This window comes from Panthera pardus, unplaced genomic scaffold, assembly GCF_024362965.1.
Source record: "Panthera pardus isolate Hobbes unplaced genomic scaffold, ASM2436296v1 HiC_scaffold_27, whole genome shotgun sequence".
Classification (NCBI taxonomy): domain Eukaryota; kingdom Metazoa; phylum Chordata; class Mammalia; order Carnivora; family Felidae; genus Panthera; species Panthera pardus.
In genome coordinates this window covers 45112032-45184120 of record NW_026526843.1, presented here as the reverse complement: position 1 = coordinate 45184120, position 72089 = coordinate 45112032, and the positions used below count along the sequence as shown (strand labels likewise).

The 72089-nt window shown below is 38.0% G+C and overlaps 3 protein-coding genes across 3 annotated transcripts; 1 reads left to right on the top strand and 2 right to left on the bottom strand.

The window, feature by feature from the left end:
* Positions 1-16445: 16445 nt before the first annotated feature.
* On the top strand, positions 16446-17921 carry TCEAL6 (transcription elongation factor A like 6). The gene is given in 4 exon segments (XM_019438532.2): positions 16446-16483; positions 16594-16663; positions 17033-17581; positions 17583-17921. Coding segments are annotated over 4 exon segments (672 nt in total). The 5' UTR covers positions 16446-16460; the 3' UTR covers positions 17613-17921.
* Positions 17922-37049: 19128 nt separating this feature from the next.
* TCEAL2 (transcription elongation factor A like 2) lies at positions 37050-38976 on the bottom strand. Its single transcript, XM_019438530.2, has one exon. It carries the CDS (start codon positions 38974-38976, stop codon positions 38209-38211), a length of 768 nt encoding a protein of 255 aa, XP_019294075.1. The 3' UTR covers positions 37050-38208.
* Positions 38977-53670: 14694 nt separating this feature from the next.
* BEX5 (brain expressed X-linked 5) lies at positions 53671-54785 on the bottom strand. Its single transcript, XM_019438531.2, has 2 exons — positions 54541-54785; positions 53671-54259 (listed from the first exon to the last, which is right to left on the bottom strand). Exon 2 carries the CDS (start codon positions 54226-54228, stop codon positions 53887-53889), a length of 342 nt encoding a protein of 113 aa, XP_019294076.1. The 5' UTR covers positions 54229-54259; positions 54541-54785; the 3' UTR covers positions 53671-53886.
* Between the last annotated feature and the right edge of the window lie 17304 nt (positions 54786-72089).

The window sequence follows — 72089 nt, the reverse complement described above, 5'->3', positions numbered from 1 at the left end:
ATCCTTATCCTCATATACCCCTACACATAGCCATTGCAGGTCCTGTCTCCAATACACTCTGTCCGGGGCCAACCCTGTCCTCTGCACACTTCTGCAATGCTGAGACAATCTACCATCATCCCTCCCGAGGACTTCTACAAGATTCTCCTAATGGTTATTCCCACAGCCATCTTGTCCCTGTCCAGTCCATTCTCATAGTGGCCAGAGTCACCTTGTGAGCCCGTGAATCGAATCATGTCACTTCACTTTCATATTGTAACCCTCCACCCTCAGAATGACTCCAAACTTCTTACACAGCCCAAATGATGTGGCTCTTGTCTACCCTTCAACTTCATCTCTTACCATCGGTACTTGGTCAGCCAGCCTCTAGCCACTCAAGCTTGCTTTCTGCTCCTGGAACAATTGGTGTCACATACATCACAGGGACACTGACAAGAAGGCCAGACTGGGTCTGGTTTCTTCTTGTCATTAAGGACTCAGCTCAAATGTCACTTCCTGATAAAGAGTGTCACTGGCAACCCATTTATAATAATCCCTGTCTTCATCATTTTCTACCTTATTCATGTTTACTTTGTTCAAAGCACTCATTCACATATGTAATTGTGCTGCTTATTGATTTGTTTGCCTGCTTATTGCCAAAGACCCTGCCTGCCTTATTCTCTGTGCTGTGTCTCCGGTGCATGGTTCAGTGTCCCGTGTATAAATCACTGAATAAATACTATTTACATTAAGGAATTGCTACCTATTTGACAGACAAGAGCAGACACAGATATTTAAAGGTGAGTATCAGAAGCAACTGAAAAATAAGTTAGACATCAAAAGATCCAAAATTTTAAGAAGATACTGTTGCAAATCTATAGCAGTACTTTTCAAACTTGGATGAATACCATAAACATCTGAAGAAATCATTCAAAATGTAGATACCTCCCACACCACCTTCCTTGTTTTGATTCAGACAACCTAAGGTAGGCCCAGATATCTGCAATTTAATAATCACCACCTGATGATTTTGATGATGTGGTACACTTGGAAAAACCATGATCAGCTAAAGTTTGTGTAGCATTAATTGAATGCCTACCATGCAGAGCTCTATGATACCTGGGATGTCTCAGTCACTGTAATTGCTTGAAAGTACAATGGTCCTTCTCTTCCACCTATGACCACAGATTGCTTCTCCCTCCCTGCAATCACACTTAAAGCTCACAATATTCCTGGGTAGTTGGAGAATTGGGTACTGTTATCCTTTTGTATAGAAGACACTAAAGGGAAGGGTAGTGACTTACCTGAAGGGTCCCAATGATGGAATCCTGATCTCTTCACTCTTGCTCTAGGAACCTGTCTAAAAGATTCAACATCACATGTGGTTCTTCTCTACCAGCTCCTGTTTTGGAGCTCAGAGTCCACACCCTTTTCTGGTGTTCCCCTAGAAGGGAGAGTCAGGGGAACAGACAGCACATGGAATAGAAAGTGAGAGGAAGGGAGAGCACATGAAACACAGGGGAAAGGCATGAGGATATGCTTGCCTGTCCCCACTCAGGTCACTGGAAGCTGTACAGTGATGCTGTACTCTTTCCCAGTTCCATCCCACAGTCCCCTTCAGCACACAGCACTGACATTGAAGCTGTCACATCATGGAAATGTGGGCTCATCCCTGCTTGCTATTACATGTCCAGGTATTCTCTCTGGTAGTCATGCTATAATGTTAATGCCTGATACACCACACTGCCATTATAAAAGAGGTAAAGTTGGAATGGAGAAATAAAATTTGGTGAGGGCCTAATAGATGCCACACATTGTAGTTATTTTCAAAATTTCTCTTTTCAAATTCTCAAAGTGATGCTCTGAAGTGAACATCTTTATTCCATTTCTATAGATGGGGAGATAGGCTCTGAGAGCAAAGTATATGCTCAAAGAATTCTAGCAACGTGGATGGAACTGGAGAGTGTTATGTTAAGTGAAATAAGTCATACAGAGAAAGACAGATACCATATGTTTTCACTCTTATGTGGATCCTGAGAAACTTAACAGAAGTCTATGGGGGAGGGGAAGAAAAAAAAAGAGGTTAGAGAGGGAGACAGCCAAAGCATAAGAGACTCTTAAAAGCTGAAAACAAACTGAGGGTTGATGAGGGGTGGGAGGGAGGGGAGGGTGGGTGATGGGTATTGAGGAGGGCACCTTCTGGGATGAGCACTGGGTGTTGTATGGAAACCAATTTGACAATAAATTTCATATTAAAAAAAATAAATAGCCCACTGGGGAAGGCTCAAAAAGAATTCTAGGGAGTTATCAAATGGACACAGAAGCCAACTTGAATGGGTTAATATTGGCCAATTCTGGGTCAATCTAAGTAAGCATCAAAACACATAATGATAGTAACAGTTGGTACTCTATTATTATTACTCTGAGAAAAGTAAGAGTCCGTAAGTCATACTGATATAAATACACAATTAAGGAAAAGGGGAAAGCCCTACTTTATATTCAGATGCCAACTAATAAATCTGGGAGGAATAAGGGAAGTAGAAAAGCAACAGTTGACAACTACCATAGTAACAAATGACTCAGGCAAGAATCATAAATGATCAGTCTGCACCAAATCCTACAGCAGTCACTGAGCCACAGTGGTAACCAAGCTGGCCAAGGAAAGCTGAGAAAAAGAAACAACAACCCTGATTTGGTTTCTAATATGTGCTAGGAACTGGATAGGACAGACAAGTGCGCACACACACACACACACACACTCTCTCTCTCTCATCACCCAAGACCTTATCTTATCCTCCCATTCCTCTGCTTTTAGGAAGAAAGTAGCTCTAAAACACCCCTGAAACAGGACACCACACTCACTGGGCCAGGCGGGACCCCAAGGGCCCATGTCTCTGTCTCAGGACACAGCCGAGGCACCGAGTCTCAAAGCAGGAAAGAGGCGACTTGGATCTGGACCCTTTGTCTCCCCACACCCCAGGACGTTTCAGCTCCCACCGCGGGGACCCACATCCTCAGCAGAGTCCCAAACACCTGGAGGCGGGACCTGCTCTTCTGCCAGGTCTCGTCTGTCTCTATTGAAAGCGCCATATTGACGTCAGGTTTCTATGGCAACCTGGACGCGCAGGCTGGTCCTCCACACCGGAAATGCCTCTTCGCACCCCTCTACCCCCTGGCTTTTTGCTTGAAAGCAAAACATCTTCCCCCTTCAGGCTACCAATGAGAAAGCATACTAATTAGAAACACCAGATTGGGACCTGGGCAATTGGCAGAACTGTGCTGAGTTTGGTGGAACAAAGCATATCCCTGCTGTTAAGAATTTTGTTTGCTTTAAAAAGAAACAGTAAGGGGGGCTCCTGGGTAACTCAGTCCCTTGAGCATCGGACTCTTGATTTCAGCTCAGGTCATGATCCTAGGGTCGTGGTATGGAGCCCTGCTTCCTGGCTCCGTGTTGAACGTGGAGCCTGCTTGGCATTCTTTCTCACTCTCTCTGTCTTCCTCCTCTACGCTCTCTCTCTCTCTCTCTCTCTCTCTCTCAAAATAAAATAAAATAGAAAGAAACAGTAAGAGAGTATTATTAGTGCATAAAGTCTCAGGAAGGTTCCCATTCCTGGGGTCCCAGGTATCCTAGGGTTCCTGGAGATAGCTAACCCTCAGAGGATGAACATGTAAAATCACACGCCATGCTCAGCAGTTCATTATCGTGGCAGAAAAGTAAGAGACTGTCTATAATCATGTGACTGAATGATTTAGGGACACCAAATTATGGTTTGATGATATTTCCTTACCACAAATCCCTCAGAAATGTCAACCTTTAAAATAGAAATGGCCCCAAAACTTCACTCATTATGTAAATGTATATACATTCTACTTATTAATGTTACATTTCCAGGTGGTTTCTATGGCAATTATGCTGTTTGATTTAGGTCAAAGTCATTTCTTTTCTGGGAGAAGTCTAAGAAGACTAACATTTGTTGAAGTTCTACTACATGCCGTATACTGTGTACAGGATTTCTCACAACAGTACTGTGAGGAAGGAAAGGCATCGTGAAGTCCCTTTTACATATGACCAAAGGAAGGCTAACAAAGATTAAGCAAGTATTCCAGCATCACACAGGAAGTTAGGGACAAAAGAGGGGTTCCAGCTCTTGTCCTCATAATAATATACCATGCATTCTTAACAGAAGCAACATCATTTCAAAGTATCTGAAAAATGATTCTTAGGGGTATAGAGATTTTAGATGGTACTGTGGTTTTAAGCCCTAAGAAAGACCAAGGTACATAAACAGGTATACACCACATCGCTGGTATTAAACATTTCACATTCTGTATTTCACATTACAAAGCCTCCATAGAGTGAAGATAATAGTAAAAGAAGACTGAGAAACATTGCATATACCCAGTGATCTAATATGAAGACGATGGGCCACCAAAACTTATGGACTGGTCATTTTACACACCATCATGGATGTTTCTCCTCAACAACCAATCTTGGTGATGATGGTAGTGTTGAGGATGAAGGAGAAGGAGGAGTAGGAGGAGAGGTAGAAGGAGGAAGAGGATGAGAAGGAGGAGGAGGAGGAAAAGGGGAAGAGGAAGAAGAGCAAGAGGAAGAGGAAGAGGAAGAAGAAGAAGAGAGGAAGAAGAGAAGGGGGAGGGGAGAGGAGGAGGAAATTCTGTCCCTGGGGCGAAAAGACCTGAGCATAAAGACCATACAAATTGATTGATTTTTAAGATAGCGGGGGCTCAGTCAGAAGAATAGGTGTTTCCTCTGGGGAAAAAAAATGATTTGGAGAGTAGGATTAATGTTTTAAAAATGAATGTAAACAAGTAGTACTCTAAATTGTATTTCCTTTCATCTTAGCATTCATTCAAGTTGCATGCTATTAAATTTATCATTTCAGGTCAGAATACAGTAAGTTAGGAGATGTTCAGGAAAATCAGGCAAACCTCCTTGCAAATGTGTGCTTAGTAGTTAAACCTGGAATTACTCCAAAATTTTTCTCATAGTGTCCTGAAGCTACCAGGATTCTGAATGCTCTACTACCCTTAGGAAGCCGATGCTGTCTAGGATACTGCTTAAATTTTTAGAGTGAATTATATTACTTTTAAATTACAATAGTATTGTAATTAAAAACTTTGTGTCTCTGGCCAACAAACAGTGAGGTCTTGAGGCCTCCCAAGGGACAGGCATAAGCGTGAGCTTAGAAGTGGATCCTCACCCAATTGACCCTTATGATGACTGTAACTCCAGGCTATATTTTATTTGTACCCTTGTGGGAGACTTTGGGCCGGAGGCACCCAGCTAAGCCACATCCAGATTTTTGGCCCACATAAATAATGAAATAATACATGATTATTACTTTAAGCCACTTTTATTTTGGAGTATGTTGTTATGTATAAACATAACTAATACATATATAATCAGATAATTCACATAAAGAGCAATATACATGTTCAACAAACATTTTAAAATTATTTATTTAATGAAATAAATACAAATATAGTGCAAACATGGAAATATATTAGTTTGGATGAAAAAAAGCAAGTTACAGAGCAATAGGCATAATGTGATTCTAATAGTGAAAAAAAAGCTATGTGTATTTTGTGTACCTGTATCTATATGATAATAATTCACCTATAAAGAGACACATATGATAAGTATACAACAACCTATTGATGGTGAACACTTTAGGGTCAGAGAGTGAGAATCATGCAGGAGTGAGATTCAGGGTAATTTCATTTTGTAAATATATTATATATATTTACAAATATAAATATGTAAATTTATACATAATATATAAATATATACATACATTTAATATATAGAAATATAGAAATATTTACAAATATAAATATGTAAATTTATACATAATATATAAATATATACATACATTTAATATATAGAAATATAGAAATTATATATTGTTTGACATATCATAAATAGGACATTATATAAGATAAAAGTTTAAAAACAGAATTTACATTTAAAAAGATTAAGAAATAATTTACTAATAATTTTGTTTTGAAAATATATGGAAAGAACACCATTTTCTAGGAAAAAGAAACTTATTAAAATTTTTGATAATGGATCTGTACATTTGAGTGTATTTCAGTGTGTGTTTCTATTGTTGAAATTTGATACTATCTGTGTGATTCTATGTCTCAAACTCTATCACCCTAAATATTCATGTGCTCTTTAGCCATGCTGATTGGGGTCAAATCCACCATGTGTCACTTTCTAAGTGTTCAGGCTTAGGGAAAATACTTAACTTCCCTGTCTCTTATTTTCTTCATCTGTAAAATGATCCATAATCTCACAGTATGTAGTTATAAGAATTAAATGTGATTATCTGACCCAGAGCAAATGTTAGCTAATTTTAATACTTCTATTTTTCATGGGCATTAGTATTCTTGCAAACTCTGAAACCTATGATGTAAATGGCTCCTTATTGACATTGAATCATATTCAGTATATGCTAGTTGCAAATAAAGGCTGGTTTTGATATTATAGGGAGGAAAATATTTTGATTTTTAAAACAAATATCATGACTATTTGCAACAGCAAAACAACAAAAGTAGTAAATGGGTAAATATAATAGACTATTCATCTCTTCTTGTGTTCATTAAATTTTTTTATCTGTTGAAAGCAAGAAATATAACATTTTCTGATGACATTTCAGTGAAGGTAGATAAAATGCATAAGAGAACTACAATACGAAAGGGGGGAAGGTAAAGGGACCCACAGCATGGTTGGTAAGGTTGCTACATTGTAATTTGAAGTGGTAAAATACTAGTTTTAAATAGTATGTGAAAAGTCAAATAGGTAGTTTTAGGGCAACCCCTAAAAATGTTATACAAAGAAATGTAGTCAAAATTGAAATACAAAGATTGCAGTGAAGTATGAAGTAATGTTCACATAAGCCAAGAGAAATCAAGAAACAGGAAACAGAGGAGTGAAAAACAGAGGAAACAAAAGAAAACAAATAATGAAATGGTAGACTAAAATCCAAATTTTTTAACAATTACTTTAAATGTAAATGACATAAACACACCAATTAAATGAGAGATTATCTAAATGTTGTACCAACTTTAGAGAGAGAGGTTTTGAAGTTCGAAAAAATTGAAATTTTTATTTCAGTTCTATCTGAATCATGGATATATGTTTATATAGCTATAATTTGCAGTTTTGTTGTTTCATGCCTACACATTTAGGATTGCTATATCTTCTTGGTGGATTGACCCTTTTATTCTCCTCTGTGTTTGGTAATTTTCTTTGCTCTGAAGTCTATTTTATGTGATGCAAATATATCCACTCTTACTTTCTTAAAAATTTTTTTTAATGTTTTTATTTATTTTTGAAGGAGAGAGAGAGACAGAGCATGAGCGGGTAGGAGCAGAGACAGGGAGACACAGAATCCGAAGCAGGCTCCAGGCTCTGAGCTATCAGCACAGAGCCCGTCGGGGGGGGGGGGGGGGGGGGGCTGGAACTCACCATGAGATCATGACCTGAGCGGAAGTCACATGCTTAACCGACTGAGCCACCCAGGCGCCCCATCCACCCCTACTTTCTTTAGATAAAATTTGTCTGCTGTATATTTTTAAATCCTTTCACTTTATTTTTTTATTTAAAAAAATTAATGTTTATTTCTTGAGAGGGAGACAAAGTGTGAGTGGGGGAGGGGCAGAGAGAGAGGGAGACACACAATCCAAAGCAGGCTCCAGGCTGGCTCCAAGCTGTCAGCACAGAGCCCGACACAGGACTTGAACTCATGAACTGGGAGATCATGACCTGAGCTGAGGTGGGAGCTTAACCAACTGAGCCACCCAGACGCCCCTAAATCCTTTCACTTTCAAGCAACATATATTATTGCATTTGAAGTGAGTTTCTTATAGGCAGCATTGAATTGGTCAGGGTTGGGTTTTTTTTTTTGTTTTTTTTTTTGTTTTTGTAATCTACTCTGCCAATCTTTGTCTTATAATTTGTATATTTAGATGATTTATATTTACATTTAATGTAATTATCAGTATGTGATGGATTAAATGTAATTTTATATTTTTGTTTTCTGTTTGTTCCCTTACCTTTTTGTTTCTCTATTTTTCTTTCCTCTGTTTACCTATAGGTTGCTTGAACAAATTTTAAAACTCCAAACTTATTTATTTATTGTCTTTTTGAGTGTATCTCTCTGTGTAGATTTTTTGCTATAATCTATAAAAATTCTACTGTATTTTTTTTCTAACTCATTCATTTCTACTTTAACCTTTACTGATTCTTTTCCTCTGCATTCTTTTAGTTATATCATGGTTATTTACTGGGATTTTGAATTAAATATTAAATTCATTTATTTTAAATTTTACCAGTAACACATGTAACCAGGATATCCATTTTTGGGGAGGACACAATTCAACGAATGTTTTTATCTTCATTATATTCTTCCAGTAGTTTGTTCATGCAGGTATTTATATATTTATGTATGCATGCCTGTGTTTATAGATTTATGTACAAATATAAGATCACATTTTACATTTAGTTTTATAAGCTGCTTGTCTCAATAATAACATACCTCAAGTCAATGACTGTGAAGAAACATCAGTCTATACCACAGGAATAGTAGGTAAACTAATGCCTGATGAAGATATAAAAAAATAAATTAAAATGACTAGAAGATATAGAAAAATAAATTAAAATGACTAAAGCGTATTATGGGCCATGTACCTTTTATGTGTTGAGTCATTTTATACTCACAGTTCTATTATAAGGTAGATATGGTGTTAATCTGCATTTTATAATGAAAAACTGAGGGAGAGGGAGAATAAGAACTTAGCCCAAGATTGCACAGTTAGGGAGCAGTGCAGGCTGTGTTTGTATCTAGCACCTCATGCTCTGGAGAAATGTTAAAGATTTGTTGTTAGGTGACAGAATCTGTCTGCACAAACGTGCATATTTTAGGAGCTCATTGAAAGTAGCACTCTGTGTGTTAATATATTTACACAAAATTGGTGGCCCTAGTGGCAAAAAAGTGGCTTGTGACAATGGTGAGTCCACTTTCGTTACAATCATAGAGACAGAATCTATATGCAGTGGGATAATGAGTGAGTGGGAAATAAAGAATGTTAACAGATAATACAGAAAATATTTTAAGGAACTTTGAATAGAGAAATAGAGAAATACAGAGATAATGAGAGATAGACATTGAGAGAAAGAGAGAGATTCTGTGGCTGAATGGGGATGAGGGGTCCAAAGAGAGTTTAAAAATTTTTTTTCAATGTCTTTAAAGTTGAACAAGTTTAAAAGTTAATGTGAAAGAGTTCTCTATTCTCAGATTTAATCCTTGAATTTTCCCATATATTCATGTCTCTCTTACTTCCAATATAGAGTTAATGAGACACCTCTATTAGAATAGTATGGGTTTTAAACTCAATATATATTTAGTTAGTAAATAGAATGGGTACTTGTGTGTCAAAGAAATTATAGTAATTCTTAGTTTTTTGCCTCTCACGATGGCAGCAGACAGCTGGAATCCTGGTGTGACACGGCTGGATAATGCATGATCTGAGGAATCCACTGGTGACTGCAAGACGGGTCCAGTATTCTCCTATAAATATGTGAACATACTGAGCAGTTCAGAAGCAACAATTGAGTAAACACCACAACTTGCTGTCCTGGTGCCATCTCTCACTGAGCTCACCAGATGAGTCAAAGATCAGCCTGTCTTCCCAACATGGGGAACTGGATTAGGGTCTGTCTGCTCATGGCCATGGTGTTGATCAGTCTTCTGAGGTTCTGAATCACCCAAGAAAGTAGAGAATTTCTGTCCCCACAACATTTAACTCAAGACAAATCAGAGACATATTTGCTCCCTTTGTCTGGATGGTTGTCTTCTCATTACAAGAAAACAATGAGAAATGACTTTTAACTTCTGAATCTGCCACCAAGAGAAAAAGATGGTACCCAATTGTGTTTGTCAGGATAGGTTAATAACATAGCATACAATTCTAATTTTTCTTTGGATTAATGTGTTAGCAGTTTGTATTAGCATTTTATCTTCTTTCATAAAACAGTCCAACACCAGTATTACTTGTCAGGTGGTTGTCATGGATACCTTTCCTGTAAGTGGGGATATAGGGATCCAAGGCCTTCCACCTTGTGGCCCTGATATTCCCTTGAGCCTCAGAGTCCTATGATCAATTTTTCTGTTGGCAGAGAGTGATGGAATGGAGTGTTTCTTGGCAGGCTTTTACTGGTCAGGTGTAGAAGTGGCAAACATCACTTTTTTCCACATTCCATTGGATATAACACCATTACTCAGGGTTTTAGTTAGAATTCCAAAAGCAGAGAGGGAGGGGAGGGTGGGTGATGGATATTGAGGAGGGCACCTTTTGGGATGAGCACTGGGTGTTGTATGGAAACCAATTTGACCATAAATTACATATTAAAATAATAATAATAATAAAAGAAACAAACGAAAAAAAAACCAAAAGCCGAACTTAGGTGTTGATTGTTTATTTGGGAGGTAATCCTAGAAAGCAACAGTGAGGTAGGAGGCAGAATGGAGTCAAGAAAGATGTAAAGCCAATATATTGGGGCATTTTTGACATTATAGCTGAAGGTAGGTAATGGGGACTAGGGCTGGCTGGGACCTCCGAGAAGCATACAGAATGACTCCCAGAATTATCTGTCCAAAGGTTGGGAGGCTGGTAGATTTATTCATCACTCCATGTTCTGTTGGTTAAGAGTTGTTCCTGGATGCATTAATTCCCATGCAATTCAGGGACGGGTTTGTGTGGGAGTTCTGAGGACTGCTTGAAGCTAATGAGAAGAATTTGAAGCAGGAAAGTGAATGAAGGTGACCTTTTTGAGGTAGGACACTGCTTCTATCAATGCGAGCTCACAGGGAACTGTACATGACAGCTGTGGATGTGTGCCAAGAAGATGCAATAGGAGGCACCAATATTGCTTGCTACACATGGACTTCACCTAATTACAAAGGGAGGGTAAGCAATGTAGTGCAACTGTGTGCTGCAGAGGAAAAGAAAATTGGAAAAAATCTAAATATTTATAAAGTAGAATATTTAAATAAATTTAATACAATAAGATAAATACAATTTATGTAAATTATGAAGCACGCTAGCTAACGGAAAGTTCTCTAAAACACGTTTTAAAAGGAAAAGAATCAATTGCAGAGCAAGTCAAATAATGTAATCCTGGATTTCACGAGTGAGATCTGCATTTGGGGAACCATAATTGTATATATTTCATGACCTAGTTGAAATTATTTATCAAGTAATAGAAAATAGAAAAGTGATGAAGTCCAAGAATTAAATTAAACCCTGGGCCATCCAGTATTAGGAGGGCAAAGGATATATATATATATATATATATATATATATATATATATATATATATATATATATTCTCTTGATAGATGATAGATAGGAAAGACTTTTGGACTGCTTTTTTTAAAAAAAATATGAAATTTATTGTCAAATTGGTTTCCATACAAAACCCAGTGCTCATCCCAACAGGTGCCCTCCTAAATGTCCATCACTCACCTACCTTTACTTTTGTACATATGAGAAAATGTCCCTACATTACATGCTTACATATATATTCCCTGAAACTTGATTTCAGTAATTTAAACTACTTCAAAAAGTGTATGAGAATTCCCATTTCTTCACCCCACCTCTATACCTGTCATCAGAATATTTAATAAATCAGAATAGTTAATAAATTTAAATATTCCTTTCTAATTGATAAGTGTGTTTCCATGTCTGTGATTTGTATTGAAATTGAGTCTCTCCTCTTAAAAACTGAGAACAAACTGAGGGCTGATAGGGGGTGGGAAGGAGGGAGGGTGGGTGATGGGTATTGAGGAGGGCACCTGTTGGGGTGAGCACTGGGTGTTGTATGGAAACCAATTTGACAATAAATTTCAAATATTAAAAAAAAAAGAAATTGAGTCTCTCTCTTTCTCCACACATATACACAGAGCCATTTTAAGATGTTTTCTTCCACGAATTTTTTGTTCATTTTATTGAGTTCTTTCTATACTTAATTTTTGTCAGATAATAGGTAATAAAAGGTTATTTCAATACTTTTTTTACTTGAATTCCTTAAATTATTAGTGAGAACTTTTCTTGTAATTATTGACCATCCACGTTTTTTTTGTGCAGTGTTTACAAATTTTGTTTATTTTGCTATTTTTCTGTAGGGTCTCTTGAGGCACTAATACCCTTCACTCACAGACAGATTTATTATTTCAACAGATATTTATTAGGTATTTATTATTTGCCAGACACTCCAGCCAGACACCGTATCCCAGATCTTTCTTCTAAGATGTAGATGCTTATATTTACTAGAAATGTCCATTTAGAGAAATAAAGGTATTAGTACCCATCCAGACATGGATGAATTGTCAAGGGAAACATACACTGGTCAAAAAACATTTATCCCTAAGTGCTGCATGACTATAGAGTAAAAAGGATGCAATGTGTAATTTGAGGAGACCACTCGCTCAGGAAGAGTCTTTTTGTCATCTCTGTACTAATGGCAAGATTTTTAAAAAATTACATGTTTCTGAGCTTTCATTTACTCATTTCCTAATGGGAATAATTGTATCTATATTGTAAAGAGCAAAAAAGCAAATTTTTTTTTTATTTTTTTAAATATGAAATTTATTGTCTAATTGGTTTCCATACAACACCCAGTGCTCATCCCAACAGGTGCCCTCCTCAATACCCATCACCCACCCTCCCCTCCCTCCCACCCCCATCAACCCTCAGATTGTTCTCAGTTTTTAAAAGTCTCTTATGGTTTGGCTCCCTCCCTCTCTAACCTTTTTTTTTTTCTTCCCCTCCCCCATGGTCTTCTGTTGAGTTTCTCAGGATCCACATAAGAGTGAAACCATATGGTATCTGTCTTTCTCTGTATGACTTATTCCACTTAGCATAACACTCTCCAGTTCCATCCACGTTTCTACAAAAGGCCATATTTCATTCTTTCTCATTGACATGTAGTATTCCATTGTGTATATAAACCACAATTTCTTTATCCATTCATCAGTTGATGGACATTTAGGCTCTTTCCATAATTTGGCTATTGTTGAAAGTGCTGCTATACACATTGCGGTACAAGTGCCCCTATGCATCAGCACTTCTGTATCCCTTGGGTAAATTCCTAGCAGTAATATTGCTGGGTCATAGGGTAGATCTATTTTTAATTGTTTGAGGAACCTCCACACTGTTTTCCAGAGCGGCTGCACCAGTTTGCTTTCCCACCAACAGTGCAAGAGAGTTCCTATTTCTACACATCCTCTCCAGCATCTATAGTCTCCTGATTTGTTCATTTTAGCCACTCTGACTGGTGTGAGGTGCTTTCTGAGTGTGGTTTTGATTTGTATTTCCCTGATGAGGAGCGACGTTGAGCATCTTTTCATGTGCCTGTTGGCCATCTGGATGTCTTCTTTAGAGAAGTGTCTATTCATGTTTTCTGCCCATTTCTTCACTGGATTATTTGTTTTTCGGGTGTGGAGTTTGGTGAGCTCTTTATAGATTTTGGATACTAGCCTTTTGTCATTAAAGCAAAATATTTCATGGGTCATACACAGCATATGGTACATTTGGTACTTCACAGATGTTAGTTTCCCTCCTTTCTCACATCAATCTTTCCTTTAAAGGAGATCCCTTTGAGATAATCCAAATAGCATGATTATATTATATATATATATTATAATTATAATATATATATAATATGTAGATTATACATATATAATACACATATATAATATGCATATATACATATATATAATATACATATATTATACATAATATATATTATGTATATTATATGTATATATGTATGTATTATATGTATATATATATGTATTATATTATATGTATATATGTGTATATTATGTATATTATATTATGTATGGTCCCATGGAGTTTAACAATTTTCCAAAATCTTCATTTTGAAACAATGTATTATTATTACAGACATTCACATTAAAATAAGCCAGAATGGGTTTAGTAGACCATGTTTACTTGAATTAGCTTCCCAGTGCTATTGTAATAAACATAAACTTGAAGGCATAAAACAATACACATTTATTCTTTTCCAGCCATGGAAGCCCTAAGTCCAAAATCAGTTTTACCAGGCTGAAATCAAAGCTGTTGGAAGTTTCTGGAGAGGCTCACTTTTGGAGTCTCTAGGGAAGAATCCATTTTTTCTTGCCTTTTCCAGTGTGTATAATTGCATTCCTTGGATCATAGCTCCTTCCTCCATCTTCAAAGCCAACAGCTTAGCATCATACTTCAGTTGTCACATTGCCACCTTCTGTAGTAAAGGTAAAATGCAGATGAAGTTGTGTTGACTTCTTATTCTATGAACACAACTTCTAATTTAGATCAAATTATTTTTCTTCTAATGTAAAGAAATCTTGAATTCCAAGTTTTTGTGTGCATGTTTAAAAACCAGAATGATAGCTGATAATATGTTGGCTCTATTAACAAAAGCATTCAGTAAACAATTATTAATAGTTTAAAATCAGCATCATCCTGTGATTAAAACAGAAAATCAGTTAGTAACTCTAGTGATTTGATATTACTTTAATCAAATTTATGGAATAATAATAATAAAATATTTTTTGAAGTTCATATTCATGAAAGGGAAACATCCAGACTTTTTATGAATGGCAGTGTGAATTTAGTTAAAAAATTCAACATTGAGAATAAATTTTTTTGTTATATGGTGATAACATGAACACACATTTTGGTTGAGCAAAACACTGTAGAAACATCAATGTTTTACTAAATTAAGAAACATGAAGAGAAAATAATTAGAATTAGTTGTGTCACATACATAATTCATTAACTGTGTAAACAAGATGTTGTATTTTGCAAATGAAAATAGAAATGGTGGTTTCCCATATTTACAAATAAAAACACTCATGAACACATATACTCTGTGAGAGAGAGAGAGAGAGAGAGGACACAGTAGAAGCTACAACTTGGCAATTTTCTACTTCTCTGGTTGGGTAGTGGTTTCACAAATGTGAAAGACAGAAAGGGACAAACATAGGTTACTAAAAAGAGTGTTGTGAACCAAGGGTTATGATGAGTCCATGCATCTGTGGTACATTTAAAAAATGATGAATGGTCCCTTTTTTGCTTTGTAGCTGTCTGACACTCTCTCTAAATAAGAAGAGGTCAAATATTGGAGTGCAAGTTTCAAGTGTGAAGAGAAGTGAAGGGAGAAGGTGAGAAGGAAGTTGGTGAAAGCAGTTTGGGGTATACGGATTTTGAGGTTCCTCAGGGACATTCAAGCAGTGGTATCCAATAGACAGTTGGCAAAGAGGGTGTAAAGCTCAGGGGAGAGGATAGCCTGGTGCTGGAGATTTGCGAATCATCTACGCTTAGAGGGAAATGAACAGAAATAACTCAGGAAGAGAGAACGCGTGGACTGAGGAGAGAGGAGGCCCAGGAACACAGCTACTCAAGGTGGCAGCTCTACTTTCTGGCGGACACTACCACCAGAATTCTGGAGTCTGGCAGAGCCTGTCTTGAAAGCAGCCTGTGGGATTCAGTTGCTGAGTGCTCTCTGCAAAGTCAGGTACCCTCCCTGCGATCAGCTGTCACACCTGGCAATGACGTACATCTCAGAGGGATGCTGTGTGAGGACCTGAGATGCGCGCCAGGTAAAGCACCTGCGGTAAAGAAGCCTCTGGGCTGCCCTCTCGGTAACCCCCTTTTGCCACACTGCTCCCCACTGTCTGTGGCTGGCTGGTCCCTACGGGATGGGGATGAGGGGGCGGAGCGGGGTGGGGAACCGAGCTTGGGTGACGCGGCGCTCACGTGACCGGTCGGGCGCCGACGTGGGCAGCAGCCCCCGCGCCCGCCTGCTCACCCGCCCTGCGGTCCGGTGCCTGCGCTGTCCGCTCCCGTCGCCCGCGCAGAACCAGCTCCCTGAGCTGCCCGGGCGGCGGGCGAGGGGCCGGCGGGCTTCGGCGAGCCCGAGGAGGCGCAGGCCTGGCCCGGGCCCCGCAGGTCCCGCTGGTCGGTGTGAAGGTGGGTGCTGCCGGCGGCCCCGGGCAGGGGTGGAGGTGGATGGGAGTAGGATCTGGGAGCAGCGCGGGGTGGGGAGGGGTCCGGGAGGTTGGGGAGGAGGGGGACGCGGCGGGGATGTGGGCAGGTGAGGAGGGAGCATCTTGCAGCAGGCTCTGTCGCCTCCTCGACGCCCCTCCTCTGCGCTCTCCATACATTTTTGGACCTGAAATGGGAGGGGGGCGCCCCCGCAGTGCGACAGTGAAATGTAGACAGACATATTCTAGAAATAACCCCCTCTCACACTCTGCACCTAAGTGGAAATATTGACCTCCGCAAAAAGAGGGTGAGGGCGGGCGGCTTGTCTGCAGGGGAGGGGGTCACAGAGACCCAAACAGTTTGGAAAGCATCCTGGTCTGGAGCCTGAGGCCTGGAAAGTAATGGCGGCTGGGATGCGGGGGAGGTAAGTGAGGGAAATGTTGCATGAGGAGGGCCCAGATTCAGGAAAGAAACATCAATTTGCTGAGAGCAAATTGCTGAGACGCCCTGCCCCTGTCTCCTGTCTGTCTGCAGGTCTGTGTGTCTGTCCCCAGCACTCTGCAAGACTAGAAAAATAGGAAGAACCTGTTCAGAATCCCTGCGGGTGAGTGAAAGGAGGGAGGGGCACTGGACAGAAACAGTGAGGGGAGGGTGTAGAAAGCACAGCTTGGGCAGAATTTGAGAGCCCCACTGCCCATCCCCCACCACATATATTGCACACACCCCACCACGCTTTAGGATGGTAGAGAAGATGGTAGGGCCTGCCAAGGAAATGGTTGGCTCTCAAGTGTGGGATGAATTATGGGGTAGAGGGTGGGCAGAAGACACACTTGGAGGGCTGGGCCAGGTCAAAGGAACCCAGCCAAGGGGAAAGATGCCAGTACTATCAGGACCTGCATTCCACCTCCAAGCCCTCAGTCTCCCTTGTCTTCTTTATCTTCTCTTCCCCTTACCACCTCACCACACCCCCCAGTACAGGAAAAGAAGGGGAAATCTCAACATGGAAAAACTCTACAATGAAAATGAAGGAAAGCTGGAAATCGAGGGAACGCCAGAAGATGAAGTAGATACAGAAGATGAAGGAAAATCAGATGAGGAAGAAAAGCTGGAAGTGGAGGGGAAGCCAGGGCATGAGGGGAAGCTCCAGACTGAGGGACAGCCAGATGATGAGGGACAAGCAGAAGATGAGGGAAAGCAAGAAAAGCAGGGCAAGTCTGAAAATGAGGGAAAACCACACAGTGAGGGCAAGCCAGAATCCCTGGCAAAGGCTGAGAGTGAGTCGCGGGCTGCCGAAAAGCGCCCAGCTGAAGATTATGTGCCTAGGAAAGCAAAAAGAAAAACGGACAGGGGGACAGACGATTCCCCCAAGGACTATCAGGAGGACTTACAGGAAAGGCACTTGGGCAGTGAGGAGATGATGAGAGAATGTGGAGATGTGTCAAGGGCTCAGGAAGAGCTAAGGAAAAAACAGAAAATGGGTGGTTTTCATTGGATGCAAAGAGATGTACAGGATCCCTTTGCCCCAAGGGGGCAACGGGGTGTCAGGGGAATGAGGGGCGGAGGTAGGGGCCAAAGGGGCTTACATGATATCCCGTATCTTTAATGTCTTTGGCGTTCATTTCTGATTTCTCTAATGAGAATATTGCTGATCCTGCTTTCCCAAGCAGGCATTTGCCAGGCTATGTGCTTTAACCTTAGGCTGATACTTTGCTTTAGGTGTCACTCTTGGTTATCAGCAGCCTTTTGATCCAACTACAGTGTCCTCTGTCTTTTAGTAGGGGATTTTCACCCATGTGCATGGAAAAGATGTTCATGGTACATTGTAAAATAACAATAAAGATAAAACCATTTTCAGAACCATATATACAGTATCAGCCCATTTTTGTAAAAATATATTGGCATAATGCATTTGTTCACAGAGAAGACTCTGAAAGTGTGTTACACTAAAAAGTAGACAATATTTTTTCCTGTATGGTAGTCAAAATAGGACTCACCTTTACTCAAAAATGAGTTCAACCACATCATGGTTTGGTAAGGTACCTCTGTGCCATTCCCCTGTGTGCATGCCCATCCCCATGTCTTTCCCTAGTTGTAACCATGTCAGTGATCACCGCTGCTCCTCCTGAGTCCTGTACCATCCTATGGCTCCCACCATGTGTGATTCTTTTTATTTGTTCACTCATCTCTTTTTCCTAAAGGATATATGAATTATGTTTTTCATAATTAAAAAATAACTAAAACCAGAAAATAATACATGATTGAACTGTTTAATGAGTTTAAGAGGGCAGTGAAGATACTTAAAGTTCCTGTTGTTAGAACATATGATAATAGGTAAAACTCCCATTTTCTGGGACTAATAGCTAGAGGAATCCACCTGGCAGACCCATTTCTGTAAGGTTCAGTGTTGTCATTTGTGAAATGGGGATATTGCTTGCTTCATGGGCCTGCCAAGTGGATCAGATGAGGTACTGAGGATGTGAGCTGTGTTGTAACCCAGCCTCTACCACATACTTAAGGGACAAATGGCTCCCACACCATTCCCATGCAAGAACAGGTATGTGAATGGAATCAGACACTTGGAGCAGGACTGAGGGAGGCCTCACCTGTGCCCAGTAACAAGTCTAGGCAGCTAGAACATGAATGCAATTGTCTCCTGGATACTTCGATGTCCACTGAGCTCTGTGCCCTTTCTCCTGGGTTCTGTACTCATTACTGATACTGTCTAATGAGGAGGAGGCCTTAAGGTGCCAAAGCCCTATCAATTTCTCTAGAACAAATGCCCACCCACCCTTGACCCTTATAGAAGTGTGGATGGGCTTTTTCCCACTTGAATTACAGTTATTCAGTTACCTGTTAGCAGCTGAATGCTAGTGCTACTTGGGACTCTAATATCTGTTATTTTTTAGCAAAATGACCATTTTTGTGTATTTTTTAGTTTGTGTGTTTTTGCATACATGAATATCCTCGTCAAATTCAGATATTGCAAGCTAGACCAGGAAAAAAAATATATCTGTATGATAAAAGCTGTGCTATTCTTACAGGTTAATATCTGCAAACTCTTTCCTAGGTTGAATTCTCTCCCAAGAAACTTGTCAGGCCCACATGAGCAATTCAGCAGACCCTTAAACATATTTAATTTTTAGGTCCTTATTCATGAACATGTCGTGTATAGACCAGCTCCATCAGTATCACCTGAGAGTTAATTAGAAATGCAAAATATCACGGGGTGCCTGGGTGACTCAGTTAAGTGTCTGACTCTTGATTTGGGTTCAGGTCAAGGCCTCATGGTTCATGATTTCAAACCCCACATTGGGCTCCACATCAACAGTACGGAGGCTGCTTGGGATTCTCTCTCTCTCCCTCTCTTTCTGCCCTTCCCTTGATTGTGAATGTTTTTTTTTCTCTCTCTCTCAAAATAAATAAATAAGCTTAAAAAAAGAAATGCAGAATCTCAGGACCTCCCTCAGACCTACTGAGTTAGAATCTTCATTTTAGCAAGATCCCCTGGTGATTCCTTTGCACGCTGAAGTTTGAGAAACACTGGCTTAGATGGAGACTCTTTTCAGGCTCTCCACTCCCACGTTCCCATAAAATATGTGCCTGAAAAGATAAATATATGCACCATATAAGATACACATCACAGATTATTAAATAGACCTACGTTTGCCAAACTGCAGTTACCCTTCCTCCATGCATTGGTAGGTCTTGGAACTAACTCAGTGGGTCAAGACTTTGAAATTTTTAATGAAATAAGATAGAATAAAGTCAAATATAAAATATAAAATTGCATTGCAGCCATGGTGAATATTATGTAAAATTTGTGTTTCAGTATGCGTGTGTGTGTGGGGGGGTGGATGTGGGTGTAACATGAATTGTGATGAGAAAATATATTTCTTACTGTGGGCTGTGGTTGTAAAAAATTGAGATACACTGCACTGGACTCTTTGCATCTCAAATCCTATCCAGTCCATTTCATACTTGTATCCCTAGTGCCCAGCACAGTAGCTGACAAATTATAGGTATTTAATAAAAAGCATAAATAATAATGACTAATTCAGGAACCCCAATTTTTCCCCAAGCCTAATCCCTGTCTACATAAATAACTTTGGGCAAATAATTTTAATTGTCTAACAGGGTTTACTTATATTTCCAAAAGTATCAGGGAACCATGAGCTTCACAGAATGGATAGAGCCTACTGCAATTCACAGCCAGATTTGCCATTAGTAAAAATACACACACACACACACACACACACACACACACACACACACACACACTCACACTCAGCAGCACCAAGGAGAGCCACCAGCTGGAGACAGTGGGATTTCTCAATCCCAGGAAGATAGACTCTGTAAAGTGAAATTAAACAACTGTGTAATCTGTGCTGTAAAAGGATCCAGTAGAGGACTCTGTATATGCCACAACAGCACAGCCTCACAAAAGAACGGTATGCCTGCCAGAGTGAGAGGCCAGGGTAAGGAGCTGCCCTGCAGGGATAACAGTTGAGCTACCTGTAGATGATCTTTCCCCAGTTAGCCTGTGGGAATCAGGGCCTTAGATTTTAGAGACAACATCTATCACATTGGTTTTTTGCTTCGACTCCATATGTTTTCCAATTTTGAGTGGTACCCAGAGCAAGAAAAAGGTCTACGGGCTATAGTGCAAGCTTCTCTGACACTTCAGCCTCATGACCTGCAGACTCAAGTGTATTACATTCCTGCTATGTAGAGTCTATGAAACCTTAAAAATTCCCAATAATAGAATTAAAAACCACACTCCCAGTGTTTTCGAGGAAACCGTGCCCTCTTCTTTTAGCAATTAGTCTGTATTTGGGAAGCTGCTCAGTTGGGCTTCCTACCAGACCCTGGTAGAGACTGAGCACCTAACAATGAGGTATTAATTTTCTGTATGAATGAGACACCCATTATGAACTTGTTTCTATTTACTCTGTTGAATAGTAGAGTTTTGTGTGAGCAACTGCAACTTGATCTAAAGGGCTGGGCTTGGGTACATCAAGAAGGCACAAGTAAATTACATGATACCTATTACTGCTACTTCATTGTCTCTCTCTCTCAACCATCATGTACAGCCTCATGAGAGTTCTTCATTACCAGTTAGAAGAGGGATAAAACGATGATCCAGTTTATGGATGTATCTTCTTGATATGTTGACAGTAGATGCAAGTAGATGTCTGCTGCATTATAACCCCACTCAGTAATGACTCAGAAAAACATTGGGAAGGAAACATGTTACCAGTGGGTAGAAAGCTATGTGGTTCATGTAGCTGTTCTCTTTGTATAAAACTCATGTCTGTAGGTATGGATCTACTCTGACACATATGCAATGATAAAAAGATTGGTCAGGGACTTTGGAAAGAATTAAATTGGAAAATTAATAACAGTGCAGGTATTTGTATCCCATGATATAATTATTTACTATTGCACAACAAACTACCACACAACAGCATGATTGCACTCTCTGCTCAGGGTCTCACAAGGCAGACATTAAAGTGTCAGCCACAATGAGTTCTCATCTGGAAGGTCTGGGGAGAAATCTGCTTCCACATTCATTTATGTTGTTTTCAGAATTCAGTTCCTTGCAGCTGTAGCACTGTGGTACCACATTTTTTTTTTTTTTTTTTTTTTTTGCTGGCTATCTGCTGAACTATTTTCAGCGTATAAAAGCTTGCATTCTTTACCATAAGTCTCACTCCATCTTCAAGCCAACAATAGCATATTGACTCTTTCTCATGCTTCTAATCTCTGACTTCTCTGTATCTGACTCTAGACCCCTATTTAAAGGGATGATGTGATTACAACAGGCCTACCCAGATAATTTTCCCAAAGTCCACTGGTCTGAGACCCTAATTACATCTGCAGGATGGCTTCACAGAAACACATGAATAAGTGTGTGATTAAATAACTAGAAGAAAAGTATATATGCAATGCCAGCTGGCAATTTGGTAGGCAATCTTAAAATTCTGCATACCACAGTCCACCTTCTGATTCCTGAGGATTCATGTCCTTTCCAAATGCAAAACATATTCAACTTCTCCCAAGGTTAACAAGAATCTCACTCCCTTACAGCATTAGCTCAAAAGTCAAAATCTCATCATCTAAATCACCTAAACCAGATATGGGTGAGGATCCTAGGTATAATCTGTTAAGTAAAGTTCCTGAAGATATTTCTCTCCATCTGAAACTCCATGGGCCCATACACTAAGTGGTCATGGTGACAGAGTTGGATACTATGACTGGGCTCCACAACATTGCCTTCCTATTACCAAGGCTGACCTGGCTACTGCCACTACTACGTGTTCAAAACTCCCACAGAAGAAGACAATGCTGACCCGTATATTTGGCACAATTTCCTGGTGCAACCAACTAGCTTCCTACTGGTAAATTGATTATATTGGAGCCCTTCTTTCATAGAATAGAGGAGTCATAATTTTATTCCTAAAAGTAATAGATATTCATATCAGTGGAAGAGTTGCCTTTACTGTCCATGACACTTCTGCCAGCATAATCATGTCTTAGTTGCCTGAATAGTGCCATACACAAAATCACCAAAATATTTTTCAACCAAGGAATTTATTTTGCCACAAAAGATAAAAAGAATTTAGCTCAATCTCATAGAATTTACTAATCTCTGACTTCTCTCATTGTGAAGATTTGGTGATAATTCTTTTTTAAATGTTTGGTAGAATTCAGCAGTGAAGCCATCTGGCCCTGAGCATTTATGTGTGAGTATTTTTTATTACTACTTCAATCTCTTCACCTGTTACAAGTCTATTCATATAATCTATTTCTGCTTTTTCATGGAGGTATAAAATACATACAGTATTATATTAGTTTCAAGTGTACAACATACTGACTTGACATTTTCATATATTACAAAATGATCACCACATTAAATCTATTTACCATCTGTTACCACAGATGGCAAAATATTTATAAATATTTTATAAGATAACTGAAAATTATTTTATAACTGTAAGTTTTTACTTATTGATCCCTTTCATTCTTTCCCCCACCCATTCTCCTCCCTTCTATCAACCACAAATCTGTTCATTCCTTTTTTTCTTGGTGAGTATAGATTTGTCATTTTGTTTCCCTTTTCAATGAACCAGCTTAGTTTTACTGATCTTTTCCATTGTCTTTTTAGTCTCTGTTTCATTTATTTCTGCTCTTATCTGTATTATTTTCTTCCTTCTACTAACTTTAAGCTTCATTTGTTTACAATTTCCTTTATTTATAAAGTTTAATTATTTGAGATTTCTCTTGTTTCTTGAGGTTGGCCTCTATTTCTATGAACATCCCTCTCAGAATCACTGCATCCCACAGATTTTGATATGTCATATTTCTGTTTTCATTTGTGTGTAGGTATTTTTGATTTCTCCTTTGTTTTCTTTGATGAACCATTCTTTCTTCAGTAGCATGTTGTTTTATTTCCAAGTTTTTATGTGTTTTTTTTTCCAGTTTTCTGCTTATAATTTATTTCTAGTTTCATACCACTGTGGTCATAAAATATGAATGACATAATTTCAATCGTCTTAAATTTATTGAGAGTTGTTTTGTGGCCTAACATGTAATCTATCCTTGAGAATGTTCGATGTGCCCTTGAGAGAATGTGTATTCCATCACTTTTAAGTGGAAAGTTCTGTATATGTCTATTAGATCCATCTGGTCTAATGTATCATTCATGGCTAATGTTTCTTTATTGACTTTGTCTGGATGATCTATACATTGATGTAAGTGGGGTGTTAATTTTCCTTATTATTACAGTATTACCATCAATTTCTCCTTTTAGTTGCATTAAAGTTTGCTTCATGTATTTAGTTGCCCCAGTGTTGGGTGCATAGATATTTCCAAATGTTATATTTTCTTGTTAGATTGATCCAAGAGTACAGCAAGATAATAAGTCTTTTGTTAAAGTTTCTGTTTTAAAGTCTACTTTGTCTGAGTATATGCACTTTTTTTGTTTCCATTTGCATGGAATATCTTTTTTCATACCTTAACTTTCTTTTAAGTTTATTTATTTATTATTTTTTAATCTTTTTATTTTATTTGAGAGAGAGAGACAGCGACAGAGTGCAAGTTGGGGAGGAACAGAGAGAGAGAGGCACAGAATCCTAAGCAGGCTCCAGCCTCTGAGCTGTCATCACAGAGCCCAACATGGGGCTTGAACTCACAAACTGCAAGATCATGACCTGAGCTGAAGTCAGATGCTTAACTGACTGAGCCACCCAGGAGTCCCTGTTTATTTATTTATTTTGAGAGGGACAGAGACAGCATGAGTGGGGGGCGGGGTGCAGAGAGAGAGGGAGACAGAGAATTCCAAGCAGGTTCCGCACTGTCGGCACCGAGCCCAATGTGGGGCTTGAACCCATGAAACTGTGATATCATGACCTGAGCCAAAACCAAGAGTCAGATGCTTAATCTACTGAGCCACCCAGGTGTCCGTCATCCCTTAACTTTCAATCTGTGTGTGTGCTTACTTCTAAAGCGAGTCTCTTTAGGCAGTATATGTCTTGATTTTTTTTTAATCCATTCAGCTACTCTATGTTTTTTACTCAGAAAATTCAGTCCATTTACATTCAAAGTAGTTATTCATAGGTATTACTTATTGCCATTTTATTATTTTCCGGCTGCTTATGTAGTTCATCCTTGCTCCTTTATTCTTGTCTTACTCTCACCCTGTTGTTTGATGACTTTCATTAGTGTTACGTTTAGATTATTTTCACATTTTCTTCTGAGTATTTACGCTAAGCTTTTGCTTTGTGTTTACTGTGAGGTTCACCTACATCATCCTATGTAAATAACTATCTATTTTAAGTTGATAGCAACTTAAATTTTAACACATTTCCAAATGCTATACTTTTGCATCCTCTTTATGTTTTATGTTTTCAATGTCATATTTTACAAATTTTTATTTTATATATCCTTAAAATAATTATTGTAACTTTATTTAATTTTACTATTTTTGTCTTTCAACTTTTCTAGTAGCTTTCTAAGTGACTGATCCACATTTATTATATAGTTACCTTTTCCAGTAAGATTTTTACTTTCATATGTTTCCTTGTTATTAATTAGTTCCATTTTTTTTCAGCTTAAGGAAGTCTTTTAATATTTCTTATAAGGTTGGTTTAGTAGTGATGAACTCCTTTAGCTTTTGCTTGTGTAAGAAAAACCCTCTATCTCTCTTTCAATTATGAATTATAATTATGATTATAGATGACATAATCATTTCAATTATGAATGATAATCTTGCCAGGTAGAGAGTTCTTGACTGGCAGTTTTCCTTTCAGCACTTTGAATATGTCATGCCATTACTTTCTGGCCTTCAAAGTTTCTGCTAAGAAATCTTCTGATAGCCTTATGGGGTTTCCCTTGTATATAAAAACTTTTTATTTCTCTTGTTGCTTTTAAAATTCTCTCTTTAACTATTGACATTTTAATTATAATGTGTCTTAGTGGGGATCTCTTTGAGTTCATCTTATTTGGAACTCTCTGTGATGTCTGAATCTGAATGATTGTTTCCTTTCCTAGGTGAGGGATGTTTTTAGCCATCGTTTCTTCAAATAAGTTTTCTGGTTTTTTTCTTCTCTCTCTTCTCTTTCTGGGCCCCCTACTATGTGAATGTTATTCTGGCTGATGTTGTCCTATTGGTCCCTTAACTTATCTTCATTTTTTAAATTATTTTTTCTTTTTGATGACCTGTCTAGATGCGTTCTATTGCTTTGTCTTCCAGCTTGCTGATTAGTTCTTCTGTTTCATCTAGTCTGTTATTGTACACCTCCAGTGTATTTTTGGGGGTTCAATTATTGTATTCTTTAGCTCTATGACTCCTGTTTGCTTCTTTCTTTATATTTTCTGTCTCTTTGTTGAGGTTCTCACTGTGTTTATCCACTATTCTCCTGAGTGTGATAGCTTCCTTATGATCATTCTCATTAAGGTCTTTTGAGGTTTTGTCTTGTTCTTTCATTTGAAACATATTTCTCTGTTTCTTCATTTTTCCTGAGTCTGTGTTTTTTTCTAAGTATTAGGCAAAATAGCTACCTCTCTTAGTCTTGAAGGAGTCTCTTAGCTTTAGGTAGATAATGAAACATCTTATTCAACCTTGCTCTAGTTCTTGTTTTTCTCTTAAATCTTTGTGATTATCTAAACTGCCTGATTTATTCTTGAAGTGTTCCCACTTTTGGAAGTGTGCCAAGACATGTCAGTGCTCCAAAAGCAGGAATCTCATTTAACACCTAGGTCAAGCTGATTGGAAACCACAGGCAGACAGCAGCTTTTAAATTATGTAAATTTTTACAGTCCTGTCAGGCTGCAATTATTATCCCCACTAGCCTCCAGACCAGAAAATCTGGAAATTTCCTTTGGACAACAGTTGCAAAAATCAGGGTTTCAGATATGTATATAAGCTCCTTTCTGGGAGGTCTCATCAAACTGTAACAAGGCCTATGGAGTATGCAAAGATGGGGTATCTTTCTGCTTACAGTTCCTGGGAGCACTTCCTTAGCCCCTAGATGTGTGGAAAATCTGAAGTCTGCCCTTCAGGCTAAAGCTCCAAGCTAAGTAAATAGGCCTTTTTCATAGGAAGACTGGGGTTGTGTTTCAGTCTGTTGTCTGTTCAGCACCCTGGGGGTGGTAGCCAACCAAGAACTGTCTTTCTGATTGTTACATTCCCATGAGGTTTAGGAACACCAGTCAATTGGCCACTAGGGCCAGGTTATCAAGAAGGATCCATTGTGTGAATTTCATGCTCCCTCTGGCTTTAGCTAGGCAGCTGAGGAGTGTAGGAGGTAGGATATGCTTGCCAGCTTCAGAAAGGCAGTGGGAAAATGTCTTGACTTTGCATGCCTATGGCCTTCAGAAATGTATCAAGGCAGTGCTTTTTCTGTCCTCATGTGCCAGCTTTAAGCTAGGAGTGGGAAAATGCCATGATTGCCTTCACTCCCCAGCACTGGCCACGGAGTAGGGGGAGTGTTGCAGTCCCCCATGCTCTCTGGATTCAGCAAAGCAGCAGGGTAGTGCCACAACTGGTCACCCCCAACATGTCTTAGCAGTGTGGCAGGAGGGTGCTGCATTTGAACTCAACCACCTGTACTGGTAGGGTAGGTAGACAGTGCAAAACATGGCATCTGCTAGTGCCTCCATCTCTGGGAAGTGTTCCAACTGTCCCCTGCCCCTCCAGCAGATGCTTTTGGATTAGCAAATGAATCTCCTTCACATTTAGTCGAGGTGATTTTTAATGGGTCTCAGGATGAGTGAGACAACACATGAGTTCTTTAAAGGGGGAATCTCAGTTTCCTATAGCACATTGGGCCCCTTAGACATCAGCCCCATTGGTTTGCTAAACCAAACATTTTAGGAGCTTGTCTCTGTTGCAGATCCCAGGGTTTGGGGTGCCTGATGTGGGGCACCAACCCATCACTTCTCCAAGAGATATGCAGGACTGGTGATATCCCTCCCTATTGTGTGCCACTGTACTGGGGGTGGGGTTTTTGGAAACTATGTCTGTCTGTCTCTCTTACCCATCTCAATGTGATCTTTTTATCCCTTGTTGTGGAGAAGCAATTCTTCTAGTTTTCAGATCTTTTTCAGAGGAAAAAGATCTATCTATATGTAGCTGTAGATTTGAGGTATCCATGGGAAGATACAAGTTCAGAATGTTCCTATCGTGCCACCTTGTAGAAATCTCTCTTTCTTCTTAAATCTGTGGAATTTTTTTTATGTTTATTATTATTATTTTTTTTTTTTTTGAGAGAGAGCAAACGAACACACAAGTGAGCTGGTGAGAGGCAGAGACAGAGGGAGAGAGAGAATCCCAAGCAGGCTCCATACTGCCAGTGCAGAGCCTGACAAGGGACTCAACCCCACGAACTGTGAGATCATGATTTGAGCCAAAATCAAGAGTCAGCCACTTAACCAACTGAGCTGCCCAGGAGCCCTTCTCTTTCTTCTTGATTCAATTTTAGTAGTTTATGTCCTTCTAGGATTTTTTCCATTTCATTTAAATTATCTAATTTATTGGCATACAGTTGGTCTAGTATTGCTTTATATATATATATATTTTTATATATATAATATATATATTATATATTATATTATATATAAATTATATATATATATAAATTATATAAATATATATTTATAAATATATTATATATATAATATATATAATATATATTATATATATATTATATATATATAATATATATTATATATATTATATATATAAATATATTATATATATTATATATATAATATATAAATAATATATATAAAATTATATATATATTATAAATATATATAAATATATATATATATAAATATATTATATATATATATATTTATATATTTCTTTATATATATAAATATATATAAATATATAAATATATATATAAATATATATAAATATATATATTTATATATATATTTATTTATATATATATTTCTTTAAGGTTGATAGTAACATTCCCTCTTTCACTTCTGATTCTAGTTATTCAAGTCTCTCTTTTTACCTTGGTCAATTTAAAGGTTTGCCAATTTTGTTGACCTTTTCAAAGAACCATCTTTAGGTTTCACTGATTTTCTTTATTGTTTTTTTCTCTTTTCCATTTCATTAATTTACATTATAATCTTTATTATTTCCTTCCTTTTGCTTGCTTCATGTATAATTTGCTCTTTTTTTTGCTCTGACCTAAGGTGTAAGGATAGGTTATTGATTTGAGATCTTTCTTCTTCAGTTGGACCCCACAAATTTTGGCATGTTGTGATTTCCCTTTTGATTTCTTCTTTGAGCCATTGGTTATTTAGGAGTGTGGTGTTTAATTTTCACATATTTGTGAGTTTCCCAATGTTTTTCCTGCCATAGATTTCTAATTTCACTCCATTGTGGTTGGAGAACATACACTGCATTATTTTTATCCTTTACATTTACTGAGATTTTTTTATGGTGTAGAATATCACCTATCCTGGAGAATGTTTCATGGGCACTTGAAAAAAATGTATACTCTGTTGTTGGATGGAGTGTTCTATAGATATCTGTTAGGCATGGTTGTTTCACAGTGCGGTTAAAGTTTTCTATTTCTTTGCTGATTTTCTGTCCAGTTTTTCTATCCATTATTTAAAATGCAGCATTGCAGTCTCAAAGTATTGTTTTTAAATTGTCTATTTTCCATTTATTTCTGTCAGTTTCATTTCATGTATTTTGGTGATTATTAAATGTATAAATGTTAATAAATTGTTATATCTTCCTGATAGGTTAACCCTTTTATCATTATAAAATGTCTCTCTTTACCTCCAGTTGCAATGTTTAAAAAAATGTTTTAATGTTTATTTTCGAGAGAGAGAGAGACAGAGACAGAGCATGAACGGAGAGGGGCAGAGAGAGAGGGAAATACAGAATCTAAAGCAGGCTCCAGGCTCTGAGCCATCAGCACAGAGTCCAATGCAGGGCTTGAAACCATGAACTGTGAGATCATGGACTGAGCCAAAGTCGGGCGCTTAACCAACTGAACCACCCAGGTGCCCCAACTCCAGTTGCAATTTTTATATTAGCATCACTTTTGTCCAATGTTAGTATAGGCACTCCAGCTTTCTTGTAGTTGCTGTTTGGACGATATACTTTTCTCTATCTTTTTATTTTCAATCTATTTGTATCTTTCAATCTAAAGTGTATCTCCTATAAACAACATATAGCTGATTGTGTTTTTTTAATACAGTTTGATAATGTGTGCCTTTTGATTGGAGTGTTTAATGCATTCATAATTAATTTCATTGTTGATATAGCTAGATTTACTTCTGCCATTTTAGTTTTTATTTTCTATTATCGTATCCTTTCCTTTATTCCTTGTTCAGTGCTTTATATTGCATTACCAGGTTATTTTTAAATGTATTATACTTTAATATCTTTTACAACATTTTTCACTTATTTTTTAGTGGTTGCTGTAAAGTTTACCATATACATCCTAACATATCATAATCAGCTTCTGATTCATACCAGTTTAATTCCAGTGATACATAAAAATGTTATTACTATATAGCTCTATTCCCTTATAACCCCTTTGTGCTATTTTCATTATATTTTACATTTATTAATGTTGCAAAGCCAATAATATATCATTATAATTATTTTTTTATAATCTGTAGTTATTTCCTCAGCCATTTAGCGCTTTACTCCCATTCACCTCCTCTCTGCTGTTATTAGCAAATATATTACACATATAGTAAACTTCTATATGTTAGTCCCAATAATCTCTCTCTCTTCTCTCTGGTACTACTCTTACATATAATGCTCATATGCCCAATGGTGTGCCACATTTCTCTGAGGCTCTGTTCATTTTCTTCATGCTTGTTTCTCTATTACATAATCTCTATTGATCTATCTTCAAGTTTTCCAACTCTTTTTCTGCCAGTTCAAATTTATTGTTGAACCCCTGTAGTGAAATTTTTACTTCAGTTATTGTACTTTTCATCTCCAGAATTCCATTTGGTTCTTTTTATAATTTCTATATTTTTATTCATATTCTTTTCTGGATATGACATTGTCATTATACCTTCCTATACATCTTTAATCATGATTTCCTTTAGTTCTGTGGAAAATATATATGTATATTATATATATGTATAAAATATGTATATTATATATGTATATATACACATATATATATTTAGAAATATAAATATCTATACCTATTCATCTTTGAAATACTTTTCTATTAGATCTCATACCTGGTCACTCTCCCAGTTTCTGTTGCTTGCTTTTTTCCCAGTACTTGAATTTACTTTTTTGTTTCTTTGCATGTCACATAATTTTTGCTGCAAACTGAACATTTTAAATAATATATCAACTCTGTATACTCCCCTCACACACACACACACCATGATTTGTTATTGTTATCTACTTGTTTATTTGTTTAGTGAATGGCTGGACTATTTTAGTAAAGTCTATCCCCCCACACAGTGTTAAGCATCTGATGGTTCAAGTTTGGGTATGAACACAGACTTACTGGAATCACAGTGGTACTGGTAGAGCTTTCCTTCACTGTTTACCTGACACATATAGCTGTCAATTTCTACTAATTACTAGAGCTGATTGCTCTATTGTTTCAACAGTGCCCTGGGCCATAAATTTCTCTACAAACTAATCCAATCAAACTGTGGCTCCTTCCATGGATAATTTCTGAGGTCAGTATTTGATACTTTTTCTGACTCCAGAGGCTCCTCGAGCTGTCTTATATTTCAGCTCTATACTGCAAACCAGCCAGGCCACAGTCTAGGCTCTATGTTCATTAGATCCATGAATATTCTTCCAATTTATTTTCACCACAACAATCACCCTTCTTAAGAGTGCCCTTAGGCTTAAAATTCTTCATCCTTCATTGTAGATGAAGTCAGTTTCTTCGGGAAGAGATAAGGAGCTATTTTATGGCTTGCTTATTCCACTGATAAAATCTCTGAGCAAGGGCTCTGGAACTGGGGATGGGGCAATGGATAGCTTCTTTCTGAATATAACTCATGTTGTATGATCTGAGCCCTCAGTGAAAGGGGACAGCAGCCTGAGGTCCTCTCAGCTTACCTTTCCTGCAATAGTACCACTGCCTCATAAACTGAGGCAAGGGACATTGGGGCCACAAATATTCTAGGCATGCTATGCCCAAGGTACATTCTCTGTTCCACAAGTGGGAGTTGGGTAGAAGAAGGAAGCCCCACTTCTCAGCTGAATTCATACAGGACTTAGTCTCAGCAACAGACAATTGGGATAAGGGTAAGAAATGCTAAAGTCCTGCTCCACTTGTGAAGAAGGCCCTCTGATGGGATCTGGGGGAGAGGGAGCCCTGTGTTTTTGGCTCTAGCAGCGTGGAAGAATGTATCCACCTCACTGAGCTTGGAAAGTGGGGAATGAAGGAACTGTCTTGGTTCAAATATTACAGGCTCTCACCATACTAAATTTTTGTAGATTTTCTTGAATAGATGTTTCTTTGTGTGCTGTTTGTCCTTAGCATTGCAGGATTTTTTTTACCTCAATACCTGGGGTCTGTCGTCTCACTGTTTTGAAGAATGAAGAGGCAGACATAAAATAAAATGAGCAGCAGGCAAAAGTTTATTAGAGTATAAGATTAGAAAGTATGAAAGCTCTCTTTACAGAGTGGGGGCATTCAAAAGTGAACACCCTGCAACTACAGGTAAGGGTCTTTGTTGTATAAGGTTTTGGTCAGGTCCCACCCCTACCTGTCCCCTTTGTTCCTTCTCAGGTTCTACCCTTATTGGCTTGATAACTCTAGGTGCAGGCTGTCCATTCTTGACTGGCTCAATTCTATTGTGTGAGGAGTCAGACTACAGTCATAATGTCCCTCGAATAACATAAGTTTTATGGTTTACCTATTTTAGTTAGGTATTTTGACTGTCAAATTCTTAAGGGGGAGTAGGTGGTATCTGTTACATTCTTAAGTGGATCCTTACACTTGAGGGAGTTTGCTATGGTCAGAAGCTCCCAGTATTTTTCCAAAATATGTGTTTTTCCCCACCCAGGGACCTCAGGTCTTGTCCTTTCCCTCTTTGCCTATTTTATCATATATATCCTTATCATATTTAAGACCATTTTCAAAATACTTTAATGGTTGTTGGTTTTTTAAATATTATTTTCATCACTTTCAATGGGTATCAGTCAGTGGGGTTCCTCAGGCTGTCATGATAGAAGTGAATCTTCCATTATTTCTTCATAGTGTTTCTCCCCCATTCTCTTTCGCCTCTTCTTCTGGAAATTTGATTACATATAGGATAGATTTTTTTTTTCCCCCACCATGTCCCATTAGTCTCTTATAGCCTTTTCTACATTGTTTATCTTGTTGCCTATTTGTTCCTTAGTGTGACAGAGGTTAGCACCAGTTCAGAGTCTTTAGCCAATAACTCCCAGAAGGTCGTGATATTTCCTTTTCCCTAGTACACAGTCACCCTAAAAAATATCTGCAGGTCCCATTGGGAAAGGTTTGATGGAAGATTTATAGTATACACCAGTGGCTTCAAGGTCCTAACTTAAATGTACCCTCTGTTCCCTTTAGTTGGGTAAGAAGTTGAGAAATCTCACTACAGCAACTCAAATTAAACTTTCCAGCAGACCTAGAATTTTTTTCTGCCTGAATATGTTGAGCAACATCCTGTAGACTGCCCAATTATTTCACTTTTTGGAATGCTCTGGTTAGCCATCACCACAGATCCCTGTGGGTCAAACATCCTCTAATTAGCATTTCATTCTTGTGGCTTACTGTGGTTATTGTACTCACCTTGTCTTATATGATTAAGCACTGTCACCTGACCCCCACCACTCTAGGATCCCTTCAATTCACATTAAGATCAAGTAGCCAATTCCACTGCAGCATTCTCCACCATTGTCTCCAGCCTACAGAGAGCAGACACACAGAAATTTTCAAAAATGCTTGATGACCCTCTGACCACTGCATTTCTTAATGTTTTAGAGCATGTCTACACAAAGTCTCTATCTGATACATCAAGGTTCTATTCCTTCTCTACATGTGCCCTTACCCTATTGTAAAAGCCATAGCAGGTAGAATATTTAATTGGCAGTGGAACTCTGTAACACTGAGTACCTGGGCTTGGTCCTCAGCTTTATCTATCATAACGTGAGGGACTCCTCCAAACATGTCATGCAGGCTTTCTAGTGATCTAGATGTGTTTTCTATTGTATTTTCATAGCTTTAAAATTTCTTCTTTTTCCTATGCATACTCTTTAGGACCATCAGATGAATGTAGGTGACTTCACAACCTTTTGGATAATTATTTTCAACACAGTGTTTAAATGACACATCTACTTGATTTCCCAAAACTTTGGATTTCTGTACTTTATTCCATGCCACGAGTGGTGTTAATTTGATTAAGTATGATACTACTACATGCCATTACCAGTGAACCTCTCCTAACACCTGCTCCCCACTCTCCTGACCCCCATTGTAAGAAGGTTATTTTTCACTCCTCAAATGAGACATCCAATTCCTGGAGTAACTTTTGGTATCTACTGTATCTGAGAAGAGCATGACAGAAACAGGGGGCACGTTCACATTAGAAAATGTGAAAGGTGGAGTGCCTGGGTGACTCAGTAGGTTGAATGACTGACTTCAGCTTAGGTCATGATCTTGCTGTTCCTGAGTTTGCGCCCTGTGAGAGGCTTTGTGCTGACATCTCAGAGCCTGGAGCCTGCTTCTGATTCTGTGTCTTCCTCTTTGCCTATCCCCCACTCACACTCTGTCTCTCAAAATAAACATTTAAAAAAAGAAAGAAAATGTGAAAAGAGATTTAAAAAAATACAATATACAATGGTGTGAGAAGAGTATTTGAGTACCACAGGGACAGTACAATACTCCATGGCTAGTAAAGGTAAGATTATCAGCCCTAGGCCTGGGGGACAAAGGAAGAGAGGATTTGCTAAACTCTGGAGACACAGAGCCTATGTTGAGAGGGCCACCTTGCAGGAAACTTTGGAGAGGAGACTCAGCATCTGGTGACAGTGCAGGAAACAAAATAGGAGGAAAATTTCCTGACCACATTATCCACCACTGGTTCCCAAAGGACAAAGGAGTCCTTTGATGTAGTTCATACGGGCCAGACCCCCAGGACATAAAACAGGGAGAAGAGTGAATCCAGATAAGAAGGTGGATAGATATCCAGCAACTGGGGTGAGGACATGTTAGTAGTAGTCACTGGGAATTGTGTGTGCAGTGAGAAAGGGTACCCCATCAGCTTTATTTACATGGCAAGGAAGAGGGTAAAAGGTATATTGTTATTAGAGGTTAACCTGACTGGGATTTGTCTGAGCTATTCTACTGAAATAAGAAATGCACCTGTGTGGTACTGTCCCATAGTAAAGGTATTAAAGATACTAAGAATATTGTTTTATAACCATAGGTCTGAGGAGTTTTGGATGCTTTGTACTAGTTTGTTGTTTATTGGTAACAAGGTTATTTGCACCTGATCTTGGTGAATCTTCCCACCAAGAGCTCTACTGTTGAAGCTAGCTACATATCAAGAATATGCCTACATAACCATCAGTGTAGGAGAATCCTGGGCTGAGACTGCATTTGTGCTCTCTGGTTCTGAGGTATTCTGTGTACACATCAGTGTTTCCTGGTCCAAAAGATGTGCATATTGCCAGGGATCTTATAGACAGGGAGGAAAATTGGAGCTTGAACCTGGCCACTCCAGACCCCTCGTTATGAGACAGTTTTTAGCTGTGACACAGATCCTTAATGCTGTTGCTATATTGAATCTTTTTTTATGCACTAAACTATGGATTTGCAAGCATTAACATTTGGAGTCCCATGAGTCTTCTTTAGCAATGGAACTATTTAGCTGCTATAGTCATCATAGCATCTGAAGAAGGAACTACACCATAGTATGAGATGACTTCTATCTGCCTTTGTTTATATATGTGATTTGTTCTAAAGACACTTTCAGATTCTGTTCAATAGATATGTATTAATCCTTGCCTTTATGCGTTCTTACTCCCAAACTTTGTTTTATACCTTAGAAAGACCTTGATTTCCCATCCCTCTCCAAAAATAGACTACAACTTTTTTTCTTCTGCTTATCTATTGGTGACTCACACTTAATATGACTGAATAATAATGAATATATAAGTCAGTGGACATTAGCCTTTAGTATGAATCAGAATTACACAGGAAACAGACCTGAGGTCGGGGTCAGGAGTTCACATTTTCAACAGTCCCCTGATGATTCTGACATGTAGCAGACTAGCACACTTTAAAAACATGCAAGCATTGGGGCACCTGGGTGGCTCAGTCGGTTGAGTGTCCAGCTTCGGCTCGGGTCATGATCTCACAGTTTGTGAGTTCGAGCCCCATGCCAGGCTCTGTGCTGACAGCTCAGAGCCTGGAGCCTGTTTCGGATTCTGTGTCTCCCTCTCTCTCTGCTCCTCCCCCACTCGTGCTCTGTCTCTCTCTCTCTCTCAAAAATAAATGAAACATTTTTTTTTAAAAAACATGCAAGCATTAATAAAATGAGATAGGGTTAAGTTTGTGATACATAACCTTCTACATGGTGTTCCATTTGGAACTGCAAGGAAACCCTGCTAGTGAAGTCCACAGTTATTTATCTAGACAAGAAATGATCTGGGGTGAGAACTCCTATTATTATTTACAACTTTATTAGGAACCTATAACTTGTCAGACACTGTGCGAGGTATTAGAGGTACCAGGATGGAAAGAAAAGATTGTGCTTTGAGAAGCAGAGTCCAATGCATTGTTTCTTAGTTTTTTTAAAAGCTTCAGTCCACAATCACAAATATATATGTATATATATATATACACATATATATACATATATATACATAAACATATATACGGGTATATATACACACATACGCACATAATGGAAACACAAATTTCACAAAACAATTTTCAACCTACCTACCTGTGATATATTCTGATTCTTTCCTATTTAGCTGTAATCAATTCTACTCTACCCTACTTCCTTAAAAAATTGCAGGTCTTGACTCATTACATTTGTTTCAGGCTCTATTAATTCAGGGAATATGGGACTAAACTTAACACACCACAGTTTAACAAATATCATCTGTGATGTGTATCTTCTGGAGCACATATATTTATTCTTTTAGGCACATATTTAGTGGGGAGGCTAAGTAGTCTCCTTGTAGACCAGTGCTTCTCAAACTTTAATGCATACAGAAATCAATTGCAGATCTTGTTAAATTAGGATTCTGATTCAGTACATCTAAGATGGAGACTTGAGATTCTGCACTTCTATCTCTCAGGTGATGCTGATGCAGCTGGTCCATTGACCACTTTTGAGTAGCAATGCTCTAAAAACCTTAAGTGTGGGTAGGTGTGCTAACCTTGTAAAGCAGGACCTGGCAGGAGTTTCCTAGGAGACAATTACCTCTAAGGAAAGAGGAATCAAGCAGACAAGGCACTGACAGATGAGAAAACCAGTGTGTGGAACTCAGATTTTATTTCAACTTCCCATATTTGAATTTGGTAGAGAGATAGCTGTATACAAAAACATATTTACAACACAACAAACACAGAAAGGATTGGTTTGCTAAGAAAAAATCTGAGATTAAGTGTCAAAGTATCACTGGGATGTTACCCACTTGTGTAAACATAATTCTAGCTTTATCCTCACTTCTATAGGTGATATGGTGTGAGGCATGTTTTGGGCTTACTGGGGACTCCAGGGAAATCGACTGGACTTTGTCACCTTGAGGACACCAGCCTGTCAGCAACAGTGAGAACCTTAAGAGTGTGCCCAACCCATGAGAAGAGGCACACTGTGCAGCAGACATAGCAGTACCCCGGGCAGGGTGGCACCCATCTTTTGACTTCCTGGACTAATTCCTGGTTATTGGTGAGCTGTACCTCACCCCCCTTCTAAATGTCTGATGAGGGTCTTGGTCCTGCTAACATAGGGGAAAATGTAGAAACCAGACCAACACAGCTCACATACGCGCTGCTTCATCTGTTCTACTCAGGAATATTGTGAGGCTAGTATTATCCCCATTTCAGAAAGACAAGACTGTGTTTTACAACAATGGGTCTGTTATAACTGCCAGGTTAATTCTTCTAAATATGAGTCCTAGAGGGAATATGAGTTTCACATATTAAGTTCTGACAAAAATTTTAAGTGTTTCCACTAGCCTTCATAAATTCACTGAACAGATGTTCATATTTCTTTTTCCATATTGTTTTCCTTTTTTATATTTTAGCATTTCCTTATGAGAAAAGCAATCTGTGTTCTTTAGGAAAAAAATAAACATACAGGTAGAAAGAAAACAAAGAAATCAAGTTCTCCACAGTATACTAATTCAGAGAACTATTAACCTTTTGGTGAACAAATTTTCTATTTTTCCTGTGCACAGATATACTACATAAACTTATGTTTTTTACAAAAGTGGACCAATTCTGTAGAGGATATTATAAGCTGCTTTATTTTCCCCAAAATTATAATGTCTTTGCAATGCATGGGTGAAAATCCCCTACTGATAGAGTGCTCTAGTTGGGTCAGAAGGCTGCTGATAACAAAAGCCACAGCTAAAGCAAATTATTAGTATAAGGTTGAAGCACAGGGCCTGGCAAATGCTTTCCAGAGGCACTACACAAAAGGAATGTCTTCAAAGCCCCTTTGTGGGGCCCTGCAACCACCCCTGAGTTCCCTTGGGCCCCTTGGGTGGAAGGGGTCCTGTAAACTTTTTTGCATCCACATAAACCCCCCCAATTTCTGCTTGGTTTTCTTTACCTCATCCTCCACCCTGGCCATCTCATCAAATTCTCTTATCATCTCCTCATTGCTCAAATGCATATCATGTATGGCCTCTTTATATTCCTTGAGGCACTGAGCCAATCCCTTTTTGGTTTTTCTTTTGGCCTTCTTGGGTACATCATCCCCAGCTGGGCGCTTTCCTGCAGTCTTTGGTTCATTGGCTGGTTTTTCTTCTTCTTTTGGCTTTTCCTGGCTCTCTGGCCTTCCCTCATTCTCTGATTTTTCCTCTTTTGGCTCTCCCTTGCTCCTTGCTTCTCCTTCTTTTGGCTGTCCTTTGTTCCCTGGCTTCCCCTCACTCACAGGTTTTCCTTCTTCTTTTGGCTTTCCCTGGCTCTCTGGCTTTCTCTCACTGACTGATTTTCCCTTGCTCACTGGCTTTCCTTCTTTTGCCTTTGCCACACTCCTTGGCTTTTTGTTGTCCTTTAGAATTTCATTTTCTGTCTTTCCCTTGTGATTTGTTTTCCCCTCATTTTCTAACTTTTCCTTGTCTTTCAGAGTACAAGTTTCTTCTGGCTTTCCCACATCCTGTGGCTGTTCTTTGTATTCCATCTCTCCTTGCTTCTCAGGTATTCCTTCATTTCCATTGCAGAGTTTTTCCATGTTGAGATTTTGCCTCCTTTTCCTGTCGTGAGGGTGGGAGGAAGAGGAGACAAGGGAGACTGAGGGCTTGGGAGTAGAATGCAGAATGCAGGTCTGGATCATATTCACACCTATGTACTCTTATCTGGGTTCCCCTAACCTAGCCTGGCACTCCAAGTGTGCTCTTTTGCCAAGCTCCTTCTCCCACCATTCCTTCCACATACAGGAACCAACCATTTATCTCAGGCCCTGTCATTGTCTCTTTGATTGCTCAGCATGGTAAAATGTAAATGTGTTGGGAGGTGGGTGGTTAGACCCCAAATTCTGCCCATGCTGTACCCTCCACAATCCCCACCCTTCTAGGTCCCTGTCCAGACACCCCCTTACTTCACTGACCTGCAGGAATTCAGGACAGGTTTCTCTTCCTTTGCTAGCCTTGTAGAGTGCTGAGAATAAACACACAGAACTGCAGACAGACAGGAGAAAGAGGCTGGGCATTTGGTGGATGCACAAAGACCTGGGTCCCTTTCCTGAATCCTAGCCCTCCAAGTGTCTTCTGCACATTAATTTACCCTACCATTCCTCCCAGCCGTTTCCCTGGCAGGACCTACCGCCTTCTGTACCATCCTTCAGCGTGGCTGGGTGTCTGCAATATATGTGGTGGGGGGATGGGCAGTGGGGAACTCAAATTCTGCCCAAGTTCTGCTCTCTACACCCCCACCATCCCTGTCCAGTGCCCCTCCTATTTTTCTAGTCTTGCAGAGTGCTGGGGACAGACACACAGACCTGCAGACAGACAGGAGACAGGGGCAGGGCGTCTCAGCAATTTGCTCTCAGCAAATTGATGTTTCTTTCCTGAATCTGGGCCCTCCTCATGCAACATTTCCCTCACTTACCTCCCCCGCATCCCAGCCGCCATTACTTTCCAGGCCTCAGGCTCCAGACCAGGATGCTTTCCAAACTGTTTGGGTCTCTGTGACCCCCTCCCCTGCAGACAAGCCGCCCGCCCTCACCCTCTTTTTGCGGAGGTCAATATTTCCACTTAGGTGCAGAGTGTGAGAGGGGGTTATTTCTAGAATATGTCTGTCTACATTTCACTGTCGCACTGCGGGGGCGCCCCCCTCCCATTTCAGGTCCAAAAATGTATGGAGAGCGCAGAGGAGGGGCGTCGAGGAGGCGACAGAGCCTGCTGCAAGATGCTCCCTCCTCACCTGCCCACATCCCCGCCGCGTCCCCCTCCTCCCCAACCTCCCGGACTCCTCCCCACCCCGCGCTGCTCCCAGATCCTACTCCCATCCACCTCCACCCCTGCCCGGGGCCGCCGGCAGCACCCACCTTCACACCGACCAGCGGGACCTGCGGGGCCCGGGCCAGGCCTGCGCCTCCTCGGGCTCGCCGAAGCCCGCCGGCCCCTCGCCCGCCGCCCGGGCAGCTCAGGGAGCTGGTTCTGCGCGGGCGACGGGAGCGGACAGCGCAGGCACCGGACCGCAGGGCGGGTGAGCAGGCGGGCGCGGGGGCTGCTGCCCACGTCGGCGCCCGACCGGTCACGTGAGCGCCGCGTCACCCAAGCTCGGTTCCCCACCCCGCTCCGCCCCCTCATCCCCATCCCGTAGGGACCAGCCAGCCACAGACAGTGGGGAGCAGTGTGGCAAAAGGGGGTTACCGAGAGGGCAGCCCAGAGGCTTCTTTACCGCAGGTGCTTTACCTGGCGCGCATCTCAGGTCCTCACACAGCATCCCTCTGAGATGTACGTCATTGCCAGGTGTGACAGCTGATCGCAGGGAGGGTACTTGACTTTGCAGAGAGCACTCAGCAACTGAATCCCACAGGCTGCTTTCAAGACAGGCTCTGCCAGACTCCAGAATTCTGGTGGTAGTGTCCGCCAGAAAGTAGAGCTGCCACCTTGAGTAGCTGTGTTCCTGGGCCTCCTCTCTCCTCAGTCCACGCGTTCTCTCTTCCTGAGTTATTTCTGTTCATTTCCCTCTAAGCGTAGATGATTCGCAAATCTCCAGCACCAGGCTATCCTCTCCCCTGAGCTTTACACCCTCTTTGCCAACTGTCTATTGGATACCACTGCTTGAATGTCCCTGAGGAACCTCAAAATCCGTATACCCCAAACTGCTTTCACCAACTTCCTTGTCACCTTCTCCCTTCACTTCTCTTCACACTTGAAACTTGCACTCCAATATTTGACCTCTTCTTATTTAGAGAGAGTGTCAGACAGCTAAACAAGATAGCATTAAAATATTTTTTTAAGTGGATTACAGATGAATAGATTTATCATCATCCTTGGTCTACAATACACTCTGTATCATTAACCCTTTGTCCCTCTTTTCTTTCTTTTTCTTCCCTTCCCTTCCCTTTCCTCTTTCATACTGTGAAACCACCACCCACCTCAAAAACTAGAAAATTGCCAATATAAAGTTGCTACAGTGTAATGCCACATATTTGGTTTTGACAATGTTACTATACTGTGCCTTGGTTTGGATCATGTGTATCCTGTTGTAGTTAACTGAACTTTTTGGATGCATAGATAGTGTGTCCTCTAATGAGAAATTTTTATCTTTTATTTGTTGATAAAAGATTTGTTGTTAAAGAAGAACTTCTTTCTTCTCATTTCTGTATCTCTTCTCCTTGGAGTACTGTCATGCACATGTTAAACATGCTTCATGTGTCTCCTGGTTCTCTTCGGCTTTTTAAAACTTTCTTCAGTTTTTTTTTTTTTTTTTTTAACTTTCTGCTCCTCAGACTGGATAATCTCAATTGATCTATCTTCAGGCTAACTGATTCTTTCTTATGCCTGCTCAAATATACTGTTAAACCCCTTTAGTGAGCTTTTCATTTCAGTTATTGTGCTTTTCAGCTCCAGAGTTTCTGTTTGGTTCCTTTTTATAAATTTCTATCTTTCTACTGATAGTTTATATTTGCTAAAGCATTGCCTCTTCATTTCCGTAGTCCTTTGTCCATCTTTTCTTTTAGCTGTTTGAGCATATTTAAGACAGTTGATCTAATTTTTTTGTCTAGTTAGTCCAATACATGACCTTTCTTATAGTCAGCCTAATAATGTTTCTTTCTTATAAATAGATATTTTCTTTATTTTCTTGTTTCTTCATATGCCTCACAATTTGTGTTGGAATCTGGACACTTTGTATATTAGAAAATGTCAACTCTGTAAATTAGATCCTCCCACTTTCCAAGGTTTGTTGTTGCTCTTTGTTGTGGGTTGTTTCTTTGTTTAGTGACTTTTAAAAATAATTTTGTAAATTCTGTATTATTTGTCATGTGTGGCCACTGAAGCCTGTGCCTTATTAGCTCAGTAATCAACTGGTATTTGGTCATGGTTACTTTAAATGTCTAGAACCATGAGAATAAAAATACTTTCCCAGTCTTTGCCGATGAACTCTGACATTGAAGTATTTTTAGTGCTTTACTTTCTGCTTGGGCAGATCCTGAAGAACAGCCCACGGTTAATGCTTAGGGTTTTCTGTGGCTTTTTCTGAGCATGTGTCCAATCTTGGGTATGCACATATACTTTTCAATTCCTTAGTATATGTGCGTTTTTAAAAGTGCTTGTTCCTTCGTGTATGTCTTTCCCCAACTTCTCATACTTAGGCTTCTCAATGTATTGTTTACCTCAAATGTTGTTCCTTGTCCCAGGCTGCTGTGGCCAATACCTGTGACTTTAAGTGTTTTTGGCAAAAGCCACCCAGGAAGCTGTCCCAGTTCCAGTCCCAGGAATGGTCTGTTTGGTGTGACAAAGGGAATTTTTTGTGCTGGTCTTTCAGGGAGCTGCCAGACAGACTAAGACCCACAACCAGAATTCTGTGAGAATGGGATCTGAATTCTTCCCTCTGGCACTAGCAATGTAAACCAGGATATCAAGCTGCCATCCACAGACTGCTGACAACCTGGGGCATGGGGGATGGTAGGCAGACAATTTAAAATTTCTTACCACAAAGCAGTAGCCTCTTGCTTCACCAAATTTCCCCCTGGTTGTTACAATTTTTATTTTACTAGATTCCAGAGTTCTACAAAAGTTGATTCTGATATTTTTTGCCAGCTTATTAGTTGCTTTTACAGGAGGGGTCAAGTCCAAAAATTCCATACCTTGCTATTTTCAATAAGGTTACTTTCTTTTCTTTCTATTCCTATTTGTCCGTGTTGGTAGTTTGTGTCTTTATTGGAATTTGTCCTTTTCATCTATCTTGTCTTATTTATTGTCACACAGGTGTCCATAATGTTACTGTATAATCCTGTATAAACCTGTAGAGTTAAGATTCATGTCTCTTTTTTCATTCCTGGCTCTGATAATTTGAATCCTCATCCTTTTTTTTTTTTTTTTTTGATCAGTGTATCTATAATTTGCCACTTTTTTTCCTTTTATTTTCAAAGAAGCAATCTTCAGTTTTAGTTAGGTTCTCTATTGCTTTACTATTCTCTACTTCATTTATTTCCACTCAAATATTTACTATTTCCTTCTTTATGATTTCTTTGGTTTTAAGCTGATTTTTCTAGTATTTTAAGGTGGGAATTTAAATTACTGATTTGAGATTTTCATGTTTTCAATATAAGCAATTACAACTATAAATTTCCCTCTAAGTACTGCTTAACTACATCCCATAAGTTTTGGTATGTTGTGTTTTCATTTTTATTCATCTGTAAGTAGTTTCCAATTTCTTTCATGATTTCTTCTGATTAAATGGAAATATATTGCTTAATTTCTACATGTTGATAGATTTTGCAGATACCCTTATGCTGTTGGTTACTAATTTAAGTCCATTATTATCAGAGAATATTATTTGTGTGATGTCAATCCTTTAAATTTATATGGTATTTTATTATGGCTTATCCAAAAGAATGTTCCATGGGTGCTTGACAAGATGTGTTTTGATGTTGCTTGGAATATTTTATAGATGTCTGTTATTCTAGTTGGTTTGTAGTTTTATGCAAGTGTCTTATCTTCTTATTGATATTCTTCCTACTTGTTTCATCCAATTTTTAAAATATTTTGAAGGCTGCATTTTCTATTATCAAATTCTCTGTTTTTCCCTTTCTTTTCTGGCAGTTTTTGCTTTATGTATTTTGACATTTATATATGTTTACATATATTTTAATAGATTCCTTATGGATTGACCTTGTTATAAAATACCTTTCTTGTTCTCCAATAATGTATTTTGTCTTAAAGTATTTTGCCTGATATTAAAATATCCACTACTTTTTTCATTACCCTTTGCATGGCATATATTTTTACATCTTTTCACCTTCATTGTATTTATTTATTTGAATCAAAATAGTAGATTGTAGTAACTTGTACATAGTGTATACTTGGATCATGCTTTTATGCCCATTTGACTAATTTCTGCCCTTTGAATGGAGCATTTAATCAATTTGTATTTATTTATTTATTTATTTATTTATTTATTTAACATTTATTTATTTTTGAGACAGAGAGAGAGCATGAACAGGGGAGGGTCAGAGAAAGAGGGAGATGCAGGATCTGAAACAGGCTGTCAGCACAGAGCCCGACGCAGGGCTCGAACCCATGGACCACAAGATCATGACCTGAGCTGAAGTCAGACGCTTAACCGACTGAGCCAGCCAGGTGCCCCTAATCAATTTGTATTTAATGTAATCATGGATAAGGTAGGATTTACATCTGCCATTTTACTATTTGCTTTCTATATGTCGACTTTTTTTGCTTCTTTATTTCTTCACTATTGCATTATTTTTAAAAGACATTTTCAATATGCCATTTTAATTCCCTTGTTGTTTTTTAGAAGATTAAAAAAATTCTTAGTGGTTGCCCTATGGATTAAAATTAACGTCTTAAAACAATCTAACTTTGTCAATTCTAACTTTATTTCAATACTATTAAAAAGGTTGTTCTAATGTATCTTCATTCCCTCCTTCCTCCTTTGTGCTATGATTGTCCTAGAAACTACATGTTTAGCCATTGTATACCCCTAAATGCCATTTTATAATTATTGTTTATGCAGTTTTTTTTCAGTCAAATAGGAAAAACTCACAAACAAACATACATTTATACTGTCTATATTAATTTTTTATTGCTGCTGTAACAAAGTACCACAAACTTCATGGCTTAAAACAACAGGTTTTTTCTCTTATAATGCTGGAGATCATCAATTTGCAATGGTTTTATGGGGTTTAACCATGGTATTAGCAGTGCAATACTGCCTCTGGAAGCTTTAGGAGAACATCCATTTCCTGAAGTCTCCAGCTTCTAGAGCTGCATTCCTTGATTTATGTCCACTTCCTCCATCTCCAAAACCAAAATCATACACATGTCTCTGCTTCCATCATCATATTGCTTTATTTCTCTTCAGTGTCAAATTTTCTTCTGTCTTCCTCTCATAGGAACACTTGTGATTGCATTTGGGCCACACCCAGAATATCCAGTACAATCTCTCCACCTTGAGATCCTTAATAACACCTGTAGAGTCTGTTTTTGCCATATAAGGAAACATTTATAGGTTATAGCATTTGGATATGAATATCTTTTGGGAGGCCATTATTTAGCCAACCACTTTGTCTTTTATATTCACCTATTTAGTTACCTTACCAGTGCTCTTTATTTCTTGATGCGGATTCAAGTTACCATCTAGAGTCCTTTGATTTCAGCCTTAAGGACTCTATTTAATATTTCTTATAGAACAGTGAAACTGTAGGTGTCCCTGGGTGGCTCAGTTGGTTAAGCATCTGACTCTTGATTTCAACTCAGGTCTTGATCTTATGGCTTATGAGTTCGAGGCCCCCATCAGGCTCTGGACTGAGCATAGAGCCCACTTTGAATTCTCTATCTCCCTCTCTCTCTGTCCCCCTCTCTCTCTGTCCCTCCCCAGCTTGTGTGATCTCTTTCTCTTTTTCTCTCAAAAATAAATAAACATTATAAAAAATAACAGTGAAAGTGTTTAAAGATTCTCTCAGTATTTGTTAACTGAGAATGTCTTAGTTAATACTTAATTTTTAAAGAAGAATTTGTTGGTTAAGATATCTTGGTTAATATTAATTTTTCTTCTTTCATTTTCTGAAGAAGATATCCCACTGCCTTATGAGCTCCATAATTTCTGATTAGAAGACTGCTGTAGACTAGTTTTTAAGTTAAACTTGAAAAGTTTTGGTTAGTATATTTTCAAATGTATTTTCTTGCTGCTTTATTTCTCATCTCTTTCTGTGATTTCCATTATGTCTATGTTGGTATATTTGACAGTGACTCAAGGTTCTGTCTCTCTCTATGCTCTTATTAATTTTTATTTGTTTTGTTTTTCAGACTTGAAATCTTTATTTACCTGTTTTCAAGTGTACTGATTCCTTCAGCCAGCTCAAGTCCATGATTGAGACACTCACGTGAATTTCTCATTTTAATTATTTTCTACTCAATGGGGAAAATAGTATCTTTCCAATAAATAGTGCTGGGAAAACTGGATATCTACATGCAAAAGAATGAAGTTGGGCATTTACCTTACACCACTTACAAAAAGTTAATGCAAATGGATCAAAGATTTCAACAGAACTAAAACTGAAAATTTTGAAGAAAAAGATGAGAAAAACTTTATGTCATTGGATATAGCAATAATTTCTTGAATATAACACTCAAAGCATAGGCAACAAAAGAAAAATAAGATAAATTGATGCTATGGACTGTTTGTGTCCCACCAAAATTCACATATTGAAACATGCTAGAAAAAGCCAATGTTGCTCTGAAAGGATTGTTAAACTCCATTGTGGTGAAGGTTCAGAAAGGAAAGAAGAGTGCTGGAAATAAAATTTGCATCTTTTTAGAGAGTAATACATAAATAATCATGTATAGAATGTTGGTAGTAATATAGATGGTAAAGGCCATTCTGTTAGGTCTCAGAATGAGGAACATGTTATTGGACAATGGAGAAAAGGAAAAAAGGAAACCCTTGTTATAAGGTGGCAATAACTTGGTTGAATTGTGTTCCTATTTGAGTATTTTGTTAAAAGTAGAACTTGCAAGCAACAAAATTGGATTTTTAGACCACTGCAGACATGTATGCCACCTATCAGAGTTGATGTGTGGGTGGGGCCCCTGAAGAAAGCTGATTTGTGGGAAAAGCTACCACAGAGCTGTAACATGGGCTGCAACCAGAGGAGATATATGAGTGATGTTACCACTTCAGAGGGGCTGAAGGGCAGAACATTGAGCCAAAGAAGATTATTCTCATGCCTTAAGATCTAATGGGATTTGCTGTGCTAGGTTTTGGACTTACTTGGGACCCTTCACTCCTTTCTTCTTTCCTGTTTCTCCCTTTGGAATGGAAATGTCTATCTTATGCCTGTCCTACCATTGTATTTTGGAAACACATAACTTATGTTGTTTCATAGATTCATAGTTGGAAAGTAATTTTACTTTAGGATGAATTACACCTAGAACCTCACTCATTTCTCATTTAGATAATATTTAGAAGAGATTTTGGACTTTAAAAGTTTATGCTAGAATGAGTTAACATTTTAAAGGCTGTTGGGATGGAATGAATGTATTTTTCATGTGAAAAGGACACGAATATTGGGGGGCCAAGGGTGGACTACTATGGATTGAATGTGTCCTCCCCAAATGTATATGTTGAGAGCCCTAATTCCCAGTGTGGTGGTAGTTGGGGATGGGATCTTTGGGATGTAATTAGATTTAAATAAGGTCAGGAGGGTGAAGCCTCTATGATGGGATCACCGTCCTTATAAAAGAGGAAGAGCTCTCTGTCTTTCCACCAGGTAAGGATAGAGCATGAAGGTGGCCATCAGCAAACCAGGAAGAATGCTCTCACTGGAGACTGAATTTTCCAGACCTTGATTTTGGACATCTCAGCCTCCAGAACTACAAGAAAAAAAATTTTGTTGTTTAATCCACTCAGTCTATTGAATTTTGTTATAGTAGCCGGAACTAACACAGTTGAATTTTATAAAAATTAAATATTTTCTACCCATCAAAGAATACTATCAATAGAGTTAAAAAGTAACCTACAGGATTGGGGAAATATTTATAAATCATATGTCTCTTAAAGGATTAATATTGAGACTATATAAAACACTCCTACAACTCAACAACAATAAAAAAGAACTTGACTAAAAAGTAGGCCAAGAACTTGAATAGACATTTCTTCATAGAAGATATGCAAACGGCCAAAGCATGTAAAAAGATGCTCAACATCACTATTATTGGAGAAAAGCTAATCCAAACCACTGTGAGGTATGACTTCACACCCATTAGGATGGCTATTATAAAAACAACTCAGAAAACAATGTGTTAGTGAGGATGTGGAAGATTGGAACACTTGTACACTGCTGGTGGGGATGTAAAGTGAAATTGCTGAGGAAAACATTATCGTGTTTACTCAAAGAAAGCCCAAAACATATCATTATAATATATTCTAGCAATCCACTTTTGGGTATATACCCAAAATAATTGAGAACAGAAGCTTAAATAGATACTTGTACTCCCATGCTCATAGCAACATTATTCACAATAGTCCTAAGGGAGAAGCAACACAAGTGTCCATTGAAAAATAAATCGATAAAGAATATGTGGTATATACATTCAATAAAATATGATGCATCTTTGGGGTGCTTGTATGACTCAGTCAGTTAAGCTTCCAACTCAATTTCAGCTCAGGTCATGATCTCACGTTTTGTGGGTTTGAGCCCCGCATCAGGTTCTGTGCTGACAGTACAGAGCCTTGTTTGGGATTCTCTGTCTCCCTCTCTCTCTGTGCCCCTTCCCAACTCTCTCTAAATAAATAAATTAATTAATTAGTTAATTAATTAAAAATATGATGTAGCCTTAACAAAGAATAAAATTCCACTACACATTATACTATAGGTGAACCTTGAAAATATTATGCTAAGTCAAATAAGCCAGACACAAAAAGACAAATACTGTATGTATTATTCCACTTATATAAGGGACTAGAAGAGTCAAATTTATACAGACCTAAAGTAGAATGGTGGTTACCAGGGTCAATGGGGGATGGGAGAATGGGAAGTTATTATTTAATGAGTACAAAGTTTCAGTTTGAAATGATGAAAAATTGTTGGAAATAGTGGTGATGATTCCACAACAATATGAATGTACTTAATGCTACTGAATTGCACACTCAAAAATGATTAAAATTTAGATATTGCATTTTGTGTATTTTTCCACAATAAAAAAAATCATAGACCATTTTAAAGTGAACAATTCAGTGGCATTTAGGACTTTCACAATGTTGTGGAACCACCTCTAGTTCTAAGACATTTCTATCAGACCAAAGTAAAAACTACTTATTCACTAAGTAGTTGCCTTCCTTTACCCAGTACCTGGCAATCACTGATTTGTGTTATATCCTGTGTTGGTCTTCTGAGACTGCCATAACAAAATACCACAGATTGGGTGACTTAACAGAAATTAATTTCTCACAGTTCTCAAGGTTAGAATTCCAAAATCAAGTTGTGAGTAGGTGTGGTTTCTCTTGAGTCCTCTTCCCTTGGTTTGCAGATGGCTTTCTTCTTGTTGTATCCTCATATGGCCCTTTTCTTGTGAGCAAACACTCTTGGTGTCTCTTCCTTTTCTTATGAGGACACTATTTTATTGGGGTCCCACCCTTAAGACTTTATTTAACCTTATTTACCTCCTTAAAGATGATATCTCTACTTACATTGGGGGTTAAAGTTTCAACTTATGAATTTTGGGGAGACACAATTCAGTACATAACATTCCACCCTCTGGCACCCCAATACTCATGTCCTTCTCATATGCAAAATGTAAAATTTATCCTGTCCCAACAAGCCCCAAAGTCTTAACTTATTCCAGCATCAACTCCAAGTCCAAAGTCTCATCTGAATATCTGAATTAAGTCTAGGTGTGACCAGATGTATGATTCATCCTGAGGCAAAACTCCTATTTAGCTATGAATCTGTGAAACTAAAGAATTTATGTGCTTCCAAATACAATGGTGGAATAGGCATATAATAGAAATTTTCCTATCAAAAGGGATAATTCCATTATCATGAAACTTTTCCCCATGTTTTATTTTAAGAGTTATGGTTTTAGCTCCTAGGTTTAGGTTTTTGATCCATTTTGAGACATTTTTTGTATATGGTGTAAGTTAAGGGTCAAACTTCAATATTTTGCATATGCAGTTTTCCTAGCACTACTTTTTGAAAAGTATGTCCTTTTCCCATTGAATGACCTTGGCACCCTTGTTGGAAATCATTTGACCATGCATGTGTGGGTTTATTTCTGAGATGTCTATTTTATCGCATTGGCCTATATGTCTGACATTATGTCCATACAACACTATTTTGATTATTGTAGCTTTGATAAGAGTTGCACTGCAATGAATGGATTCTTCTGTAGGGCTTCCAGTGGGAGCATCACCCTGCCCACACATTAATTTCTGACTTCAGTCTCCAGACCTGTGAGAGAATAAATTTATATTGTGGTAGTTTTTATTAAAGCAGTCATAGGAAACCAATACTAATAGTGAATGACAGACTTTGTGGAAAATTAATATTTATGCCTGTTTTCACTTTCCCATCTTTTCCCTGAGACAAGCTGATGAATACCCCCTAGATATGGGATAAATTCAAAGTGGCTAGGATGGACTCTCACAAGCAAGGTTTGAAATTGGTAAGAGGAATGAAATTTTTATTCATTTTATTGTTTATATGTTACCTGCATTGGAATGAGAGAAAAGCATTACATAGTCTTCAGTTGAGGAAATGTAACTTTTTAAGACATGTGAACCCTCCCTTTGAACTTTTATTTAGTCTTGATTTATTTTGCAGAAAATTTAATATTTTTTACATAGTAAATATGAATCTTTCCCTTTATGGTTTCATCTTTTATTTCTCTAAAGCTCAGACAGGCTTTCTCCTCTATACTCTTGTCCCTGAATTCAGATTAACATATATTTATATTCTCTTTTACTTTATTGATTTGTCCTTAATATACTTGAGATAAAGGGGCACCTGGGTGGCTCAGTCAGTTAAGCATTCGACTCTTGATTTTGGCTCAGGTCATGATTTCACAGTTGGTGAGTTCAAGCCCTGAGTCAAGCCTAGCATCAGTCTCTGCGCTGATAACACTTGGGATTCTCTCAAAATAAATAAACTTTAAAATGTGTGTGTGTGTATATGTGTGTGTGTGTGTGATAAAAATGTGCGCACAGGTAACTCTAAAATTTTAGTGTGCTTCAGAGTCACTCAGGAGTTTAACATTGCAGTTACATAAGCACCATTACCAAAGAGTGGTCTTGGGTGAAGGGTCAGGATACTGTATTTTAAACAAGCTCCCCATGTAATACTGAAGCATTTGCTAGAGAGGAAAACCTTGGGGAATACTAATATATACTATTTAAAAGGATCTCATGTGTTGATTTGGGGGTATAATTCCTCCTCTTTGATATGTATTTCACAAGATATATATTCTAGATAAATAAAATGAGTTGCTTAGGGTCACACAGTCAATCAGGGGTAGTGCAGAGAAAATTAATCAGAGATACTTTAGTCACAAATTATACTCAGTTGTTCTAAACTCTACATGTACATCAGAATCACTGTGAGAGATTTTTAATTTTTTTTAAGTTTATTTATTTTGAGAGAGAGCACATAAGTGCAAGCAAGGGAGGGGCAATGAGAAGTTACTTGCCCTTAAATAATCCCAGGCAGGCTCCTCATCTGTCAGTGCAGAGCCCAATGCAGGGCTCAAACCCACAAACCGTGAGATTATTACCTAAGCCAAAATCAAGACTTGGATGCTTAACCACTGAGCCACCCAGGTGCCCCTCACTGTGAGAGTTGTTTCAATATAATAATCCCTTGGTCTCATTTCCAATGAGTCTGATTCAATTGGTTGGGAGTGGGTCCTGAACTCCCCTTTAAAATCTCAGGTAATTCAAACCTGCAAAGGTTGAGAACCTATGCATTAAAGATAACAACATAAAAATAAGACAGTTATCTCTTTAAAAAGGGCACAGTCTAGTGGGAAAATAAAATCTGGTGTATATAGTTTAAGGCACTTAAAAAGTACTTTCATATATACATGATGAGGAGAGGAGTGCCCAAACTTGAACTAAAGCTGGGGCATCTCCACTTTAATTTATGTAAGTCCAGAGATGTCTGATGAACTTGGAGTAAAACCTAGTTTCCAGAATTTTTTTTTGTCAGTTCCTCAGGTGATTATGATGCAGCTGGTCTGTATAGCACATGTTGATAAACATTGGCAAATGTAACATTATGGTAAGTCCATGTGTTGATATTGTTGCTTAATGCTTTCTCTGTTGTGTTCCTTTTTCAATTGCAAGCTACAGCCTGTAGAGAAATAAAGTTACTTGCCTATAATCAGAGGCAAACCTGAGCCCACATTGCAGGACTCTCAATTCAGCTATAATTAACTGTTGTACCCTACAACTTACCATTCCCTATGGTAGGCACTGAGGGTGCAAGTACCAATAGGACAATATATTTATTGTGAGAAGGATACAGTCTACTTGGGTACCAGTAGTGACTGGGTGATGGAAAATTCTCTAAACAAATGGTTGATTTACCAGGTATTTAGTCTCAGCCAGTTTCCCATTATGTGATTATAGGTTTATTGGGCACAGCAAAAATCAAAGCAAGGGAAGAGGGAAATTCCTCTGGATCCATGTAGGTTAGTATGAGTAGAGACTACTCAGTATTCTGGGGTTAGGTTGGCATAAAACCACCTTCACACCTGTGTATGTGCAGAGTGAGACCTATAGCAGTGTCTGCACAGAAAATGGAGAGTCAAGGAAATGGGCCATATGCATCAGAGGATGGAAATGATAGTCCAATTTTAGGCACACTAAATAGGCACTAAATTAGGCACAATAAATCTAGTGTCATTCAGATTTATCTAGGGGAAAGGGATAATGAAGAAAGTATGAGAAAAACCATAAAGGGCTATTTGGATCCCTAAGCAGAACTAGAGAAGTATCCACCTGGATTAAGTATAACTACAAAGCAGAAAGTGACATTCTCTATATTTCTGAAAGGGCAAAATGGAAACTCAGACCATTGAAGGTTCAAGAGAAATCAGTGGGTCTTTGTCATCTTTAGGATTCTAGCACATCAGCAGTGGTAGGGACCAGTGGAGGGAGCAGAACCTAGCAGAAGGGGAAGAAATACTTAGCAGTCATGGCATTATCCAGGGAAAAGGGGCACAGAAGCATATAGAAAAGTTACCCACTTGGCATTCAATTATACTCCAGGGTAGGCATACTTCTTGGGCTCTTCTCTAAATATGAAGGGCACTTAAAGTGTCAGAACCTTGCATGTATGGGTAGAGCCAGCCACAGAGGTTCTTTATTACCTCATTTGATTCCCACACTAGTCCTGGAAGGCATATATTATTTTCACTTTATAGATTAATAGGCTGACTGTAAAGAAATGTAGCTGTAATGATTACTAGGTTTGTGCTTCTAAATAAGAGATCTTATAAGAGGTAAGACAAGATTTATGTCTTTAAATGTTTCTCAAATATTTGTTGATTGTCTCCATTCCTTTTATAATCCAATTGGCAAGTTCTTTGCCTCTTACTTTTTTCCAACATATATAATACATATGTATTCATTTTGGAAAAATGAGAAAAAACAAGTAATCAAGAAAAATTAAAGAAAATAAGAAAACTATATATGTATATAATATGCACACTTTTAAATGAGATAGTATATCTATAGATTGCTTTTTAACTGCTTTATTACCTTCACAGTATGTAATAAACATCTTTTCATGCAAGTTGATGAAACTCCCCTGCTGACAGAAAAACTTGCAGACTAAGTCAAAATGAAATATCTAATCAGAAAAATGACAGAACAACACAGGTTCACAGTAAAGGGTACATCAAGAAAATACAACTTTGGGAAGCAGGGGGGTTATTATTATTAACCTTAGCACTCAAGGCATAAGGCAAAACTCATCATGATGGTCATGGTGAGGGGGATCTCCTATAAGTATACGCAAACTGTACCTCAGCTGAAGTTCCCTAATTTTCCTCCTTAATTCTCTCATCTCCTCCATGAACCGTTCCATATCATCTGCATCTCCGTCTATCATGTGAAGGTTATAGACCAGCCTATTGGGCATGTCCTCTCTACCATCGTGGGCAGGTGGGGCCCAACCCGCTCTAATATTTCCTCTAGGCTCCTGGCCTTCACCACCTCCCAAAGGGTGAGCTTCTTCTTCATTCTGCACTGGAGCCTGATCTTCTCCTTTGCTTTCCTGGGGGACACTTTCCATGTTGAGATTTTTTTTTTCTTGCTTACTTTTCCTAGGAGATAAGAAGCAAGAAGGATGGAATGCTTTATAACAACAGAATTCAGAGCTGTCAGAAAAGGTTTTCCCATCTGAGAGATTTCGTGCGCCCTCTAGGGGACGCTCCAGACCCAGCCCTAGCCCTGCTACAAAGCCCACCATTTTCCCGATAAATTCTTCCTTAGGCCCGTGCTCACACATCCTGCACTTAACTAGGGCAGGAAAGGCAGTGAGTCCCCCAGGTTCTGTCCTGATCCCTGGTAATACTACACCAAAGGGCCCCAGGCAGCCCCCTACCTGCAGGGATCAAAAGCAGTCTTCCTCTTTTAGCCTTGAAATCTGCTGCACCAGGGCACCTGAAGACCAGCAGACAGAAATGCGACAATGGCCAGGACTGATTAGTTGATCAGTATCAGAGGCACCAGCTTTGTTGTTGATTTTGGACTCCGCTAATCAAATGTTACCACTTCCTCTTTCTCCTCCATAATGTATCACGACTTCATTTTCTGCCCTGTGATGTGCTCCATAAATAGGCATTGTAACCAAAGATGATTATTCCAAACCAGTTTCCTCTCTTCTTTAGGCCCCTTTACCCACCCCCCCACCCCCCCCCCCGTCTCCTCCCTCCCGTCACCTAATTACCATATCTTGAATGCAAATGGACAACTTGTTGGGTGGGGGAGTCAAAACCGCTTGCTGGATGGTGAAGTGTTTATTTATAAAGAATTTCAACGTGGCTGCGACGCAGCAGCCTTTCTAGAGTTCACCCTCCTTTCACTGCCCACCATTTTATGCATCAAAATGGACGAAGGGCAAAGGGGTAGTGTGGGAATTGCAAACCTGTACCCGCTGAGATCTCAGGACTTTGTCTTGCTTACCCCAGGGACCACAAGCAGCGCCCAGGCTTAGACCGACTTGCAGGGTCAGAAACAAGTTTCCTGCTCCCCAACTATATCCCTCAGTCGAAAAGCCCCCCACTCGACTGCCTCCTGAGCAGAAGGGAAGTGTTCCCCGGACCTAATTCCTGTCCCTATCCTCTGCAGCAACACCCATCCCCGCCCCTTCGCTCCCGTTTGCCGCAGCCCACCATTTCCCGCTCCAAAATGGACGAACGGTGGAGAACCGATACCAGAACAGAGGCCTAGAACCGTGGCGGGGTCGACCATCTCCAGGGTCAACGGTTACGACCCCCTCCCATCGCCCTGCAATAATCAGACTTTTTCCTCGCTCTCCCCTTCTCTGGCCCTTCCCTTCCAGACGCCGGATCGCCGACGAGATCACCACTCCAAGGACATCCCAACTGGTACCCATTCCTAACTGTTGGCCCCTCTCTGTCTCTTCCCACCAAGTCCTCCACTTCTTGCACCATATAAATGGGTATTGGGGACGGGGATAGGGAAAATCCAGTCCTGGAACCGCTCTGGTCTTAGCCTTCTGCCACCCCAGTCAGCGCCCACCAACCTGCTACGGATCAGGTTCAGCTTGTACAACTTCCTCCTTCCCTGGGCTACAGGCTCGCCAGCCTTCAAGGCAATAGCGAGCCAGCACACAGCCACAAACGACTACCAGACTGCAACTAGGAGGAGACACTAATCTACGCGTCAGCTGTAGGTCTCCTAAGGGCCACGTCACTGTGAACTCAGATAACCAATTATGGTTCATACCTGGATTGCGGCCAGAGAGTGGGGAGCGGGAGCGTGGGCGGGGCCACCTTTTTCTCCATCCCTGCCTTCTCCCCACAATAACACAGTCCCCCCTTTTTCCTCCTGTTTAGTAGTCTTTAGGACCAAACAGGTCATAATATTTAGTACTTTGTATTTGCCTTTGCCCTGACTTCTGCTGGAGCCTTTAAATAATTACTTATTTCTCTTCTATACCATTAAAAATGCCCACTTCCCTCCACTCCCCTGCAAGAATACCCCAAAATTATCCCTAACATCGAAGCTAGGAAGTATGGAAAATACATAGGAAGTGACTATTTTTTTTTTTTACTTTATATATTTTTGAGAGGTTAGGGGGAGAAGGGCAGCGAAAGAGAGAGAGACAGAGAATCTCAAGCACTCTAATGCAGAGCCCGATGGGGGGCTCAAAAAGAATCAGGAGATCATGACCTGAGCCTAAATCAAGAGTGGGTCACTTAACTGACTAAACTACTGAGGCACCCCAGGAAGAGACATATACAAAAAACAAAAAACAAAAAAACTTTTATTTCCCTCTTTTTTTTTTTTTTTATGGGGAAGGGTGGTTGTTTTTGTCTTATTTCCCATTAGCATGCATTCAGTGTTTGGTTGTTATAATCAGACAATACAATTATTTTCAGCTGAAAAATAGGGTTTCAGTTGTAAAAACTTGGCAAGGCCTGCTTCTCCTGACAGCAACCCCCCCCCCCCCCCATTTAAGGACTTTGAATTATAAACCTAAGCTGATGGTTCCTCTTGTGAAGGGTCTCTTTGAGGTCTTTCCATGAGGTGAGACACTGAGTCTTGCTGGTAGATTTTCATATCCTTAGAACCTGTGACAAACTTATGGTCTCCTCTTAATTATATCAGTGCAACTTCACTTTACAAGACTCTAGCATGGCCTCTAAAATAGAACAACACTGAGGTCTTCCAACAATCCAGAACAATAATTTGAGAAAGTTATGCTGACAGTTACAAAGTATTGTGAAGCTATAATATTAAAACATGTTATAACAGAATAAATATAGAACAAATGAAACAGTAGAGAAAGCCAATTATCAAGAAATATAGAGAAATATTAGACATCTGATTGAAATATTTTGAATTAGCAGGGAGAGGTTACATTACTGAAGGAATGGTGGTGGGATAATTGGTTAGCTATTTGGGAAAAAAATGAAGTGTCTTATTCCTGTTATATACTTAAATACAGAAATAAAATGTTTAGATAAAAGGACATGAAACTATTGAAAATAGTATATACTAAATATTATTTTGTATATAGTCTTAGGATGAAAAAGTTCATTAAAACTATAGTACCAGAGATAGCCATGGCCAAAAGGCATTGGCACAATCCTGCTGGGACCCTCTCAGTCCAAAGTACCATGTAGAATGTGCCTTAGAATTATCCGAATTATTGACGGAAAACTGGAGTATTTATCCATAGATGTGGGTCATTTATTGGTAGATGTTACCCTGGGAATGTTAAAATCTCTGACCCTTCAAGATTGTCCTAAGCCTGGGTTGAGCAAGCTCCCAAGATGCCAGAAAAAGTCCTCAGTAAAATTAAATACAGACAAAGAAATATACTATTCAGGGGTGCCTGGGTGGCTCAGTCGGTTGAGCATCCGACTTCGGCTCAGGTCATGATCTCACAGCTCGTGAGTTTGAGCCCCACGTCGGGCTCTGTGCTGACAGCTCAGAGCCTGGAGCCTGCTTCTGCTTCTGTGTCTCCCTCTCTCTCTCTCCCCCTAACCCACTCACATTCTGTCTCTGTCTCTCTCAAAAATAAATAAACATTAAAAAAAGAAATATACTATTCATATTTTATTCTAAATCAGTCCAAATATTTTCCTTTAAAATAAAGATAATACACACACATCCATTCTTATATTTATAGATATTTGTGCTGTTTGTAGTTTTGACCATAAGAAAGAATGTTGATTGAACTTATTTGTACATAGTTTTTCTAATACTAATATGTATTAAATTAAATTCCTAGGACTGTCATTGCATATGACTATGGATGCTTTTAATTGTCATAGAAATCAACCTTGAAAATATTTTCTCAATTTGCCATGTACAGTGTATGAACATTCCTGTTTTCTCATGTGTATACCAACACTGAGTACTACCTGGTTTATTGTATTTTTTAAATTTTATTCAAGTTTGTTTTATTTTTTTCTTGTTTTGTTAATTTTATTTGACTTGTGGTGAGCTCAGGATAACATACAGAGAAGTTGAATCACTCTGTTGTACACCTGAAACTAAAGTAACATTGTGTATCAACTGTACTCATATAAAATTAAATTTGTTGGCAAGGTCATCAGGTAATGTTTCTAAACCTGCCACATCATAACAAATAGCTCAGATTAAGATTCTTAGACTCTTCTCTGAATATTCTAGTTTAATAAATTGAAGCCAGGCCTGGGACCCTGTGTTTAAGTTCCTTAAAAAATTCTTAATATGAGGTAGGTTTGGGAATCATGTCACAGGCAAAAACACAAACTAAATAAAGAAAAACACCTTCCATTATTATATAAGTAGTATTTTTTAAAGAACATTGTTACAAAATAATTTCAAAGTTACAGAATGGTGTTGAAAGTAGCACAAAGAATCCCCACATATCCTTCACTGTATTCTCCACTGTTAACATTTTGCTACATTTGCTTTATTATTTTCTCTTCACCTAGAAGGACACATGATTTTTTTTCAGAACCATTTGAGTTAGTTGAAGACTAAATGGTCATTTAAAATTATTTAGTTCAATTAATTTAATATAAAACTTTCTTAAATTATTTTATTTTTTTGCCTTTGGAGGTTTCTTTTATAAAATTTGAAATATATACATAAACGTGTAATATATAAAGATAAATATTTTAGTATATGGTCTTACTAAATGTTCTCTACTCACTATTATATTCATATAGTTTATGCATCTATTTTAATGTAATAGCATATCATAAATTATTTTCAGGTTAGTAATAGTTTAAGCACTCTGTTTCTGATGTTTCAAGAGTGTTCAAATTATAATTTATTTAACCAATCCCCAATTAATTAATATTGGTATTATTTCCATACATTTACAGTTACTGGCCTTGTTTCAGTAAATGTATATATGCAGATTGCCCTCCAAAAGATTGTCCACACCTTACCAACACATGTTGTAATCAATCACATTAATTTATGAAATACTGAATCATACTAAACAAGGTTGAGAGAATAAAGCATACATCCATGCTTTTATACTATATACAGTTTGAAAAAATATATAAAACACATACATACAAACACATAGTCATTTTTATAATATTTTACATGTGTGTGTATATGCATATAAATACATATATATCCATACATAAACAAAGCATATAAATAAATATATATCCATACATAAACAAAAACACAACCTGCTTTTATTACAAATCATGTTTTTGAGATTCATCTATATTGATGTATAGATAGATGTAAGTCTTTTTTACAGCAGTACAGTGTTCCATTGCATATAAATAAATATATATCCATACATAAACAAAAACACAACCTGCTTTTATTACAAATCATGTTTTTGAGATTCATCTATATTGATGTATAGATAGATGTAAGTCTTTTTTACAGCAGTACAGTGTTCCATTGTATAATTGCATTGCTCGTTTTTTGTTTTCCTATTGACGCACAATTAGATTTTTCCTTTTTTTTTCTGTTACAAGCATAGATTCAGGAAACATCCTTGTGCATGCCCCCTTTGTACTTCCTTCACTTGAATAGCAAAATTTCATATTTGTTCCGTTTGTTTATTATTTTCAGATTTTTTTTTTTTTGGTAAGTCTGATCTCCCAGGATTTTCCAAATCTTCCCTTTCTTGGGTGGCATTCTAGATATACAAATTATACATAGGTACGTTGGTTTGTCTTCTGGAGGTTTTAATTTAGTACGTTTGGAATGGAATGTGACAATTTGTAATTTAAGAAGGACCCCAGATAATTTTTAAGATCAGGCAAGTTTGGAACCCTTTAATGAGGTTTAGAAAATTATTTCTTTAGGGGCGCCTTGGTGGCTCAGTCGGTTATGCGTTCAACTTTGGCTCAGGTCATGATCTCACAGTAAGTGAGTTCAAGCCCCATCTCGGGTTCTGTGCTGACAGCTCAGAGCCTGGAACCTGCTTCAGATTCTGTGTCTCCCTCCGTCTGTGCCCCTCCCCCTCTGGCGCTCTGTCTCTCTCTGAAAAATAAATAAACATTAGGGGCGCCTGAGTGGCTCAGTCATTTAAGTGTCCCACTTCAGCTCAGGTCAGAATCTCATGGTTCATGGGTTCAAGCCCCCCCCCTCCCCGTCAGGCTCTGTGCTGACAGCTCAGAGCCTGGAGCCTGCTTTGGATTTTGTGTCTCCCTCTCTGTCTGCCCCTCCCCCGCTCGTGCTCTGTCTCTCTCAAAAATACATAAACATTAAAAAAAATAAAAAATAAAGAAATAAACATTATTTTTTTTAAAAAATTGCTGATTTATGTTCTTTAATTTTTGGTATACTTCAGCATCTATTCTTAGATATCTTTATTGCCCTTAATGATTGTGTTTTACAAAATACAGTAATAAAGATATATATAATATAGAAAGTAAACGAGTTTGCTATATATTTTTCAGAAAGTTTATTTTGTATGTATTTCTGCATAGGAATACTTTCTTAGCTCAAGCAAGGAGGAAATACACTTAAAATTGTTCTTTAATATTTAGGATGTTACTTAGCTTCTCAACCGAGTAGCACTTAAGCACAAAATTTTAGGTTAAAGGGAAAAGTTTCGAAGTGAATACATTTTTTTCCTAAGTTTTCCATAAAAGCAAACAATCTATTTTGGTAAGCCTTGAAATTGGTACACGCACACACACTCACTCACACACACACACACACACACATTCCTCATTGATCTGTAATTTCTATTTCTTCTATTTTTGTCTGTTCTTTTAAAAATATTTTTAAAATCTTAATAATTGAGTTATTTTTCAAAAATAAAACAATCCAGTTTGGTGTATATTATTGGAACTCATTTTCTATGCATATGCTAATGTAAAGGAAAATTTTTTTAAATCTGGGAAGAATTACATCATAAATGTGAGTTTCTCCTTTAAGGATGGTACAGAATTATGCTTAACAGAAAAAAGAAAGTTTGAAGAAGAATGAAGTTTTAGAGTCACTACATTTTTACGATTTACTCTGAACAAGAAACTTTTGTTCACCACTCAACTAAGTTTTTTTAAAAAAATTAATACAAATGTTTTCTAATGCTAAAAGTTGCAAAAATTTCATGGGCATAAATGATTATTTGTCCTTTTGTTATTTTAAATGTTTTAAAACATTTGAAACATTGTAATATAGCATGAGTAATACAGTAATGATTAGTTGGAAAATTTTTGTTTCAAAAATTTTATCAGCTGATGTAACATCACTTTTTTAAGCTTAGTAAGACTTTGTTAAATAAAGCTTTGTACTCAAATGTTACTAAAACTCAGTTTTTCTTGATAATATTAGTAAGAATGGTTTAAGATAAATCTCCCTTCTGTAGTAGAAATAAAGATGATTCAAATGGCTTTTCTAATCTTAGACATGTTAGGAATGCTGTTTGCTTTATTAAAATATGTTAATAAAAATAACACATTATATATATTCACATATTTCAATTGAATAATATATACTATAGTGAGACTTGTTTTTTTTTAACCTAACAGTATATTTGAACATAGTTCCATGTAATAAATACAGTAAAACCTATATTGGTTTTCTATTATTGTGAAACCAAGTACCACAAACTTGGAAGCATATACAACAAAATTTACTAGAGGTCATATCAGGCACAGCATGGCTAGGTTCTCTTCTCAGAGAATCACAAGGCTGAAGTCAAGGTGTTGGCTTGCTGTGTCCTTATCTAGTGGCAAACCTAGGGAAAATCTGCTTTTAAACACTGTCTTGTTATTGGCAGAATCCAGTTCCTTGCGGATGTAGGACTGAGGTCCCGATTTTCTTACTAGCTATACCCAAGGACAGCTCTTAGCAACTAGAGGTTGTTTTCATATTTTATGATATGGTCCCCTTAATCCCAACAAGAGAGAACCACTGTTACTTTAAATCTCTCTAACACTTAGAATTTCTCTAACTTCCACTTCTGCTACTAGCTGGAGAAAATTGTCTACTTTTGAATGGCACATATGATTAAGTCAAATCCACCCAGATAATATCAACATTATAGGGTCAATTCATTTGGGATTTCAATTACATGTGCAAAATTGAATCACAGAAGTACTTTGATTAGCATTAGATTGAATAACCAGGGGCCTATAATCTCGTGTGTGTGGGGGGGGTGCATCTTAGAATTCCCTCTGTATCACTATCTAAATAATTTTTCTTTTTAAATTGAGGTAAAAGTTACCTACGTAAAATTCAACATTTTAGCCACTTGAAAGTGCATGATTCAGTGGCACTTAGTATATTCACAGTGTTTTGTAACCATCACCTCTATCTAGGTCCAGAAAATTTTCACAACCCCAAAAGAAAACTCCATGTCTATTAAGTAATCAATCCCCTGTGCTCCCCCACACACAACTTCTGGCAACCACTAATCTGCATTCTGTATTTATAGATTTTCATATTCTTGATATTTAATATAAATAGAATCATGTAATTAATGACCTTTTGTGTGTGGTTTCTTTCACTTTACATAATGTTTACATAAGGTTCACCCATGTTGTAACACATATTAGTACTTCATTCTTCCTTATACTGTATGGATATGCCCCATTTTCTTTATTGATGCAGCAGCTGATGGACATTTGGATTGTTTCTATCTGCTGACTATTGTGAATAGTGCTGGTAAGAAAATCTGTATACAAATTCTTGTTCAACACCTGTTTTCAATTTTTTTTCTAGTATATATCTAGGAATGGTATTGCTGGGTCATATGGTAATTCCACATTGAAATTTTTGTCAAGATATTTGATTTCTAGTTACTATTTTGTTTACTTCTGATATAATATTTGTTATTTCCTTATTTCTGCTCATTTTTGGTTTCGTGTGCTCCTCTTTTTGAATGTACATGTTTAGAGCTATTCTCTTCCCTTTGAGCACTGCTTTTGCTGCATTACATGAAATTGCTATGTTGTGTTCTTGTTTTCGTTTTTTTTTTTTTTTTTTTTTCCCAAAGTATTTTCTAATTGCCCTTGTTATTTCTTCTTTGGCCCATTGGTTTTGTGAGTGCATTTAAATTTCTTCATATTTGTAAATTTTTCAGGTTTCTTTCTCTTATTGATTTATAATTTCATCCAATGTTATTGGAGAAGATATTTTTGTATGATTTTAATCTTTTTTAAAGTATTGAGCTTTGTTTGTATCCTAATATATGGTCTATCCTGGGGAATGTTCCATGTGTACTTGAGAAGAATGTGTATTCTTGTGCTTTGGGGTTAGAATTAGACATTAAGTTAGACATTCTATGTATGTCTGTTTGGCCTAGTTGGCTTATATTGTTGTTCAAGTCCTATATTATCAATCTTTTGCATTATTGTGCTATCCATTAATGGAAGTGGAGTATTGAATTCTTTATTATTTTAGAACAATTTATTCAATTATCAGTTTTCCCTTCTTATATTTTAGGACTCTGTTGCTAGGTGTGCATATGTTTATAATTATTATATCTTCTTGATGGATTATCCCTTTTAAGAAATGAAATGATATTTGTCTTTCTATGACTTACTTCTCTTAACATAATACTCTCTAGCTCCATCCATGTCATTGCAAATGGGAAGATTTTGTTCTTTTTTATGGGTAATACTCCGTTGTTCATACATACCACATCTTCTTTATCCATTCATCAGCTTATGGACACTTGAGTTGTTTCGATAATTTGACTATTGTAGATAATGATGCTATAAACATTGAGGTGCATGCATCCTTTTGAATTAGTATTTTTGTATTCTTTGGGTAAATGCTTAGTACTGCAATTCCTGGATTGTGGGGTAGTTCTATTTTTAACTTTGTGAGGAAACTTCATACAGTTTTCCAGAGTGGCTGCATCAGTTTGCATTCCAACACTACAAGAGGGTTCCCCTTTCTCCACATCCTCTCCAACACCTGTTGTTTCCTGTGGTGTTGATTTTAGTCATTCTGACAAATGTGAGGTGACATCTCATTATAGTTTTGATTTGTATTCCCTGATGATGAGTGATGTTGAGCATCTTTTCATGTGTCTGTTGGCCATCTGTGTATCTCCTTTGGAGAAATGTCCATTCATGTCTTCTGCCAATTTTTAATTGGATTATTTGTTTTTTGGGACTTGAGTTTTATAAGTTCCTTATATATTTTGGAAACTATCCCTTTAACAGATATGTCAATTGCAAACATCTTCTCATATTCCACAGGTTGTTTTTTAACTTTGTTGGTTGTTTCATTCTATGTTCAGAAGCTTTTTATTTTGATGAAGTCCCAATAGTTTATTTTTGCTTTCTTAACCCTTACTTCAGTAGGCACATCTAGAAAGAAGTTACTACAGCCAATGTCAAAGAGGCTACTGCTTGTGTTATCCTCTAGGATTTTTATGGATTCATGTCCCACATTTAGGTCTTTAATACATTTTGAGTTTATTTTTGTGTATAGTGTAAGAGAGTGGTCCAGTTTTATTCTTTTTTTTTTAATTTCTAAAGAGGTTACTATTGGGATTACAATTAGTATCTTCAATTTGTAACAATCTAACTTGAATCAATACCAACTTAGTTTCAATAGTTTATATAAATTTTCTTTCCATACAGTTTTATCTCTTCCTCTCTATGTAGTTACTGCCACAAATACACCTTTTACATTTTGTTTCCATTAACATAGATTTATAATTACTGTTTTATGTTTTTGTCTTTTAAACCACATAGAGAAAGAAGGAGGAGTTACAAACCAAAAATATAATACAATGCTAACTTTTATTTTTATCTATGTAGTTACCTCAACTGATGTCCTATGGCTTTGTGTCAAGATTTCTAGTGTACAAGGATAAGGTGTACAGTATTTTATAGGTTTAGTGACCTAGTGGGTAGGTATTCAGGATAAAAGACAGATGAAAGTCATGTCACCATGAAATTCCTACTTTTGTAACTCTTAGAAATATTTACTATATGCTTTTTGATAAATAATTCAAATAATAAAATGTATGTGAAGTAACAATATAGGAATGGCCTTCCTCACTTCCGCTGCCTCCATTAGTCAAAGAACACTCTTTGCAAAAGTCCTGTTAGCCAGGTAACAACCCTGTTTCTGTCAGACTCCAGGTATGACATCTGGGTTAGTCACACTGTCTCTAAACATATTGTCTGTTTAGAAACAACATATTTCCTCACAGACAGAAACACTGTCTAGAAACAACATATTTCCTCACTCATCAGGTCTTATTTACAACTTATTTACAACTATCTAGGATAACAATGAAGTAATGAGAGTGCTAGGGGCTGCTCAGGTTTGAGTGGTGAGGCAGGGCCTTTTGGCGTGGTCCTGCTGGTTCATGACTGGAGAGAGTAATCAAGGATATACAACATATAACATCACTTATAGAACAAACGGCATCATTCGCTACTTTGAAAAGGAATAGGGATTTTTGGCAGGACAAGTACTCAAAACAATTGGCTCCTTGGGTGGATGAACATTAGCCCTATAGGATAAGCTTTAGCTTCCTGCACAAGCTGTACTTCTCACCTTAGTCCAGGCCAGAAAAAAAGAAACAAAGAGTAGGATGATAATGACAAATCCAGTGGCCCCTTTCAAAGTTTTTGTTTTAGAACCATGGATCACTTCATGAAAGCCTCTTCTGGGACCTTGATCATAGTCTACAGGAAGTGAAGGGAGAGCGTTGGGAGATCCTGAGTGCCAGGAGCCCTGAGTTTCATCCCAAAACCAACCAACCTCTGTGTTCTTGGCCTAAATTCCCAGATAAAACCTTAAGCAGAGAAAGAACTCAAGTAGCTCTAATATAGTCCCAGTGATAGTCGTGAGGCATCTGGAAGGGTTGGTTGAAGGACAGACAACATCTATTAGGACCTAAGTGTCAACAGTCTGACCATTAAGTGTCATTCCCTAGCCTACGTGACAAAAATATGCCTTTAAATTTGCCATAGAGGCTCCTGGGTGGCTCAGTAAGTTAAGTGTCCTACTTTGGCTCAAGTCATGATCTCATAGTTCGTGAGTTTGACCCCCACATAGGGCTCTGTGCTGACAGCTTGGAGCCTGGAGCCTGCTTCTGATTCTGTGTCTCCCTCTCTCTCTGCCCCTCCCCTGCTCATGCTCTGTCTCCCTCTCTCTCTCTCAAAAGATAAATAATAAACATTATTTTTTTAATTGTCATGAAATATGCCCCAGAATGAGTACTGAGGCACAGTGTGTATTGGGAAAAAAAGTCTTGTTTATCTAAATGTCAGTGATTGAACAGGGTCCATGGAATTCAGGAAATTACTGTTCACCTGTTCAAAGTGCAAAGTTGAGCATAGACCTAGAGAAGGGTGTCAGTTCTGGCTTGAAGAAGTTATTCTGTGTCTATTCAGGGCTGGTGCTCCTCATAATAAGCTCATCATTAGAGATATTTGACTTCACACCACTGTGGGAGCTGAGTAAGTAGTTTCTGTAAGGCTGTCTTCTTCACATCTGATGCTGAAGCTTTATGACCAAAGTGCAGGCAGTCAGAAAGAGAAGTTGGTGTAAACGTGGGGAGAACAATAACAAGCTATAATGCATAAGCACAAGCTGGAGCCCTTGAGGACAGAATATGTTCTCAGAGCCTCTATAGTTAATGGCATGGGTGTTATGCAGAATCTGAGGTCCTTCAACACATATCAAGTACATATACCAGACAGAAGAGTCAGGAAAGCAAAGAGGATCCAGAGGAAATTTGGAACAGCTGCAGGCTTGACCAATGTCTCACGCCATTGAGGTGGGCCAGCCAATAAGCAATGTCTGTGAACTATAAAAATGGTGATGTATGGAATTGTTGTATCACTATAATTGTACACCTGAAAATACAACACTGTATGTTAACTCTACTGAAATTAAAATTTAAAAAATTATGGAGTGTCAGGGCATCTGGTTGGCTCAGTTGGTTAAGCATCTGACTTTGACTCAAGTCATGATCTCGCAGTTCATGAGTTCAAGCCCCACTTCGGGGCTGACAGCTCGGAGCCTGGAACCTGCTTCAGATTCTGTGTCTCCCTCTCTCTCTCTGTTCCTCCTCTGCTTTCTCTCTCTCTCTCCTCTCTCTCTCTCTCTTTCTCTCTATCTCTATATCTCTCTCCCAAAAATAAATAAAGGTTAAAAAGTTTTTTTTAAATGATGGAGTGTCTTCACTTCCACCCTCAAAATCTCCCATAATAATCTCTCTTGTGACTCATTCTAACCTCAGACATCCAGGTAAGTGAATCGTAGAAAATTTAGTCCATTCTACCCAAGTTGACACATTTAAAATATCCACAATATGATTCCACTTATGAGACATTCTGGTGAAGGCAAAGATATAAGGGATAGAAAACTACTCAGTGGTTGCCAGCAGATAGGTGTGGATAGAGGTTGTGACTACAAAGTGGCCTGGGGAAATGTTTTGACCTGATGGAACTGTTCTATATCCTATCATCCCCACTGAAATGAGGGTGACCATGTCAAGAGCAGGATCTCTCATCTCATCTTTGGCTTACACAATTCAGCCACTTTATAACACTTCAAAGATGAAGATGCCCTCCTCACCAGTATGTTCCTCAATGCTGTGTGGAAAGACATGTTTTCTGAGTCCTTAAAATCAGTTGCTTGGTCCAACCTCATATTGACTTAAAAGGCATTTTAATTCAAGTGACTACAGGTGATAACTTTGGCAACTATTTTTACCATTGAATTCCACAAAATACCAATATTTCATCCTCTAATGTCAATTGGATCCTTACTATCTGCAGATCCACCTAGGCCAGATAACCATCCCAGATCCCCCTTCAGGGCTTTTTGCCTATAACCAATTTTAGTGTCAGTAACTTTATTAATCAGTGTTCCCTCTTGCCAATGCTAGAATTAATTCTGTCTATTTTATAAAAATGAGATATCTTTAATAAAATATATTACATAGCTTATAAAACAGCTATGAAGGCCAGGAAACTAGGCTTAGATGCTGCCTAGCCAGGGCATGCTATGGGACTGTTATAGGGAAACATCACTCTTTGTCCACTACTTGACATGTATGGCAGAGACTGAATTCTAGGCACTCTGCCATGTTTGTTTCACAAAAAAACAGATCTCTCCCAACATACATAGCTGACCCATGTCATTAAGCCATATGTGTCTCCCACATAATTCAGTTACACCTCCAAGTCTCAGGATGGTGTATATGCTTGATACAACCAACATCAAATTTAGGAGTCTAGCTGCAAGAGGCTCTGGCACACATGCACATGCACACACACACACATATTTATATATGCCTCCTTTCTTCTTTTTAGCTTTTTAGACTTTATAGCATGGGAAATCAAATAAGAGTGTTAGGGTCATTTCCAAGTGAGCTAACAGTATATTTCAAATTCCTTATTATTTTATTTTTTGCTATTGTTGATGGTATATTCACAGTGAAAATCGTATTTAGCATTTGTTGTAATTGTTTTGTGCACAGTAGTCTTACATACAGCAAACTTACTAATCTATATAATTAAATATACTTTTTATATAGATTCTCTTGGATTTGTATATGAAAACAGTCATATTAACAGTTTTGTTTCTTTTCACTTGTATACATTTAATAATGTGTCTATGTATTTATTTTGTCTGACTGCACTGGCTAGGGCGCTCAGTACCACATTGAACAAAAATGGTTATATGAGTCATTTTCTTTCTTTTCTACTTTTAAAGAGAGTATTTTTAATTTTATGATTAAGTATGGTGTTTACTGTAGTTTCTTTAATGTCCATTTATCATTTTAAAGAATAACCTTTTATTCCTGGTTTGCTGGTTTATTGTTGTTTGTTAATTTTTTTTGTTTTCTATTAATAATATTGTTGTTTAACTTTATTGTATACCTTTTTTCTGGAACTGTTTTTGAGAAAATTATCTTTTTTCTTATTTATTTTATGAATGTGGCAAATTACATTATAGACTTGCCAATGTTAAGCCAGCATTGCATATTTAGGGTAAGCACAGCTTTGTCATGCTATACTGTTTTAGCCATTGATGGATTTAGTGTATCATTATTTTATTTAGAATTTTGCATTTATATAACTAATTGATATTGGCTAGTAATTTTGGCTTTTCACACATTCCATTACTGTAATACTTTTTTTTAAGTTTATTTATTTATTTTGAGAGAGAGAGCAATAGAATGTGAGAGTTGGGGGGGGGCGGGCAGAGAGAGAGGGAGGAGAGAATCCCAGGCAGGTTCCACGCTCAGCACAGAACCCGATGCAGGGCTTGATGCCATGACCACGAAATGATGACCTGAGCCAAAATCAAGAGTCAGACGCTCAACCGACTGAACCACCCAGGTGTCCCTGGAATACCCTTAATATTAATAATATTCCGTTTATTTTTGACTCGTTTGGAAAAGTTACATTTTTTCAAGAAATTTAAGCATTCCATCTTAACTTCTACATTTTGGAATATTTTTTCATAATATCCTCTTATTTCTTAAATCTTTGTTGTAACTGCAAACATGGCAACTTCTTCATCACAAAAGTAACTTATTCATGGGTTTTCTCTAATTTTCTTTATCCGTGTTTCCAGAGGGTTCTTTATTATCCTATCTCTCTAAAGTGCTGACAACTAGAATTTTGTTGAACTCGTCATATCTGTTATCAGTTTCACTAATTTCTGCTTTTATTCTTATTAATTTTCCTTGACAATGTGGAAAAACATGGCATTATTTTTATTAAGTAAATCATTAATAGTCTTTCCATCTATCATCAAGTTTTATTCTTAATTTTTATCCTTGAATATAACAGACACAGAAATGTCCAATACATTCATTTTATTTTTTTTGGAAGAGAGTTGTGGCTTATCAATGCTGAAGTTTTCAGCCAAGGTTGTCATGTCTATTCATTTGCTATATATATATATATATATATATATACACATACATATATATATGTATGTATATATATATACATATGTATATACATATATACATACATATATACATATGTATGTATATATATATATACATATGTATATATGTATATATGTATATATATATACATACATATAGTAAAGACTAAGAGAATAGCATATAATGTAGAAAGGAGTATAAAAATACCACTGACTTTATTTTTTTATTATTTTTTTTAACTTTTATTCAGTTTTGAGAGACAGAGATAGAGCACGAACGGGGGAGGGACAGAGAGAAAGGGAGACACAGAATCCAAAGCAGACTCCAGGCTCTGAGCTGTCAGATGACAGTCCAATACGGGGCTCGAACTCAGGAAGCGTGAGATCATGACCTGAGCTGAAGTGAGACGCTTAACCGACTGAGCTACCAGGTGCCCCGAAATACCACTGACTTTAAATTCATACCTGTTTATATTGAAATACTGGTCCTGTTACTTACTACCTGTGTGATTTTATGCAAGTACTCCATCTCTCTGAGTTTCAGTTCCATCGTGCATTAGTTGGTGGTGTCGTTTGCCAAGTGTTCACATTTCTGCCCTGTTCCAGGAACCTGGTGGATGCACTTTTGCTCAACCCCCTTTTTAAGAGGCACTAGTACATGTGACTAGTTCTGGTTAATAGGCTCAGAGAGACATGTATTTCTGGGCGAGAACATATGGTTGTTGGTTTGAGAAACTCCCTCCACTCCAGTGCCCTCTTCCCCTTAGGCACAATGATTGACAATTTTCTAGATGGTGTCTGCTCTATCAGTTTGAATGTCCAAGGCATTCCAATAAGAATCGCTCAGACTCCCAACATCCACCAGCTTGTGGTGGATGTGCATTTGCCATGGACATTTAGTAAGAGTGAGGAATAAGCCACTGATATGGGGATTGTCTATTTCCACAAAATAACCCCTGACTCTCATGACTCACACATCTTATCTATAAATTCAAATAATACCCTCTCAAGATTTTTCTGACGGTTAAATGAGTTAACTTACATGATGAGGTTATTATAGTGTTTGGCATATAATAGGGACACAAAATATGGCAGCTATAATTACTAAATAATAAAATCAAAACTACTTTTAAAAAGTGTGGCATATTTGTATAAAATTAGATATATAGCATCTGCTCATCCTGACAGGTAAGTTGTTTTTTGTTTTCAAAAGTAGAGCATTTTTGTTGCTGTAGATAAGACATACTAATACCTATTTATGCACTTGATTTTTTTAACTTTTTTAAATTTTAAGTTTTTATTTAAATTCTAGTTGGTTTACATACAGTGTTATATTAGTTTCGGGTGTCCAATATAGTGATTCAACACTTCTATACATCACCCTGTGCTTATAATGACAAGTGCATTCCTTAATCTCCATCACCTATTTTACCTATCTACCCACTCCCTCCCCTCTGGTAACCATCAGTTTTTTCAGTATAGTTAAGAGTCTGTTCCTTGGTTTTTCTCTCTCTTATTTTTCCATTTGCCTGTTTGATTTGTTTGTTAAATTCCACATATGAGTGAAATCATATGGGATTTGACTTTCTCTGACTGGTATATTTTGCTTAGCATTATATTCTGCAGCTCCATCCACATCCTTGTACATACATACACACACACACCACTTCTTTATGCATTAATCTGTCAGTGAACACTTGGGCTGTTTCTATACCTTGCCTATTGTAAATAATGCTGCATAAGGGTGCATATATCTCTGAATAAATGTTCTTGTAATCTTTGAGTAAATACCCAGTAGTACAATTTCTGGATCATAAGATAGTTCTATTTTTAACTTTTTGAGGAACCTCTATACTATTTTCCACAGTGGCTGTACCATTTTGTTTTCCCTCAACAGTGCATGAGTGTTCCTTTTTCTCCACATCTTCACCAACACCTGATGTCTCTGTTGATTTTAGCCATTCTGACAGGTGTGAGGTGATAGCTTATTGTAGTTTTCATTTGCATTTCACTGATAATAAGTGATCTTGAACAATTTTTCTTGTGTCTATTGGCCATCTGTATGTCTCCTTTGGGAAAATGTCTTTTTAT

What these genes read in the sequence shown, in the direction of transcription:
- TCEAL2 (XM_019438530.2), bottom strand. Translation starts at nt 38,976, where the DNA reads ATGGAAAAACTCTGCAATGGAAATGAAGGAATACCTGAGAAGCAAGGA.
- BEX5 (XM_019438531.2), bottom strand. Translation starts at nt 54,228, where the DNA reads ATGGAAAGTGTCCCCCAGGAAAGCAAAGGAGAAGATCAGGCTCCAGTG.